We start from the raw sequence: 61,204 nt of genomic DNA, 5'->3' as shown, positions 1-61,204 counted from the left end.
ACACACACACACACACACACACACACACACACACACACACACACACACACACAAGCCAAAGTAAAGTAGTCAGAAGGGAAAATTGGGAAAAACTGTGAGCATTTTTTTTTAAGAAATAGAAAAGAGTTGATAAAAAATGACCAAACAGAGATGGGGGAAATATTAGTTAAAAATGGCATTTTTTTGAGGAGGAAAGCTAACTTGAAGAAATTGAAGAGAAGAAAAGGGGTGAAGAATGCCTTCTGTCTTTCCCAGTTGCCATGGACACCAAGAAAGCTGAGTTGCTGCATTGCGAGCATTTTTCTTTTTGAATGGAAACCCCCCACACATAACAACCAAGCCTTTCACCCATTATAATGGCCATCACCTCTCCATACACACAGCTCGCACCTCCTTAACCACTCAAGTAGGATGAATTTTACAGAAACAGACACATGTACAAATTGTTATGCAGAGATTACGCCTTCGGGATTCCAAGTAGCCTCTAATTATCACTCGGTTTAAAAGTATGTCATGACAAGTCAGGTTTATTTATACACTCTATGTGTAAATATTATGCAAATTTTATTCATGTTGTAGTATTAGTATTCTTGAGTGCTCTCTGGTAAAATAAAGCATTTTTGAAGCTCACACCTCAGCGTGTATTTCCTATTGATTAAAATTATTTGGGAATCAGATTTAACAAAAATAGCTATTTTCCATTTTAAAAGTTCATGCTTTTTTTGTAAAAATTAAAGATTTTAAATTAGTGGTTTAAAAATCAAATTTGGCTGATTAAAACACACTTCTCTTTTCAGACAGTGTTCTAAATATTATAACAATGGAGTCTGTTGACCTTTTAGGATTAACATTTTCTGAAACAGCAGACACAGCCTTCCAGGTGCTGTTCAAACAGCGGTAGTGTCTTTCTCAATGGGAAATTTAAGGTTAGAGGGAGGCTTCAGGTTCTAATAGATGGTTCAGAATTTTCCTTTTGAAAATTCATCTTAATTTTTATTTATTTATTTATTACCAACTTTTGAGTGCCTCTTTATGTGATTCCACAAATCCACACAGAAAAAGTCCATCCATTTGCTCCATAGGAGTCATTCTTAGTCAATAAAGTATGATAAAAATATAACTTCAGGTACTTTTTGGTTTGAAATGATGCTTCAGTTTGTGAATCTCTTTTCCCCTCAGTGGCGGTCTTCTTTACTTCAGCCATGTCTCTTAGGACTGAACACCTTGTACTTGTAGACACTCAAGGTGGGATAGAGTTCTGAAATACTGTGGCACTTAGGAGTATCACATCATCATTCTTTATATCTATTTTTCTTTGGTTGGTCACAATTGATTGTAATCTCTTCTTCAGTGTGTCATTTTACACTACTGCTTATGTTTGGGAATTGTAAAATTGAAACCAAAAGTAAGAAAGAAAGCACCAGAGTGCTCATTTGTTCACTTTCTTTCTTTTTTTATTTTTATTTTTATAAATTACAGATTTGCCTTGATTTGCTGTCAGCATGGCACATTACTCAATCACTCCCCAGATTCATATGACAAAGGCTCTCAACACAAACAGTTCAAATAAAAGAGGAGCACACAACCCATTTATAAAATAGCGGTGCAACAGGATGATTGCACAGCTCATTAGAGGCAGTGTTTGTCTTTGATGGGAGAAGACTGCTGTGTTTTGGAGTTTTTGAAGGAGTGAGCATGAAAATCACCAACACAGGGAGGCCATTAATCTCATTTTTTATTCCTTGCAATAACATTTTCTTCAGCTTTCATTTTAATGTTTGTCTCTTTAGAAATGGCAAGCACAAATCAATGAGTGCTATGACATTAATAAAAAAGTAGGGAAAAAAATCACCACTTTGGAATTTCATAACCTTGTTATTGATTCGGAAAGGTGGCAAAAACATCCAAAGACCCTTTATAACAGCATACTCGGGATATTGTTTTTTACTCAGGTGTAATGTTGGGTAGCCTAAATGGTGTCCATACAATAATTTATAGTCTTGCCAATCAATGAAATTAATCTTTGAATGTGACGTTGAGTGTGTGTTCTCATGGGGATAAGTCTGTTGAGTAAACGCATGTCAACAGTAACAACACAATACACTTGCGTAGATATTGACACTAATTGCCCCATGAGAAATATAGAGATCTGGCCAGCAGCTGATTACATCTAAGCCTAGAAACGATAAATAATATGGATTACAAACAGGAAGACGAGTGAACGGCCCCTTCCTCTTTGAAAGCGTCCTGATCAGTTCAGCTCCTGCTCCTCTGGCATTCAGAACACAACTTATTTCAGCAATATCACACATTCCACTGCACCTTATCGGTTTTCTGATTAGGTTTTCAGTGATAAGCACTCTTGTATCTCAAAGGGTGAAGTGATTTCACAAACTGAAGGAAAAAAAAAGAAAAAGAAAATCTCATCCTCTGATTGGCCACGTGCAGGAACGCAAAACCACACCAGGGTTGTCGGAGCAGCGGCGGTTTGTTACAGGTTGTAGAAACTGATCGCAGACGCAGATCTTCGTCCCTTCCGCTCGCTGTTTGGTTCTGCTGCCAAACTTTGCCCGAGATCCTCACCGTTTCCACAGACAGCGGATCGCACGCGGCGTTTGTCGCCGGACGCAAAGCGGGAGTCCGCGCGCACATTTCAGCACGTTGGACAGCGCGCGGCGCCGCAGAGGCGGTGCGTGGATTCAACCGGTGGCTTTCAGCACGTTCAGCACAGTGAGAGCAGTGTTTCAGGCAGTGTTACATAAAGAAACTCTTCTTACTCCACATGTGGGATCGTTGGTTTGCGTTCTGGATTACATGGAGTAGTGCTTTTTTATTCTTTCTCTCTCTCTCTCTCTCTTTGTAAAATAAGTACCAATTCCGCCGTGCTGGAAGGCGTGCCCAGCCGGGTGAGTGGGTTTACTCCAGAAACCGTGCTGACCAGCGTGGAATAAGGTGCGGACGAGAGACCCTCCATTTATAATAAGGATGCTGTTGGGAAATGCCTGGAGACAGAGATGACGAGATTTGTCAAAAAGCACTTGAACTCCTGTCAGATCTTTGCTCGAAGGGGGAAGTGCAGAATGAAAACTGCCTGGATTTTATCTATTATTTCCGAGACCTGGCCAGGCCACGCTATTCGGATTCAGGTGAGACGAAATTTGCACGCTTGATTCCACGGAAGCCTTTAAGCTGCGCATGCGACTTCTTTTTACTGAAAACCAAGCGGCTAAAACACACAGATTTAGAAGATTTATTGCCATCTTCTTGTAGCTCTAATCCATCTGAAGATTCGGTCTATAGGATTTTCTTCACATTAGTGAGCTTATCAATTATCCAGCTTAATTAAACCTTTAAAGAGAGGTCTCTTCATTCACATTAACTTCCATTTGAGCTTTTATCCAGTCACATTTATTAGACTAATTCACTTAATTCTATCCTCACGAGCATTTAGGATGAAGCTCAAAAGATAAGAACCGGAACACTGCTTTTCTCCTGCTTGAGTGAATGTGCATGTTGTTCCACTGAGATGAGAACTGTCTGTACTTCTTTGAAAGTTTCCTTCAGATTTAAACCCTTGTCTGATACAAAACTGGTGGAGAATTTGCATTTCTGTCCAAACAACAGTCCCTGAATCACACGTGAACAAATAAAGACCCTATCACTCATTAGCGGTACTTTATGCGTACAATCTGATTGCTGTGACTGTGTGAGCGTGCGTGTGCGCAAACACCGTTCCATGGAGCGAGAGAGGCGCAATTGCTGCAATCAACCACATGCTCATTTCACGTCTGCTAGTTTGCATTTTGAATATTTATTCACCCCTTCAGGTATCAGACCTTTTCACCCTTGCTGTCACTCTGCACCCCCCTTTTCATCCACCCTTTAACTTATTTTCTCTTTTCCCAAATGTGCCCTCCTCCCTCTCCTCCTCTCCTATATAGGGTCTTATGTTGACAGCTTTAAAAGTGGAACTATGGGGCTGTAAGTGGGGTTATATATCACAAATGTACACATTATGTTTAATTTTAGTTTTTTCCTGTAGCTGACAGGTATCATTCAACATGATGACAGCATTCCTGATGGAATGACTAACAGCAGAATTGAAGGCAGGTCACACAGACCAGAAAAGTTAAGGGTAGCTCGGATATAGGTGAGATTTTTATGATACACTTAGGACTCTTTTCAGTCAATGAAACATATTGAGGCTGATAAAAACAGCAATAACCACACACAGTCTATTTAAATTAAAAATTTGGATAAAAAGGGAGTTTAAAAAACACCCACTGTCATTTTTAGAGTTGCATCCAATGGTCTAGCTTAGCTTAGCATAATTTCATTAAGCAGGTGGGAACAAAAGGTTGTCTGTTGTCTGTAAGAGATTAAGGTTGGTATGTTATGGGTGCTTTGTGCTAAAACATTTCTATATCTGAGCTTCTCAAGTCTTTATCGTATCATTGCCACCGCATGAAGATGATCATATGACGTACATTACCATATTTCCTTTTCCAAAGCCACAATCTAACTTTGAGATGTAAAAGATGACGAAATTTTTACAAAGTTGCACCAAAATCAACCTATAGATGGGTTTCCAACTGTCTGCTTTTGTTGTTGTTTTTGTTTGTCTAAATCTGTGTCAAATGAATGCTAGCACATGATTAATTAATTAATTTTTTTATGTAGGTATACAAAGTGTTTTGCATACAAACATACTGAATAAAATACATAGGAAAATTATTTGAAGGTATCAAAAAATGAAATATATCGGTGTTACACAAAAAAGCATAGACCCCTTGCTACAACTACTTTGCTCTTCCTGTCTTGACTGGATTCAGACTCAAACATGAACAAAGTGATTTGCCACCTCAATTAAGGAATGAGAATTTTTGTCACTTAGTGGAATATAGTTTCCCTTAGGGGCTCAGTTTTAACTGAGGTTAATATAATGGACTCCATGAATAAAAATATTAACATGAGACAACCATAAAATGTTCCCTTATAAGACACAGCATGTGTTTAACAATTAAGTGCTTCTATACGCAGCACAATATGCTGCTTTTATAATTCTGTCTTTTTTCTTGTTAACCATGAACCATTGAATGTATACAGCTAAGCTCATTTGAATATGATGCTTAACAGCAGGGAAGTCCTTATGTCCAATCACTCATTACTACCCTTGCACGATGTTATGTCTGGATACTAACTTTTTAACATAACAACTGTAACATTAGGCAAGAGAGTTTATTAATTACAGAGAAATATGTTATTAGAATAAATAAAAAAACAACAACATTTCAGTGGTAGTCAATGCCCATCCCTTTGCTCACCTCCTACAGTATTGTAGCACTTTTGAAGGTCTTGTGCTCTAAATTTAGTCCTTTTTTTGTGTGTGTGATGTTGTGTCTGAACCCCCCCCACCCCCAGATGTCTACCGATTTTTCTCCAGCAGGCAGCACTAAAGCGGGCTGCCAAGCTGACACTGGGCTCAGTGTCCTCAGATGGCAACAAATCCCTCAGTTTCTCCCAAATCACACTTACTCTGGTGTTCTCAGAATCTCACAGCACAGAAAGGACAGTTGGTCTGAGTTCCTGTGCTAACTCTTATGACTGCGCCTACACACAGAGCCAGTCCTGCACGAAGCAAAGCTGCTGGATTTGGAGGATGGGTTACCTTAGCTACAACATCAAATGAAAAGTATAAAAGTATTTCTTTCAAGCCAGTCTCCTTTTGTAATTATTTCTTTACACATGTTTAAGATTTGTGCGCTTTCAGCAAAGATGTATGTCATTAGGTTTGTTTTATATCTTATTTTATAACCTTGCAAGGCATTATTTTTGCACCATATCAGGCAGATTGAGGATGATTTCTAGTTGCATAAGGTATTCATTGATTCTAGTTATTCTTAAAACAATGGCAAAACTAGTGGCTCAACTGATATTCAAGATTATCTGCTGATTGTCTGCATTTGTTACAAAATAAAGAAATTTTGATAGTTTGGAGTTTTTTGACTACTTACAAACTCTTCATGAACAGTTGAAAACAAAATGATGGGCCTCTGAATCATTGTGTTCACCAATTACTGCTTTCACATTGGAAAACTAGTGTGCCAACTGTATTACAAAAGAGGAGAGCACAGCTTTTAAATTCCTAAAAATAAGCTATTCTTGACACTGCCAAGGAAAAATCCCTTTTTTTTACTGTGAATTTGCCAACAAGCTTTGTGAAGTACTGCATCTCATTACACGCACCATCACTCTGATGTTATACTGCTAATTATAAAAATGATGACACACTTGTCACCTCTTAAAAACAAAAAAGGAAAAAGAAATTATGCCAACATTGTCCTGACATCTCATTTGCTTCCAAAGATACACATAACAATGAAGCTCTGCGTCCTTTTCTGGAAACTCTGTGGAAATTGTCATTGGCTTCCTCTGCACATATAATAATAATAATAAAAAATAAAAACAGAACAAAACACTATCCTCTGTAATGACAGGCAACTAATAGCCTGTTGCACAGTCAGCACATAAACAGAGAATATGTCTGTATCAGTGACACCACATATCCAAAAATAGACACGGTCAGGTGGGTACAGCTGACTGATGCTATTAAAATACACTGTGCAAGAGTCTGAGCTGTTAGCAAACAGATCACCTCCAAAGATGGAAGCAGTTTAAATACTTTAAGTTAAAATGAACATTGGGGAGTAAAAGTCCACATGAGACTTGCTTTGCAACAGCATATCAGATGTATTTACAAATCAAGTGATTGGATTCAGTCTGAGAGGATGATGGGTGGCCTACATGCTTGAATACTTGACGATGGAGAAACAGGACAAATTGAGCTGACACATTGGGGACTGTGCTGTGGAGGAGTACAGAACGAGTGTAATGCCTAAAGTAGAGCAGTGCAACGGCATGATCATGTTTGTTTTTAATTAAATATAAGCGTTCTGATGGGGTAACTCAATGGGCAGTGCTGTGGTTTTGCAATCAGCTGTGGTTTCAAACCCAGTTTGCAACAGAAAGAGCATCCAAACAATTACCAAAGTCACCATGCAAGTTTGCTTGCTGTGGTGACTTCTGTAGAATGGAGCAGCTATTGAAGAAAAAAAAACACATTCTGATCAAGTTTCTTTGTTATAGCTTTTCAAAAACTAGAAATTAAAATCTGCCTTAGTTATTTCCCTCAGTACTATGCATACTGTACATCAAAAAGTGAAAGCCACATTCTGGAGCATTAGAAGTGTGCCAGCAGTGACTAGAGGGAGTACATTAATGAAGTTGACATAGATTAGGAAATTTGTTTACTGTTTTTGACACAAAGAAGTGTATGTACCTCATTAATTCTTGGCTTAGTTGGGCTAAGTGTGTTGACTGAGGTTGCAGAGTGTACTTGACTATGACAGTGCAGCTCATGGATCATAAGCCAGGTCTCTTTCAAGGAAACTGGATACTGAGGTTTTAAATGATCACCTGGACCATCTTTTGTAATAGAAATGGGGAAAATACTATGCGAATGTCAAAGAAAAAATCCCTTTTTTTTACCAATTTTCTATGCCCATACTATTACTGTTTAGAGCCACGGGGTTCTTAACTCACTTTCTTTTTTTAAATTGCACAATAATACTGTGTTCAGTCTACAGACTTAATATGAAAAGGTTGTAGTCACAGCTACTGTATCACATAAAGATACTTTGGCAAAATAAACAGTTCAACTTCCTCACAGTGTTAAACAGTTTATGTGTGCAAGTCTACATTATGAGCACGGCTACAGCCACCTTTGTTTCAGAGCACAATTTCTCCTTTGTTATCAGTAAAAAGAAGCAAATTGCAGTCTGTGACACATTCCTTTTGTGTGTCAGATAGGAGGCTCACACATAGAATAAAATAAATGCATATAATTACAAGTTATCTTTTTGAAAGTCTCTTTCATAAGAATTTAAAAGGACAGAAAAGACTAAATTTAACTGAAAGTTCAGGTCAAATTTTGAATGGATTTGAATGGTTTCCTTCTTTTGTTCTTGAAATCTCCATGTAGTTTATCATAGTACTGGCATGAGAGTAAAATTCCATTGAATCTCACTGACTTTCTATCTCTTTTCTGTCTTTCAGATATATCGGTGAGTCTACTGTCACTGGTAGTGACAGCCTGTGGCTTGGCTTTATTTGGAGTTTCCCTTTTTGTCTCTTGGAAACTCTGCTGGATACCATGGAGGGAACGAGGGCTTTCCCCCACCACAAAGGAGGTTCATGGGCACATCAACCCCACAATGAGCCCTCTGCCCTCACAGCCTGCACCCAGACAGCCAGTTTATGCAGCTGTGGACCCTCCAGTACACAACCGACGTAAGTCATCACACTGTTCCATCACCAAAGAGCCCACACCTGTGGCGTCTGTAGTGTCGGTGGAGGCTCCAATGACTCCTGTATCACCCCCACCTGTCGTCATGGCCACACCAGAGGCAGCAATGAAGATAAGCCACACATCTCCAGACATACCACTGGATGCCCAAAGTAAAAGTCGGGAAAATGGGGTTCACACTAACCCTCGTATGCAGCGGCAGACCACTGAACCAGCACCGGGTGGTTGCCCAGTGTCTGAAATGGGGTCAGTATAAACTAAATTGATTTTTTAAACTATCTAATAACTATTAAACCCTTCAAAAAGTTTTACTCAATATAGCTCAAATAGAAATCATTGCAATTGGATGATATCTTTTCATATAGGTTTAACCTCACTGTACAAATGACTCTGACGTATTTTTTTTTTTTTTTTTTGTCCACAGTCAGGGTTCCATTCACAGACATATGAACCTCTCAAACCCAGACTTCAATGTGGCACAGTTTCAAAGGCAGGATTCTCTGACTGGAATGGGCTTGGGCCTTGGCCGCCTCAAACCGGAACTCTACAAGCAACGTTCACTGGAGGGAGATGAAAACAGTCGCAGAGGTGGAGGTTGTGGGCGCCTCCATTTTATTCTCAAATTTGACTGTGACTTGGAACAATTAATAGTTAAAATCCATAAAGCTGAGGACCTCCCAGCCAAGGATTTCTCTGGTACCTCTGATCCATATGTTAAGATCTACCTGCTGCCTGATCGTAAGACCAAGCACCAGACCAAGGTGCATCGCAAGACGCTCAATCCTGTATTTGATGAGGTCTTCCTGTTTCCTGTGGCGTACTCTGAGCTTCCCACACGTAAGCTGCACTTCAGTGTCTACGACTTTGACCGCTTTTCCCGCCATGATATAATTGGTCAAGTGGTGGTGGACAATTTTCTGGATCTGACAGATTTCCCCAGAGAGACAAAACTCTGCCGAGAAATCCAATATGTCTCCTCGGTAAGTCAATACTGCTGGTTACATTTCTGTTACACAGTTGCACTTATATTTTAGAAGAAATTTCTTTTAAACAGACAAAATAAAATAGAGTTATCATATATATATGATCTATATGATTTTAAAAGCATTTGCTACATCTGAAACTTATTTTAAGAAAGTAGTGTTTGGGTCTAGTTGTTTAGTGTTCTGATTTGTCGGCAGAGTCTACGGCTATTTGTGAGAAGTAAATCATCAAATATTCTTCCCTCTAATAGCGCAAATGATAATAATTATCATCAGCAACTAGACATTTCTGTAGAGAGCTTTAATTGTCACATCTTCTGTTAGTAAATATATTATACTTCTTTATTTTATTGAATTGAACACATGTGAATTTACATGTTTTTTGCTGTATACTGTTGTCTTTTCCATTCTTGACATTGCCGGCAAGTAATCATATAAAATGGCTTGACTGAAGAGTCAGAATTACAAGCAAACCTTCAGGTCCTTTTAGCCAAATATGAATGATTAGAAAAAGAAATACAAGAATATATTGTGTTTGCCCATGCCATTCCTTGTCTCCTCAGCTTTAAATACAAGACACTGTCCCTGCTTGTTTTTCCTGGAGAAACAACACTGGCCCACTGTTCCAGCTTATATTTGATTGTAATTTATATACATTCTTAACCTTTCTGCGCAAAGAGTCCAAAATTAGCTTTTCTTTTAAGCTGCCACTCTTCTGGACAAAACGAAGTAAAATTACTCTGTCCTAGAGACTGAGGAAATTTCTGTTGAGGTTGAGATTTCCAGTTGGCATGGTGAGACAGTGGTTAGTGCTACTGCCTCGCAACAGCAAGGCCCTGAATTTGACAATGAGCTTGGGCCTTTCTGTGTGGAGTTTGTAAGTGGATGTGTGGGTTTCCTCTGGGTATTACAGTTTCTTCCCCCAATCCAAAAACATGCATGTTAAGTTAGTTAGAAACTCTAAATTGGCCTTAATGTGAGTGTGTGCATGCATGATTGTATAGTTTGTTTGTCTCTATGTTGGCCTTGCAATGAACTGAGACCTGTCAAGGGTTTACCGCACCTCTTGCCCAATCACTAATGGAAAGAGGCATCAGCTCCTCACAAGTAGGTGTAAAAAATAAATGAATGTTTAAGACCCAAACAAAAAGCAGAAACAAAGAAGACAGTAACAAGCATTCCAAACTTTACATTTAAATATCATTAAGGAACAGCAACTTTAGCATTTAGTTTGATCCTTGCTGTATGTTTGCAGATTAGGTTTTACTGGTGTTGAGTGGTTAGAGTAGTGTTTGTTTGGAAAGGAGGAAATGTTAACTCTGTTTTACATACAGCATGGTAAATGTGTTTATATATTTACTTATTTGCTACCAAGATTAAAAGACTGGAGCTCACATACCCTCTGCATGTCACAAACCTCTCACCCTTGGCTGGATTCATGTTGCAGCTGCATGCTTTCTAGAATTCCAGCATGGTGGCCACACATGAAATACGCATTGGGAGAGCTGGTTCTCACAAAATACACAGCTAAAACCTTTTGTTGATAAAAAAAATTGACCTTAGCAGCAACAATATACATTTATGTGTTTGAGTGTACAGGCAAACGTCACAGGCATTAAAAATAGGATTTTGTTTCACCAATTATATGCAGTTAGTATTGAATTACAACTGGACCGCTCGCTGGTATTCACTTTTAAAATTACATCAACACTGAATTCTATAAAAAATGGTCTGTTTGGTTATTAATCTGTCTGACTGTTACAACTTGGTGCAGGCTTCTTTCTAAGTGAATCTGGTCTGGTGTTTTTACTCATGTTAGTTTTAGAATTGTGCAGCTTCTTGAAGGAAGCTAACTTGAAGTATTGTTATTCCTTCTTAAAGGAGAATGTGGTGCTTCTTTAGTTATCATTTTGAGGTTTTGTGTTTTTTTACTATTTTATCTTTAATTTTTGTTGTAAGGACTGGTTGTCTCCAGTTCTCAGCTTTTTCTTTTGACTTACATATAATTAGTTATGAGAAAACTATTTAATTTTACATTCAAGCTGCTTTCTAATTCTATGGACATTACTTACTCTTGGCACCCACATCCCCTAGACAAAACTTTGGGTTGCTATCTAAAAAGGATTCTGCAACCAGTCAATGCAGCAACTTGGAACGTAAAAGTAGGTATAAGTACAAACATGCAGCTTGAATGCTGGAATTTATTAAAACATGAAACAAAACCTTCTACAGTAAAGGCACTTTTAAACACATGTATGCTAATGCTGCAATTATCCTTGTAGGTTTTGCATTTCTCCATAACTGCAAGACAAACAACTGATGAAATTAATCTAAATCCTAATACTGATGATTAAAGAAAAAGAGATGTAATAAAAACTGAGACAAGACAATGACATTATTAAGCATTATTTTACTATGCAGAAATTGCTAAAAAGGCATGTAGCTATTTATTCTGTCAGTGTGTCAAATAGACTTCAGGGTAATATTGACAACAGTATTGATATTCTGTGCAAACCCTGAGCTTATGGTTGTTTTGTGGATCAATGCTGACACTTCTGCCCTTGATTAATTGTTAATCAGTGTTACCCATTTAGAGCTGAATGCTTTGAGAAAGCTGCATGATGAGAAACAGTGATTCACAGAATGTTTCATTTTCACACATTTTTTTAAACACATCTCAAACACACATACAGTACACAGACAGTGTGTGTGTTTGGGTTAGAAATTGTACGACTTGCCGAAAATCCTTTTGCTCCAACAGAATCTTCTCAAAAACAATCTAATTATCTCTGAAGAGCAGTACAAAAGAGGGCCATACAGTATCCACTGCAGCAGAGGCAGAGAAATGATAGATTTTTTTATGAAGTCCTGATTGCCAGAGGGACTGACCATATTGCCTGTTTTGTTGCCAGGTTTGGCCCGTTCAGCTCTGCAGAAGAACCAGATTGTACATTGATGGAGTAACATGTGTTATTTTTCAGATTACAAGAATGACATAGCCAATACAAACATGAGCTATACAGTGCACTACAGCTGATAAGGGTTTACTCATGTTTTTTTTTTTTTAATTATCATTATTTTAAATATCATGGCTATGTGTAACTTTTAAATGCAAAAATACGGAAGCATTGCTTAGATGTAAAATAGAAGCTACAGCAAGAATATAAGAAATTTTCATTCATTTACCATTTAAGCAAACAAGAAAGGTCTTGGAGCACATGCTTGTTTTTTATTTTTAAGTAATATTCTTTAAATTCTACATGCATCTGGAAGTTCCGTGCTGAGTGACATGAAGCATGTAAAGCTTCCAACATCTTTTTAAGATGGTGATCATATTTTCTTGAGGGCTTGTCACTTAATCCATTATGCACATGAAAAAGTACCTTGGCCTAGTAAGTCTTAATCTTGATAATAAAAGACTGATATTACATTACAAGATCTTTTAGGTCTTACAAGGAAAAAGAGAAACTCTCTCCACTACCATTTGTTTTTCAAACTCCAGCCACAAATGCATCACAAAACTATCTATACAGCAAATGTAATCCTAACATTTGTCTGCTATAAATGTGTAAAATGTCAATGTTACACAGCCAAAAGAGTAACATGACTCCCACTTCATCACACAGTAACACTTTCTCAGGAACATGCATTTAAAAAAAAACAAACAAACAGACAAACAAAATTTTATTTATAAAGGTGACATTAGCATAAATATGTTTTCAACTGAGAACTAAATCAACGGACACATGATAACTGACATGACGATAAAGGGAGAATTCAGCTCTTGTAGCACAAGGTTCTGTGGAAAGGTAATGAACAATTAATATCTTGGCTGTAGATAGTTCCTCAAATAATTTCAGTTAGGAGAAGATGAGTTTTATTCTGACTGGACTGACAAACTAACAGCTACAATAATTCCAATGATAAAATGTCCTAGAGGGATTTGTGAACACTTTTTTAAATTAATGTTTCCATTATTTGCAGCACTACCGGTGCGCCTCTGGCAGGAATATCATAATATCATCTGCCAGAATAACCACGTAATTCAAAATTAACATAAGTGTAAAGGTTTAGAAAATATCATTTGCATGAACCACTATGACAGTTTTGAGCCTGGAGTTTTTCAAAATGGCAGCAATCTACTTTGGCCTTAGCCCCCTCACTCCCACCATTATCTTGTCGGTTCACTCAGAACTTATCTCTTTCTCTCTCCAAATTGAGGTTGTTCAAAGAAATATGTACAGCAGGTAGGCTATACCATTTCCATAAAAAAGCACTTCAAAAGATGTAAACTATACTTTTAATGCTCAGAAACACCTCCTGTGTTTGCAAGTTGATTACACATTTAGCAAAAACAACCACTCATCCTCAAAGCTTTGATTTGTTTGGATTCAGTAACCCACCTAACATGAATGTTTTTGAAGTTTATGTGAAAACTACAGCACTCTAGGAAATTTTATGCTGGAAAAGAGAGTACTTGTATACTTTGCACAAAATGGTTTAACCCTGTGAGGAAATACTGCTAACCACTGCACTATTTTTGCCACATGTCTCTGGTTTGTAGAAGTGTTAAAAGGGAATGGTTTTCTTTTTCACACTCAAACAAGAACAAATCTACATATTGCTGCATTTTAGCCATTTGTTTCTCCTTTTAAAATGGATACTTTAGATAATCCACTCTTTAAAACAAGCAAACCAAAAAACAGTTTCTAGACATTCTGAATTTTTATGACAGGTTAGGGCTCATTTCACTTTATACCAACCTAGTTTGGAAATTTGGATAAAGGAGCAGCTCAGTAAAACCAATAAATCCAATAAATAATCCAATAAAGTTGCATTCTCAAGTTTTTATGTTTATATATTCAATAAAATCAAGGAATTTCCATTCACGCATAAATGCACATGTTTAAGGTGGGTTCTAATAGCAGCACAGTCTCTCAAACACACCAGTATACGAGCAAGAAATTGTCCTATGGAGTTAATTTCATCTCACATGTTGGTGTGCTTTTATGGTTCTCGCTTCTTTAGCAAAGTTATTTTCAGCACAGGTGATAAAAGAACTGCAGCTGAACAGAAGTCTCCATGCTGCCTGAAATATGGGAAGCTTTTATTGAAGACGTATGATATAAGAGAGTTTTTCACTGTAAAATCATCTCAGCTCTGTGAATAAAAGTCGGAAGCTTGTGCTTTTCTTATTTGCTTTTTGCTAGTGTGCAGTATTATGCAGCATATCATCAAGGTTAAGCTCATGCAAGAGTAAATGTGTTTGTGCTGTCTTTTAGGATAATGTGGATCTTGGGGATCTGATGTTTTCGCTCTGTTACTTGCCAACTGCGGGCAGACTGACCATCACCATGATTCAGGCTCGCAATCTCAAGGCCATGGATATCACTGGTGCATCTGGTAATTCAGATCAAATGCTGTCTTTAACTACAGAGTCAAAATGGGATTCAGAATATGAATGAACACCTACCCTCACGGTTTCACTCATTTGTACAGATCCATATGTGAAGGTCTCACTGATGTGTGACGGGCGCAGACTGAAGAAGAGGAAGACATCGACGAAGAGGAACACTTTGAATCCAGTCTATAACGAGGCCATTGTCTTTGATGTCCCTCCAGAAAACATAGAGCAAATCAGCCTTTTGATAGCAGTGATGGACTATGATCGGTTTGGTTACTTTATTGAAGTTACACAGAATTTGCACCACTTTTGCAGCCTTTGTTTTAAATTTATTCTTGTCACAAATGTAAACTGTGTCCTAAAGTTTTTGTTTCTGTAAGAGAAGTTTAACGCTTTTATTATTGTTCATTCTTTCTCTATTTTCCTCCTGCACCTGTAGGGTGGGCCATAATGAAGTCATCGGTGTGTGTCGAGTCGGCAATGATGCAGACAGCCTTGGTAGAGAACACTGGAATGAAATGCTCACATATCCCCGAAAACCTGTCGCCCACTGGCATCCTCTTGTTGAGGTGAGTTGACTTTTTTTATAATGGATGTGACATGTGTTTCCATGCATGAAAGACTAAACATGAACAGGTCTGAGCATGAACAAGTCTTTGTTTTGTTTTTGGCAAAGTGCAAGGTTTGTCTTGCTATTAATCCTATGAAAAAAACAAACTGATACAAAGGAAACTGATTGGTAATGACTGAAATGGTAGTCTTTTGTTACAATCAGCAATTGAAATAACTTAAAAGCAGCAGTGGACACAACACTAATCTACAGAGACTCAAAGCAGAAAATAAATGTTTATTTGTATGAGCTTTTATGGAAGAAAAGAAAACATGCTCAGAGATTTTCTAAAAATCTATTTTTGTATTTGAAAACACTGAGCCATCGTAAATTTAAAGTTTTTCCACATATCTGAACATAACAAAAATCTACTGGTTCTTGCCAGATTTTAAAATAAAGTCAGTATAAAAGTGAAAAAAAAATAATAACGAAAACACTTCCAGATATCTTTACAAGCTTATCAGACCATGTGAATATTTCAAATGTTTGTTGGTTTGGGGATTTCTTATAATCATCTCACATGTTAAAGTGAGATGATAATAATTTAGAAAAGACAAAACTGGTTTAACTTACTTGAAAGAGTGGCCTGAAGGAGCCCTAGCAAGGGAGTTAGCCTTGGTGATCTGAATTTTAAACAAACCAGCCAACCTTTGGATCAATGACCCTTTAAATATATAAGATCAAAGTTTATTAGTAGTGTTTGCACAAACCCATCATATCATACCAGCTCTCTAGCACAATGGTGGAGGGCTCTTGATTTGGATTTCTTTTGCATTTACTTGACCCCTCTGTATACCCAAGCACTGTTAAAGTAAAATTTGTCCAACAGCTGAAGCTTGTCACAAAGTTAGTTAGGAACAACTTAGCACATTTACAACTGAACAGACAAAAAAAGAATTCAGACCAACTGCAACTGAAATGCTGCACTAAGACTTTCAGATAACTGTACATAAAAATGCATAGGAACCTCAATACAAAGAAGCAGGTTTGTAAAGACGAGTCATATTTCATATGTGAGAGGATGATTTAATTATACAGGAGACACTTCAAGATATTAGTCTGAAGTTGGTTTTACAGTATGTTAAAGATGTGGTGTGACTTGTTTCTCCATACACTATTTCAGCATTTTAGGTGCATCATATTAGTTAAGGATTTTATTATATATAGAACATCTTAAAATGTAAAAAATGTCCTCACTTTTCACATTAACTCTATATATGTAAGCGGTTTTGCAGTATATGTCTAATTTAATTATCGTTATTAAGAAGAGAGTGCTTCACTCTAAAGCATTTACAGAGACTGATGCTCTTATATCAGAAATTGTATGTCTAAACCTGATAACTGTAAGAAGAACGAAAAAAAGAAAAAAACTTGCTTTGGTCCAGATCTAATCTTTGTCCACTGTTACCATGGCAATGCACATTGCTTTATGTAAAAAAAATTTTAAAAAGTGCTTTTTGAAACATGAATGACAGTTTTGAGTTTGCTGTCAAATTACACAACTCTGCACAAGAAAGAACTGAAGAGAGTATGTCAGTTTTTTTTATTAACTAGTGAACTAGTCAGTGTAATGCTGTAGAGAAAGCATAGAGAAAGCACTGTACAGAACTAGAGAATGAATAAATTGAGAGGCTTAGTACTTGTCCACCTGGTGCAGTAAAGAGGAAGATAATAAACATTTTGAAAACTGAAATGATAATATCTATGACCTATGCACTCTGAGAAGAAAAACAAAATGCTGCTTTAATGTGCATTTTAGACACACCAAAAGTCTGAAGCAGCAAAATGCTAAAACATACTAAAAGAAAAACAAAAAGACAAATAATGTATGGTGATGCTAAGGGGAGATAAACAGTTTTGCCAATGTTGTAGGGAAACACAGTGAAGCGCTTTAAGGTACATCTTTAGATAATGCTCATCCACACATGGTATATGTGTCTATGGACTGGATCATCTTAAGGTCCTCCAGGTACCCTGATGTTTCCCTAATTAAACTTAAGTGTGCAATTAGATTAGATGTGATAAGCTGGAGCTCAGTGGTCTCTTACAGTAAAATAGCTGTGGGCTGACTTGTTGCAGGAGAGGATACAAAGGCTGTATGACTAGGGGTTGTAGCAAATGAATTTCCTGTATCCAGACCCATGGGAGTGCCACACCCTCCTAACATTGGACCAGAGGTGGGCCTGTACTGCCAACATCATTATCTGTTAGACCTGATATTGTAATAATTGCAGTGCAGTCACATGGCTTTTCAACATGTGCAGTTTATGCATTTTATTTCCACCATTCTAAATTCTTAGCTTTTTTTAGCACACACACACACACACACACACACACACACACACACACACACACACACACACACACATATATATATATATATATATATATATATATATATATATATATATATAAATGTAAGAACAATTATTGTATTGTATTATTATTATTATTTACAAATTCTTGATGTTCTGTAAATTCTTGTTTTCCTAAGCTGTTTTTAAATTTATTTTTGCAGTACCACGGGACTACAGGTAGTAGCCAGGGAGGATCCTGTAATTCTCTGAAGGCGCCTCCTTCTCCGTAGCCTTGAGCAACATTTAAAAGAAGAGTACTGATCAACCTGAATCTGCCCCTGCTGAGTGCTGCTGAGTTTTGTTTCTAAAGAATTTTAACAAAAATGCAGACAGTCATCAAAAGCTATGGAAAGGACAGACACAAACTGTCATGTGTTGCATGTTGAATGACCACAAAGATGGATGTTCCCTTTTTTAAATGATGTTCCATTAGAAAATTAGGGGTATGCAGACAATTAGTCTGAGCTATTCCTGGATTTATAAAGTCACCATTGTTTTCATATTTATGTATAATTTTTTTTATTTGTCATTTTTGCATAGTCTTAGTACTTGTTTTAATAAAGTGAGTCTGTACTTGGAACATGTACTTAAAATCAGATGAACTGCCATACTGTTTTTGTTTTGGGCTTTTTTGGTTTTGTTTTTTTTCATTTGATGTTAAAATGGTGCATGAGATCATAGTTTGGTGGGATATCTTCTCCTAGTTTGTTTGTTTTTGTTTTGATTTTTGCAATGCAGTGTGTTGTTCTGTCAGTTGATGTGCAGTGACAGTTATTTTCTAGAGAAAATATCTGTAAGTAACATATGTTAAATGTTAGAAATAAATAGTGTCTTATGAAAACAACCCTTGCTTATCCAGTTTAGTTTTTGTGCATTTACATACACGATAAATGAGATTTTATTTTATTTTAATATTTATTTTAACCCTGCTGAAGCCCTCAAAAGACAGATAGAGAGAGAGAGGAAGAGAAACTCTTTGTAACTTTGGGTCAGTTTGAGCCGAAGGCCACAGGAGGGTTTAGAAACACCCAAACCCCCTCCCCACTCTATCTGTTTTATTTTTTAACGAACTGCTAAAATGGTAAAATTATGATAAAACAATTAAACAAACAAAAAAACTTAGGAAAACTATTTATTGTATGTATATATTGACTCTTTTTTTTCCCTCAATGACAAAATACATTTGTTTCAGTCATTCCTCTGACTGTAAGAACCGTAAGACCATAGAACCGTATGGGGCCATCAAAATGAAACTGTTAAGAAATATCAAACTATCACTCATCCAATCTCAGTCACCACCCAGGGTCCCTGTATTTATACAAATGTCAGGAGTGAGATAGGGCAAATAAATGGAAGAAACACACCCAGGGTCTTGATGATAAAAGATGTGTCATATTTGTAATACATTTAAGATTTGCAAAAACAAAATTGCAACAAACCGACTTTCTGAATCATGTAGGAAACATTTAAGAAGATATCTGATACAAGTTTATCCATTTCAACAATTTTATTTTAGCTGAAAAGAAAATTCCAAAAGAGTGATAACAGAACAGTTTTTGCTTTCATTTCTCTTGCAGCGAGGACTTGAATTGAGAAACTGGACTGAATTGGAAGTGCTCAAATGCATTGTTTATAATTTGTTAACTTGCTGGCAAGCAACAAACTGCTTTAATCTTCATCCAGGATGTTGTCAGGCTCAACGGGTGAAAAGGAAATTGGAACTCACCTGGAACTTAATTACTACTTTCCAATCTGTTTCCTTCTTTCTCATTTAGAATGACTTACAGCCAGACTCCAGTTTAGTGGGCCTATAGTGCTGTAGATTCAAGCTTCTGTTTTTCTTTATTTATGTGGCAGAGAGAGGCTGGCTCTGCAGATGAGTAGAAATTGCTGAAACAATTTCTAACTGGAAAAAAAGTCCTTTTATCTGCTTTTACATGCAAAGACTTCAGTGTGCATAAAATGCAGGCAAGCATGCAAGAAAATTTATTTTCAAGCCTGCAAGAGGGAAGAGATACTAAAATACTGTAAATTCGTTTAAATCATTGCTACCATATACTGTAAAATGTTTATGGTTATGCAGTTTTGGTATTGATTAAAAACTGTAAATGTCTAGTTTTTGCATTATGGCAATTGTACCTTTTTAATAATGTAAGATCAGCCAAATATTCCCAACATATTAAAACATGTTAGAAAAAATAAGCATGTGAAAAAAAGAGTTTTGTTACAAAAATGTTATTTATAACTTGAATTTAAAAAAGACCAAATAGAATATCTTCGCATTGCAAAAGGTTTGTCTTACGACCTTCAAACTAAAATGGACTTAATGACAGACTTGGTATGTGAGGGCCTGTAAGACATTAAAAACACAGGATGGAGTTAAACCACTGACAATAAAATACTGATTAAAAGCAGGTAACAAATGTAAAAATTGATGTATACCAAACACTAAAACAAGCATCCTTACATTCTTGTGTTTCTTTTCCTTGACGTTGCTGTTACTTACTCTAGAAATCCCTACATCTGTTTGCAGTTTGTTCACCATCACAATGTCCAGTTGGTTACCAAACTCCTCTAGGTTTTACTTCCACTGTTTTGGGAAACTGAGAAAAGGCCAAGTTTGGATGGGTTTAATAACTAGACATTTCTTTCAGCCCTCTTTTGACAACATATAATATCTGTTGAAAACATCAGGACAATGGATACTTTGCCCAATTTGTCACAGAAGCAGCAAATGTTCACAGTTGTAGATCAAATCAACCAAGATATTTTGCCCTGCAAATGGCCTAGAAAAAGATTTTGGGAAGGTTCTTTATTATAATGTGCTTCCAGATTAGCAACCTTAGATTAAATGTTTCCTTTTCATTCAATCAACTAATTTGCTAGTAGAAAGAAAATAAAATGAATTTACCAAATAATGCTTGTCTCTGCCACATTCCCTTGAATGTTATTATCAGTCTGTGAACTGATGCTTTGACATTCCTGTTGAATAATTAATGTCTGCTCTCTTTAAGGGTCTCCTTGTGCCTCCATAGGATAACCTTCGGCTTCTGCTATGTACCCTATAAGTGTAACTCTGTCTACTTTTCAGTCTGATTATAACTCAGTCTGTGAGTGTATCATGATGAAATGACATCTAAAAGAGAGAAAAAGAGGGTGGGTGTTGGTTGTCACTGTCGAGACAGAGGTGAGTGGGTTCCTTGTTAGTGGGCACTGTGTATGACACATTTCTGCTGCGCTGTACTACCGTGATTCAGCCAAGCTGATGGTAACAAGGAAAGAGACAGTACTTTACACAGAACATCTTACCTGCAGAAATAATTATCTATCTGACATTTGGTTTACATAATCTGAGTCTTTTAGCTGAAAAGGCTTAACAGTGTCTGAGATGTGAATACCTACAGGAGCAGGGAATAAATAGATTTTCTATTTTAAAAAAAAGCAATTGTTGGGAATTTATGCTTTATCATTTTTGGATTAAAGCGAGGCACCAAGGTCAGGTTTAGTTAAGTCCATATGAAAAATAGACAGGTATTATTCCTATTATTATCTCAAAATCAGCCACACAATGGGAACCCATATTTTAACAGTCATGCATGATAGAAATCTTTTCTGTTGGTGTCACATCACAAAGAAATGTCAGCTTTTACAGTGCAGCTATTTATTGTCATGGCAGCTTGACATTTTCTCAACTTAAATAGCAGATGGTCAAAAATTGTTTCACATATTTGGCAACTGAGCTAAAAGGAGAAAAGACAAAACATACAATAACAAACAATGAAGCTCTCAGTATCATGTCAAAATATCTACATATTCAGGACAGTTGGAAATTCTCTGCAGGTAAGATTTTGCTTCCAGCGAATAAGCAGATTAATTAAAACACTGCTGGTGGGGTGTAAAACTGTTCTCATTTAGGCATGTATATGAAATGATTTGTGATTATGGATGTAATTATCTGTCCAGTGGTACTTAATTCACAAACCATGCATCAAGACTCTGACCCCCAGACATCTTTAATATTTGTATGTGCACAGCATGTAATAAAAAGATTGTAGCACTGTGGAGTGATTTGTAATAACAAATCCCAAGATTAGCATTTATATGTTTTCTTACGGTGGTATCTAAGGTTTGTCTGAACCAATGTGAAGTGTCTATTATAAAAATAAACACATCAAACAAATTTATATTTTGTATTGAAAATCAAAATTACTTTATTTGGAAAGGCCTTCATATGCTGGGTTCTGTCTTACAGTGACTATGTACATTTTAAGTGTCACTATCAGGTGACTGTTTATGAAAGTCTTTAAAAGTCACTTATCTGCTTAGTGTAACCCTTTGAAGTGTGTTTGGGTTATTATTCTGCAGCAGTTTGACTCTTCTGTGAAAACCACATGGTGGAAGAATGTTTTATTTTCCTTGGATGTCTTCATACGGCATCATATGGTTCATTATTTACACGTTCCATTTTTAAACTTTCACAGATTCTCAGCATAGCTCTGACAAAAAAACATGAGTGTGAGTTAAATGTTTATTCTTTTGAATAAATAAAAAAGAGAAGATATTTGTAGATTTTTTTTAGCATTTTTCATTTAGTCTGGCAAACACAAGATGTGTTAGTATTTGTAATATTTTTGTTTTGTTTTCTTATACTTATTCTTATTTACTTTTTCAGTAGCACAGTGAGATCTTTGCAGCAACAGTGCCCCTTGCTGGTAAAATCAAATAACTAAAAAAGAATATAAAAGTTGTTAAAAAAAACAACAAACAAAAAAACAAAAATCAAGCTCTATGTCTCTTGTTCACCATCTGTCTTCATTATTGAATTTTGTGCTGGGTTGATTTTTAAGCATAAATTTGGTCAGGCTTGTTGAATTATTTGTGCTTCATTAGTCCAAATACATTTAAAGTGCAGCTGAATTTATTTGGACTGTTGAAGGACCAAAACGGACTATGTTTTGAAAACTGAACTGGTGGTTGTCAACTGAACTGTGTTTAGTTCTGTTTAAATCCCATTAGCTTTTTATTTTGTTTGCTACTGTAATGTTTTTAAAGATTTAAATGAATCATAATAACGTGACTCCAAAAGTTACAGATAAGCAAAATGGATGGAATAGGAAGTAGAACATATATATAATATATCATATATATATATATATATATATATATATATATATATATATATATATATATATATATATNTGACATACTATATATAAATATATATATATATATGACAAACTATATATATATATATATATATATATATACATGATGGATCATGGACTACATGATCATACTCAATCCAAAATTAAATGTGAAATAAATTTTAAATATTTCTTCTTTTTGCTCTGAACCTTCTTTGTCTGGAGTCCTGGGATGACTTTTGTTATAAATTGGTGCTGAAATAAGAATAAACTGAGCACTGAACCAAATTTAACAACTCTAAATTTGAGTTTTGACCTCATGTGCCTGACAGTGTTGACACTGGTTAGGACTCTGGTCACAAAATGACAGGAGAGTTTAAACCCAAAAGCCACACTCAGGACGTTCTTCTTGGGAGTCACAGAGATGTCAGGCTAGCTGTTAGAACTTTGCTGTGAATTGATCCAGCTGTATCAAATGCTGAGAGTAGCCCTGCCCTTCTGCTGAACATCCTTCCAACCCTTACCATAACAGTCTTCTTCATTCCTTCACACCAGTGACCGAGGACGTGTTAGTACGGTTTTACAGGACAGTGTGTTTCCATGGCATCACACGCCAGCCACATGTTGGAGGCAGCCTTGGAGCAAATGGATGACATTATTGCTGGTAAGAGTTTCTGTTTCATTTTCAAAGTCTCGGAGGGAGTGCCCAGTTTTTAATTTCAGGCTTTCGTAAGACCACTAATGGCCACATGACTTCTCTGTTGAAAATGCAAACAGTCCCCATGTGGCACTGTAAAGCCTTCCTAAGGACTGTTTAAATTATAGCATATCAGTTTCTAAAAATATTTTTTTTACTATGTGAGGTACACTTGTAGATAACATAGGCTTAACTGTTTTAACCAGTTTTTTTTGTATTTTTCTTTGTCATCAGTTGATTTTATTCTTCTATTGTTTCTAGTTTGTTTACAGTTCCTGCAAATCAGTGTGAACTCTGACTTACTTTCCAGCACCTTCTCTGCTGCGATTTCAAGCAGAGGTGAAACATTTTTAGTCTTATTTAGTATGTCACACAGTGCCAGAGAGCTAAGATTTGTTATTTGATGTGACAACCTAGTTACTGCCATACTTTAGTGAGCGACTATACCACACGGCACAGTAAGTAAGCACACACAGTGAGTGATACCAATGATGTAGTTTTTTGTTTGCTTTGTTTTTTATTAGTGTATGTGTCTGTCCAGATGCTTAGAGTTACATATCCTGACAACTTTATTATAGATTTCAGTTTAACTTCAAAAACTCTACAAGCACAAATTAAAGTACTTTCTGCTGTTTGGATCAAAGTAACTAATGTCAACCCTTTAATTTTCAGATTTGTGAAACCAAAGCCAAATGTTGATGCTATTTCTATCCAACAAGCCATAGGCAGAAAAAAATGTCCCATAAGGGGCATTATTGTAATTTTTCTTTCCCCATTACCACTCTACAGTCACTTTTTAAGCAGTTGTTTTTCCAATCTATATTCCAAAAGACATATTTAAAAAAGTTATCAGTAGTCTAAAACATCACTTGTCATTAAATGTAATGGTACATTTCTTTGTTTTTTTCTCTAGGCAAAATGGGTAAAGGTTTGTTCAGTGCTCTTGAGAAGTTAGATGGTCGAGGTTGCCAATCCTCAGACTGTACTCAGCAGCCGCCCCTCCCCCCACTGGTTGACCCTGCTGCCGAGGCTTTCAGGCTGACTGAGACTCTCAGGGCTGTGTTGGAGAGCCAGGGCAGTGTGGATGACCAGGGCGCTCTCAGAAACCATGTTATCCCAGAGACAGCAAATGTTATACTAAAATGGCTGGGAATAAATGAGGTGTGTGCTGTTTCATTCACGTGAGACGACTCTATACACAAACGAAATGATAAATTACTGAACATCACATCATTACAGTTTTTGTTTAGATTTCATATACACATTTTAATTGTCCAAATTCTTATAAATGATAATTGAACATTTCACATTAATTTTCTGTCGTCTACTGAGCCCCTGGGTTTTAATATTTGCACGTCTTGGTCTTTGATCCTGCTCATCAACATCTGGGGGGCTGTTTTCCTGTCTGCTAAGAAGTGAGCTGGAAGCAGGATCTCATAAACAGCACCGGTAATGAGATCCAGAGCTGCTGTTTAAAGTACAAGCAGTCACAGACCCTTTTCACTTTTATTTTCTTTCTTATTTATTCTCTTAAGTAGTAAAACATATTAATTTCAGTCCTCTATGTGAGCTACACCAACGTGTTTGTCCTTTTCTGTTCTCCCTCTTCTAAACTCCAATGTTGTCAACTTTACCCTCACTTTCACTCTCCTCCATTGCTTCCTCCCCTTTTGCGTTGACTTTACTGACTTCTTACCCTGCACCACATCTGAGAAGCATGTGGTGGAAAAAAGAAAAAAAAAAAGTTTCCTCTCTCCTATTCCCGTTTAAGAAGCCCCACAAAATTAGCTTGCATGAGAGGTACTGCAAGAACAGGCCTGGGAGGGATAAAAAGAAAACAGAAGGACAGGCGAAAGGAAGGCATAGGATAGAAAAAAAAAAAGATGAAATATTTTGAATGATATGCCAAAAAGAAAAGACAGAAATGTGCTGCAAAAAATGAGGCACCATGAGCATATCTGAGAGGAAAAAAGGGGCAGTCAGTAGTTAGAAGAAAAAAAAGAAAGGGGGTGGGAGCTGGGGGGTTGGGGGGAGTACAGCCAACTGGCATAGTTTGACTTATTCAGTGGAGCTCTAAAAGTCTGAGGCAGCCTCGGCTCCAAACCACACGGACCTAGATTCCCTCTGTATACTCTACATCTGCAGTATGGGGAGCTTGTAAAAGGAGGAGAAACAGCTAAAAGCCATTGTTTTGTTTGGTGCTTCCATCTCCCATGGTGCATTAGAGCACAGGCTAAACTCTATTTGACAATAAAAGCCAGAGCTTGACTACAATGGGCCTGCAGAATGGAGTATCATATTGATTTTTACAAACATTTTGCCTGGCTCAGGAAGGTAAGACAGAGCCCTCTTGCATGTGCATTCTTCATACTTTTAAACTTTCCCACAATTGCACAGAACCTTGTGTACAATTTGTTGCTTTTCCAGTATAATTGCAGTCGCCATAATTGGTCGTTTAAAGGAAGAGGTACTTTGTTTTTGACATGAAGACATGCTGCAGACTCAATAAGAAACACATGCAGACTTATACATGTGATTGTTTTTGGAAAGGAATATATTAGAAAATGAATTTAAAATATTAGGTGTTTCTACTTTTTTAATTGCAGATAAATATTATTACCAATATTATAATTTTTCTGCATTATTTACCTTGATTTGTTTTTTCTGGATTATGTAAAACAGACATCTTGTTGATTGGTCTTTAAAACATGCTGTACAGTATATTTTGTTGTGTTATGCTAAAAATAAAACAAAATGTTGTCAATACCCCGCAAATTGTATTTCAGGCATATGATTAATATAATGGTCATGTGTGAAAATAATCCATTGCTTAAAAAAAAGCATAGAACATACAAATCACAATTTATGCCATAAAATAAAAAAACACAAACCTTAAAAAGTTAAGATGAATTCTCCACTTTATGATGACAACAACTTTAAACTTGAAGTTTCTCAAAGGAATAATTTCTTCAGAATGTTTTGTTTTTAATACTTCTATTTATTTTTTATGACTATTATTGCCACCCTCTTTAACTGTAGAAGTGCAATTCAAAAAGTCTCAGATATAAACTCATTATTTAACACTTTTTGGGAAACACATTTGTATTTTTTGTTCTATGTGAATCCTAACACTTTGGTGAACAAAAAAAGTCCACTCTAAAAAGTTCATATTACTCCTGCATACAGTATCCATTCAGCTGGACTTAAAAATACAAAAACGCACCAAGATATCCCTTAGTTACGTCATGAAAAAAATGTTAACAAAAAAGTGTCTAAAATAATAATATTAATAATAAAATATTTCTTAAAAAATAGCACAATGTAGCAAACTGTCCAGAGTTTTATTGCTGTATTGTTCAACGTGTCAACAATATGCTGCCAGTTTTAGCTTTTGTCAGCAGTTTACATTTGTGATGCAAGAGGTCACCTGGACTTGCTTATAAAATCGGACAATGACAACAGCCTGAATAAATGAAGTAACTAAATTGTTATCATTGCCTGACTTTTGCTGTTTATGTGAGCCTAATATGTGAGTTTAAAAATTGTATTCAAGGCAGTGATATTAGTTGATATAGGTTTGCTTTTGTTTTTGTTTTTGCCCTCGGTCAATCTTTTGCTACTTATACTGGCCGACATTTGCTAGCCTTTTGAGAATTCTGGTCATGATTGCAAACGGAAGCTGCACTGCCTCTAGAATTACTGAAGAGTCCAAAGGGGAAGCCCACTAAGAGGCATAAATCTGGGATACATTTGTGAAGGCTTCATGTCTAAGGGGAGCTCAAGAGAAGAGCGAATAAAGTTGAAAAAAGTTGGTGGTAGGAGCCTAAAAATCCAGCTAGGCTTTGACCCATCTCAGATACTTGATCTTAGTTTGGTTGCTAAGCACGCAACACAAAATTATGTTCAATTTAAAATAAAAGAAAATGCAAGGCACAAAATGGGACTGTGTTTGAATTTATGTTAATGATTTGTAAAAGTATCAATCAAGAAGATACAGTCTACTCAACTATTACACTACAGAAATATATAAATTTAGTGTTTTTATGTATAATTGATACCAAGGCAAATACTGATAACATAAAAAGTAAAATGCTTCATTTGAAACTAATACAAACAAAGCTACACAATTTTCCTTATCTGTCAAAGGACATTTCTATGAGAAGTTAGAACTCACTTGATTGCAGTTCATTTATCCTTTGCTGGAACAGCCTCTAACAAATCAGCTGACAGGCAATATATTACACAGTTTCTAACTCTGAATTAGGACCTGTAAACCTCTTACAAAAATTCCACACACAGGCATATACGTTATGAGAAGTTTAATGTTTGTGTGCAAGTGTGAAAAAGATAACTGTGCTGTATTAATTGAATGAATACTGAAATTTACAAGTGACTTCTTTTCAGCAGGACAACCTCAGCTCAAACAGTAACGGCGACTCCTACCAGGACCGGTTATCCCGTCTGGAGGGGGACAAAGAGTCACTGATTCTGCAGGTGGGATTTTGTTGAACGCTTGAGTTGACAGAGAAACAACAATCTGAGAGAACAAAAGTGTATCACAGCATTGTGTTGTAAAGGTTGCGCAAGTGTGTGTTTCTGTTAAACTGCCCGAGTGAAGCAACAGTCATAAAGAGGGTTTGGTTCTATTACAACATAAGACGGTTTTGTTTTGACTGATGTGTTTGTCTTGTATCTGTAGGTGTGTGTAGCGCTCAGGGCTGCTGAACAAGTGCTTCATAGACAGGTTGAGGCTCGCTGCCTTCATGTACTGTTTGTAGGTGTGTGAGTGAGCAGGTGACCTGATTTTTTTTTTTTTTTTTTCAGGCTTTAAACAAAGCATTCCTCTGGAACATTTATTCCAGTTGGCATGTTGGCCCTGCCTTTTAGCATGTGATCATCTAATATGCAGCTTTTAACGATTTGCTGTGGATTTTAAACAAACTGCATGTATTGTGCTGACATTGCTCGAATTACCAAAGTGTTGCAAGTGCCAACTGGAGCACAAAGGACCATTCTTTTTATTTTCCCCAAAGAAATTATTTGCATGATCTGGAAAAGATATAAAAATATTATGACTATTTGGTTTTTGTTTTAAGATAGAAATAGTAGACGTTAATGAACTGAGACACATAACCTTGATATAATTTTGCTTTCTAAAAACAATTGCTTAAAAAAGGGCTGTAGCTACGAGATACAATTATGGAATAAATTTTGGTTAATTTTTAAATCTCTGATTAGAAACAAAAATACTGTTCTTTTTGTGTTCACACATTCTCAGGTAAGTGTGCTGACAGACCAGGTGGAGGCTCAAGGGGTGAAGATCCATGATTTAGAGAGTTCTTTGATGGAACATCAGCACAAACTCAACTGCACAGAGGAGATGCTGCAACAGGTGACTTCAAATTAAACTGAACTGTGTAGAAGAACTGATTGTTCCCAGATCTAAACATTGGTGGTATAACTGAACCAAAGTAAGGACGACCTGACATTCAAGAATGCAAGAGTGCTAAATCAATTCCATTGAGGAAAATATGATCTCTCTTTTAGAAAAGACTTTTTTCTGCAGGGCCACGTTTTTCTCATAAGTTGCAGAATGTACCCTAGAATGGCTGTCGCTCCCTCTAAAGAATTTCCATCTTAAGATTCCAGTGAATTAGGTTGAGGATTACCTTGACAACAAAAAATATTTAGGAAGCTCAGACTCATTTCGGGACAGTTTCTCACTCAGAGTGTATGTCTGGTTATTGCAGGGTCAAACTCCTCTGTCTAGGCAGGAAATTTACTGCACAGTTAACCACGCCCCCCAACCTGCAGCCACCATGGTTGTAGGCTGCCAGACAGAAACAGAGAGAGAAGGAAAGGACAACAGAAGGAGGGAGGAAAGGAACAAACGAAGAGGGCAGGAACAGCTGTAGAAGGTGGAGAGATGGGAGGGAGAAAGAACAGAGATGTGGAGTGGTGCTCTTGTAGGAGTTAGACTCGCATGTCTGTATTTAGTTTGCTTTAGGTTTGACATATACCAGAGAAACTTTGTTAAAGAACTCTAGACGGTATGGACATATGAAACCTTGATGTCCTGAGACTCCAACACACTTATAACCACTGCATCTATGAGGACAAATCAATTGCTGTAGACATAATCTGGATGACCAACCAGGTATTTGTTTTTATTCTTCTGCAACTCTTGAAAAAGCTTAATTTGACTACTTTAGACTTTTCTAACTAATCTCTATATTCATTTCAGAAAGTGTGTACATTATCAAAGGGCAGCAAGGGACTGATTTCTTTGAAAGACAGTCATTAGGAGGTTTTGAGTCTGAGCTGTAGTTCTCTTTCTGGTGACAAAGTTCTAATATTTTCCATGTCTGCTCTGAAGGAAGCTTACAGAATTTGTTTTTTGAAAAGCAATAATTTAAGCTGTTGTATCTATATGTGAAGTCTGATCCTCATTTCTGGACGTTAAGTGATTCGGTGCCTGTTTTTGACACCAGCCAAATTAGAAATACATCTGCCTGCTGGTCTGATTTAGCTTTGATGGCTGACAGCCTTTCAGGAAAGATCTTACAGAGCCATTTAGCCACAATCTCCCTCAACACTAGGTTTGATTGGCTGTCATTCATGCTCACAAGATGAGAAAAAATGCACCTGTCAGAGTTATTTTGATATTCTCTCAATGAATGTTTTGCATGCTTTTCTTTTTTTTTCTCAGTCTCACCTCCTCCCTTCTGCTCTGCTATGTACTTTGAGGGAGCTGTGAAATAGACATTATAAATAGTGGTCATGGGTTGTGTATATTTAGCCACTCAAACAGCTTCTGAAACCAGTGTGGTTTGTTTGAGAGGACTGTCATTACAGACTTGGTAGCTCGCTGTGTCTCACACTTTATGCTTTCTTTGTAAAGTAAGTACTGTGTATAATAGAAGGGGTAATGAACAATTGTGTATCTGATTGTGTTTCTTTACTGTGTGTTTGTGATGACAGGAGCTCCTGCATAGGACGTCACTGGAGAAACAGAAGCTGAGTCTTATGGGGGAGGTCTCTTACTTGAAACTAAAACTGACAGACATGGAGGGAAAGCAGGGCCATGGGGTGGAGAGGCAGCACAAAGCAGAGGTAGGACCTCGAATGAGTCAATTATGACTAATTCTTACATTGCATCACGCTTGAATTGTTCATAGTCAAAGATTAAAATATGATGTTTCAAACAAAGGTCAGTGTGTGTAAAGTAAGAGTTAAGTGACTTGTTTTTCTTTGATCACTAGGACAGTTTCCTGTTTAAGAGGAAAGAGTTTTTCTTCAGTTTGACAGTAGTTTTACAATAACATCATTATTATGTTACAGTTTGTTTCACTGCGGAATAATTAGTCTAAGGCACATCTCTTTTGACCTATTTCCTGGTGCACACAACAATTTGCTCTGTGTTCTAATAAATCCAACACGGTAGTCCACTGCTGATTTTATGGAAGACCATTAACACTTGTTGGATGAAGGGAAGGAAACATTCCTCTAAAACCCAGCTTTGCTGTAACTGGAAGTCTACTGAAAAACGTCCAAGGGATTTAAATGTTTTTGTCACTTTAACTGGGTCATGTATTTGTCTAAGACTAATGGTTAGGTTACTAGCAGACTTCCTGCACATTTGGTGACCATGTGAATTCTTGAAATAAGAAAGCAGAAATTTTACCAGACAGGATACTGTAATAGTTACTGTCAAAACATTGCTGGTCAAAGGGTCTTTTTGTCCTCAGTTGAAAATAGTTTAGGCTTACAGGAGCTGGTGTGATGGATGGCAGGCTGAATATAAGCGTTTGTAGACTTCATTCCAGAGAATTTTGTTATTGGTGGAAGGTTAATGTTGAGTGGTTCCTTTTTAAAAAGGGCCCCTGATCTTTTAAAGTTAGCGTCTTAAAAAATGTTCAATTTCCTTTAAATATAGTTGTTTTTCATGGAGACCCGTATTTTGAAGTAAAAAAATAATGCCACACACTTTGTGTTTTTCAATAATTCTTCTTTCTGTTTTTACAAATTCAGCTTCTAACAGTTGTTTTAACTTAAAGAGACTAAGGAAAACATTCTGTTTTTATCACTTTACTGGTCCCCCACGTGCCGTATCTACTACACAAACATGTCCTCACAAATGCACGGAGGCACATGCGCGTACACACAGAGAGAGCGTGCAGAGGGCTTAAGAGTCAGTAAGCTTATGTTTAAAATTAGCCATGGAGGCCCTCATATCATCTGTCATATCCGCTGTACTGGACCCCTGAGTAAAACTTCCACACTCCAAGCATAACTCAGTTGCTGCCGGTTCGCTGTTTGGTCGGGACTGCGTCTTATAAGCAAACTAAGAGAGGCTGTTTTTTAGATGCCTGGATTGAAATAGCAATTTATAATAGTAAACCCATGAACAAAACAATTTATTTTAATTTAACATGAACTTACGAAGCAGGTGGTTTTGCATATCACTAACAGACAAGGTCTGTTCAACAAAATTATATTATATTCAATGTTTTTAGAACTTTATATAAATCTTATTTTAAAATACAAGAACAATAATAGAAAAAAAAATGTTTGTTCAATTCACCTAGACACAAACATATGCACACACAAATAGTGTGACATGTTGACAAATTCTGCACTCTGTTGTTTCTTCTCTTTTTAATATTTTTTTTTGTTTGTTTTTTGATTTTTTTTTTCTTCCTTCATTGTATCTGCCAGACTGTAGTGAATTTCATTAGTGAGCTGCAGGAGCAGATGTGTCAGTTTCAGAAGGAGATCAATAGCAAGATCCAGGAGAAAAAGGCCTTGGAGTTCTCGACTGACAGCAGGTTTCCAATGGTGTGCCCCTCTAAATCCAATGAGGGACAGGGCAAACACCTTGGGTTGTCCTGGGAAGGACCCTCAGAGGGGACGCACAAACTAGAGGAGGATCTTGACAGAGCTGTTGGGAACACTCACAACCTGACTGAGGGTAGCACAGAGCACCGGTGCCACTGCGGAGGAGAAAGTGTAGGAATAGTTTGCCTGCATGGCTTCTAATGTTGTGCACAGCATGGGTTGTTTCTTTTGTCTTCACATGGAAATGAAACGCTTATCGTAAACATTGCTTTATATCACTGTACATACATGAATAAACACAGCAATTATTCATGTGATATGAATCCCTGAGTGTCACAAAATGAACTATAAACATCAGAGCTAGGATTGTGTGTTGCGTGAAAGAAAAATTAAAACATCTGTGACTTTGGTTGGATGTAAAACGGACATAAATTTCTAATGCTTCCTGTTTTAGGTCTTACTTAAAGAACTCCGGGTTCTTAAGGACAAAGTGCAGAATCTGGAGGATCAAAAGCAACAGTATGAAAAGAGGCTCAAAGAAACCAAGGTAAAAAAATCTTTTTATAGTGTGTAGGCTTTGCAATCTATCACCATTGCCCAAATTGCACAAGTAATTGTCCACTCAATTTTCCTAATTGCTGTCCAATCTGATCTTCCATTCAATGAAGTGAGTAATTCAGTTTTGCATGAATTATTACTGTTCAGATTCCTGTGTTTTCCTAGAGAAATTGTGGTTAATTCATATTTTATAGTATGACAAAAACAGATTTAATATTTTATTAGTAGCTATTTTATTAAACTCTCTGCATAAAACAACATGTCAAAGCATTTACTTCGCTTACTTTAGTTTTTTTTTTTTTTTTTTTTTTAAATTGTCCCTCTCAAACTAGCTGATAGCTTGTTAATCCAGTCAAAATTTAGGTCTCCAGAGTGAATGTTCATAACCATTCCACAGAACAGCACTTCAAAAAGTCTGAACTATTCCTTTAACTCTGACAAACGCAGGTTTTAAAGCAATACTGCAATCATAATGTCAGTTTTATTGAAGGCCTTTCATATTTCTGCAAGCAATGTCCACCTACTTCCACCCATAATACTCTTTCTATTCATTATACCCATAAAACAGAAAGATTTATAATCACGTGTCCATTGCTAAACTTGTCAGCCTACAGCCCAAATATGAACCCACTACAACTTGGCACTTTAAGTAAACCCAACAAAAAGATATCCATGTTTTAAAACATTTAAACACCTTCATCGATGAGACAATATGCTGTACACCATACTTTGATATGTACAATGTTTAAGCTTCTAGCTTCAGTTTTTTTTTGTTTTTGTTTTGTTTTTTCTGCAAAATATGCAACACTAAAATTTACTTGCAAAATGACTAAATCAGTCTCAGCATAGTTTTGTTTCCAACAATTTATTCCAGTAACCTCATTCAAAACAAACTAAAACTTTAAAGAGCAGGGACCTAAAACTTGGTGCTCTAAAATTTAGAGAAGAAAACTTTCCATTCTTAGCTGTGGTTGATTTATTTGCAGAAAGTGGTGGAAAAAATAAATTGTGACCTAAGCTGGAACTTAACTTTTAAATACATATATGTCTTATTTGGTAATGCATGATGGGAGATTGAGAGAATGTTAAGTGAAAACAGTTGAACTGTCTGTTATTTCTGTTAAGATTCCTCATTGTGTGTTACTCACAGACAGAGATCAGCAGTCTTCAGCAACTTCTGCTCAGTAAGAATGCAGAGATTGAGAACTTGCAAACTCAGTTACTGGCCAGACCCTCTCTGACCTCAGAGAGCACAGAAAGAGGTAAGCAAAACACCAGCGTGCCATTACAACTTCAGCAACCCGCCATAAACAGCTTTTCAAACAGTTAACCACCCTCATAGATTTCCGCATTTGTTAACTGCTGTGGAAAATGTTTTCATTGGCCTTGAAAATTATCTTCCTTTTTGAGTGTTTCTGTATTTGTCTCTCTCAGAGGAGATGTACAGGAAAGAGCTAAACACCAAAGACAAACCCACTAAGCACCTAATGAAAACTCCTTCAAACCCGTGGGCTATGTCTGTTTTAATCTTTCATTCACTCAGTCTTTTCTTTGTTATTCTTTATTATCTTCTAGTAGCAGCTTTGACAATTACTAAATAGTCTCTAAAATCAACTGATCTTAGTTTTTGTTGCCTTTATGATTTCTTTAAAAAATACCATGTTTGTCTACAGTATTTGATCATAATATGAATTATCATTTAGTAGAAAAGCAGCTCATATGCCTCAGATAATAATAAAGAAATGTGCACAGCATGGTGCTTTGGTCCAAATGTTGAAAATCTGATGTAAAGCTATTAATGATTAATAAAAGGGTTCAAATGAATCTAAAACTATGTAGTTTAAGTTCACTTTTAAACACAGAAATAATATTTTATTACACATTAACTAAATTTGCTTCCTCGTTTTCTAAATCACTTCATATTTAATGAGACTATTCTAAATGCAAATTTAAAGTAACATGAGCATTTGCCAGTAGATTAATAATTATCTGGTTTCTTGTCATAGATCAAGAACTGCAGAAACTTCGAAGTGGAATGAAGTTGCTGGTAGTTGCCAATGAAGAAAAGGTTGGTGATGTGAAAACCTAATTTTTACCAGTTTGTTTAAAACAGCTGTGGGGAATTATAAAACATGTGTCAAAACAGGCATTGTCATTACTTTAATACAATATAACTGCCCTGAATAATGACAAAACGTCATTAGTGCTACTTAAAATGGTAAAAAAGTAGCTGTGTTTTTAGATTGTGTCATTTCTCAAAAGCACCACCCTTCAACCATTTATAGCACAGAGGGTCTTTGTATTCCCCTCCCACTGGAGGACTTTAAGGACTTCCAGAAACAGATCTACATGTGGTACACTAGTGTGGACACACACAAACACACACACACACACCCCAAGACAAACCATTTCAGGCAAAGCCACAATTAGGCATGCTCTGCTCTGCCAAGCTTAATTTTGGAGTGAGCAGCATTAGGACGACCATTGCAAAACCAGGCATGGGCACCACTTCAAAAAACACACACAGCCAGTGCAGCTGGTTACCACAACTAAGACTTCCAGCCAGACCTGTGTCAATCCCCTCCCTCTTTATTACTTTGATTTAAAGGCCATATGGTGGAAGGGAAGCGTTTGAGCGCCGTATCGGTCAGAGCTGAGTGAAGTTGTGTGTGTTTCTTAACCTTTGATAAATATCTTGATTAAGGTATTTTTAAACTTTAAAGCCCTCCCTGCTCTTTTTTCTTTTCTTTTTTTCTTTTTAGGACCGTCGTATTGAGGAGCTGACTCTGCTCCTGAATCAGTGTAGGCAGTTCAGAGAGGTTACTCACACTTCAAGGCAATGTAATCAGCTTATTTATTCTTTAGCCCATAGTTAACTGAATTTATGTAATCTTGGCAACAACAAATTGGAAACAAAATTCAAGCCATCGCACACCCTTCTCCCAATAATAATAATAAAACAACAATCTCTTTTCTGTTTCTGTAGCTTCATCTGTTGTCCGTTCTTTGTCAAATGGCTGGACTCCATCAAGCAGCAGTGAGGAAGAAGAACAAGGATTGTTGAAGAATGCTGACTCTTCCAGTGCAAAATCTGATGATGTGAAGTCTGAAGTAGGTACAAATAACTTCTACTTGATCTCAATTAGATCAGTGCATGCATGAAAGTGGTTGTGATTGTTTTTTTCAGGGTCACTGAACAGTCTTATTCATGTATTTATTTTATTCCTCACAGGTTTCAACAAACAGTTCTTCCTCCCAACAAATATCTCTTCTGTCAGTCCAAAAAGAAAATGATTCCAGGTAGTAACACAGCTTTTTGTCCAGATGAATCCAGTTACTCTTGGTTGGACTTTACAGTGTGTCTGAGTGTATTCTGCATTTATTTTCATAGACCAGAGCCTCAGACATTATCAAGTAGCATGAGTGACATAACAAATGGACATTTACCAAAGGTATTCTTACATAATTTGTAAATTTTGTTGTCAAAAAATATGTTTGACCTTCTTGTATTTCACAAAGTCACTGTCTTTTTTTGTTTTGTTTCTCCAGAATGACCTGGATGACAGTAGGAGTCAAACATTGCCCACAAATTCCTCTTTGTTGGAACAAAATGGGATGGGAGACAGTAGCGCTGATATCCAGAGTCAAAAATCTCCAGATGGGAGTGAAAATGGAGACTGCATCCAAAGTAACTCTACGCATAAAGCTTTACATGGTGTAATTTATGATATCATGGCTAGTGAGCTTCAATGAGCCTTGGCATTCTGCAGGATCAGTTCATCGCCTAGTAATTCCCATGAGAGCAAGCAGGATTCACATTTGGAAATAAAACCACTCTCTTCTGACCAGACGACCACTGCATGTTTGATCATAGTTAATTGTAGAGGCTCCTGACAGAGCAGATGGCTCATGGGATAGGCTTTCTTACCCAACACACCCTCCCGCTTGCATATATTGACCACATTCATCCCAGCTCCACCCTTCCACAGTCTGACTGACCAACTTAAACTCCAGCCACACCCTGATTTTACTGTCACACATTTGCTCTGACTATAGAATTTATCATAAAAATCACAACAGATAAAATGAAGTTAAACCCCGTCTTCTTCATGGGGTATAAACTGATGAATTATTAGCTAAACTTAATGGTCTGTAACCTGCTTCCCTCCATTCAATAGGGCATTGTGAAACATACCACATGTGCTCTGCTTCACTCTTAATGTTCTGCTTGTTCTACAAAATAGAAGAACAGAAATCAGAATTATTTTGTCTATTACTTTGCCTTAACTACAGGAAATTCACTCATTTTCACTGATATCATCAGTCACACCAGTGTTTTGTTTTTTGGTTTGTTCTTTTGGCAAGATTTCAGTACTTTGCAGCAAGCTATTCTTGAGTACAATCAAACAATCTCAGTCATATTTGTCCTATGGTTGTTGCAACCTCTTGAAGGAAAGTTGGAGAAAGCTGATGACAGCACATCCAGCGACAATTCCCCTGTTCATTGTGAGGAGCTTGCACAGCCGGGCCAGCGAGCTGTGGGTTCTCCAGAATACATGAAGAATAACAGAAGCTTCAAGAAACTCTGGGGGAAGTGAGTGCTGCTATGTTTTTGTGAAGGTTGCTTTTAAGAGATCCTGGTAACAAATCATTCTCTGCCAAGTTGTCTGTTATGTGAAGACAAAACAGTGCTGCAGCTCTTGAGTTTGGGAGCCTTTTTATCTCTGAATTAATTAAGTGGCCTAATTACCAGAGAAAAGCAAAAACCTTTGAATATGGTCAGGTATCAGACTGAAAACAAGTGGACAAAGCATCCAAGTCCTCCCACTGAAAAACCATGAAAGATCTTGAGAAAACCTAGAGAAATGTTGATGCAGATCTCTTAAAATTACAAAAAAGTCTTTACTTTTAAAGCAAAATCTAAAGACAATATGGATGACTCAAGTACTGTAGAACTATATATATATATATATATATATATATATTCTGCTGTTTAAGTGCATATGCTTTTGGTAAAATAAAAACACAATCTTATTTACATAGCTTAAACTATTTACCTTTCTTGTTTACACTTTTGCTGAAAGAAGGAACTAATTCATAATAACAATAATATACCAAAAGTCAACAAGTTCATTGGGTAATTATTTGCAAAAATCCAAATTTTTTCTTTTTATTATTATCATTACTTTTGTGAAAATGTATTTGTTTATTTATTTAGATCTATTCAGCAAATAATGGAGTGTTTATATGCGGTTTATTTTACTATGAAAAAGAAAGTAGCGTGTAGCATTTTTATCAATATTTTCTTTTTTTTTTTACTCTGATCCACACAGGCTTCGAAGAACCCAATCCGGAGGTTTCCAAGCTGCAGATCCAGATGTTGGACAGTTTAGAAGAGGGGGCTTGCGTGCAACAGCAGGACCCAGACTTACCAGAACCCCTGAGTCTGACTCTACACGGTAACTTTCAGTGCGCCTTCAGAAAACTTTAGTACAAAGATTTCTTTTTAAACCATATTTATGAATTTAGTAGAATACTTGCAATAAATTAGTCATCATTTTACTTCCTTTTCTTATCTTTCTTGTAGTGATATGAATATTCCATTCAGCCAGTGGACCAAAGAGCAGGTGTGTGGCTGGCTGGAGGACTATGGACTTGGCCAGTATGTCAACCTTGCCAGACAGTGGATTGAAAATGGGCAAACATTTCTATCTGCCACACCTCAGGATTTTGAGAAGGTTATTAAGCAAAATGTTTTGTTTAATCATAAAACTTAGTTGAGAACATTAATGTGGGTAAAAAACATTTCTAAAGTCAGATTTTTTTCCTCATAATGACTTTTCTCTCTGATGTCAGGAAATGGGCATGAAGCATCCACTGCACAGGAAAAAGCTGCAACTCGCTCTGAGGGCATTCACCACTAAAGTTATAGAGAAGTCTTCAGAGCTGGACCACATCTGGGTCACACGTAAGAATCCGTCTGTGTTGAATATTTCTCCCACTTTACTTTTTCATTTTAGTGAGATTTACAAATGCAGGGAGTCTCATGCCATAAATCAAAGAAAGAAGCACAGTGTGATATGTAAATGTACCTGGAAATACAATGCAAATATAACCACCTTTCAAAAAAAATGGAAATTAAACTTGAAAGTGCAGTTACATGATGCATGTTTTGAAGCTTAGTTTAGAGTTCACTTTGTTCTTCTCTGTCATACAGGCTGGCTGGATGACATTGGATTGCCTCAGTATAAAGACCAATTCCATGAAGCTCGTGTAGATGGTCGAATGATACAATATCTCACTGTGGTAAAACTTCATTATGCATTTTTACAAACTGCAGACACATTTGGAGCTGCAAATATGCATCAAAGCTGATTTTCATCGAAGTTGACTTATATTTATTTTTTGTGTCTGCTCAGAATGATCTGTTGACTCTAAAGGTCACCAGCCAGCTCCACCATCTCAGTATTAAATGTGCCATTCATGTCCTTCATGCCAATAAATTCAACCCAAACTGTCTTCGACGCAGGCCGGGTGACGAGGTAAGCCGATATGGAAAGAAATCGAAACTACAATTATGGTTTGTGTTCACATTCACAGCATAGAAAATGTAAAACATAAATATTCAAAGATCAGGGCATCATTCTCATGAGAGGTGTTTTACTGAAATACCAAGATCTCTAACAGATGTAGTGACATAATGTTGCCACAAGATGGTAGCAAATGCATAATTTAAGTCTTTTAAATTTTTCTTTTAATATTTTTTACATTGTTATCAATATGCTTTAAGGGTACTTAAGCTGTTATTTGCTTTATTTTCTGGCATAGTCTAAGGAAAAACTCAGGAATTATTGATAATGAAAACTATTTCAATTTTTGTTTGTTTGTTTTTGTTTCCAGAAACAGCCCTCTCCCTCCGAAGTAGTCCAGTGGTCGAACCATCGTGTAATGGAGTGGCTGAGAGCAGTTGATCTAGCAGAGTTTGCGCCTAATCTAAGAGGAAGTGGTGTTCATGGTGGCCTGGTTGTAAGTACTGTAAATGAAACTGACTGCAATGTTAAGCAATAAAACTACAGATGTTGTAACTTTATATCACTTTATCTGAACACTTTATTATGACAAGTTTAAGTAAAACAGGACAAAAATGTTTTTTTGTAAACATTTTCGTTTAACTCAAAAATGTTGTACAGTGCTTTGTCAGATGACATCAAGATTAATCTGCTTTTCACTCCCATTTTGCTTTATCATGCTAGAACAGCCCAGAGTGGACAAAGCAAACACTGATTACAGAATGAGCTTTTTTGTTTTTCAGAACCACTAATTTGATTGATTGCAATCTACAGTTTGTGTGTCTTTACACTGTCATTGCAAACAACACTGGCCCTTTTCAGTGTAGTAATTGAACAGTGTTCTCTGCCAATATGCTCTTCCATAGATCCTGGAGCCTCGCTTTAGCTCCGAGACTTTGGCTTTGCTCTTGAACATTCCTCCACAGAAGACTTTGCTCCGCCGTCATCTTGCCACTGCCTTCGCTGCTCTGGTTGGACCTCTAGCCATGCAGGAGAAACGAGAGTATGGCAACGCCACAGGCCATGTGCCCCTCACTACCACAGCTAAAGTTAAAGTAAGAACTCAATTTAAATTCTTTTTTTTTTGTCACTATTGCAAAACCATGAAATAAAAATGGTTTATCATTGGATTTTTTTGTTGTTCTTGTTTTCAGCCAAAGAAGTTGGGCTTCACTCAGTTCAGTCACCTGAGGAAGAGGAAACCTGACGAAGCTGCAGACTACATCTGCCCAGTAGACAGTGGAGCAGTGAATGGAGTCTCTCGTCTGCTCTCTCCAACACACAGAGGCCTTAGTCCTACTATGGACAGACATGCTGAGAAGTGAGAACTAATGGCTCTAAAAACCTCAAATAATGGTCCAATCAATATTTAAATAAGAACCTCTACTCACTCTGCCACTCAGTACATGACTTTAACAAATTTCAAAAGGAAAATGATTTTTGTTATCTCCTTAATTGCATCCATGTAAAGATGTCCTGGATGGGTTAGGAAGATGTTGTTCTCATATTACATTTCATGTCATTTGTTCTTGTGTTTTTAATCAAATGTTGCTTAAAAAAAATCTTAAAGATAAAATGATGATACTGTGTGAACTGTGTTATGAAGGCTGCTCCCTGCATTCCTTATAAATAATATTTCCAAAGCCTACCTTATTTGCTTTAAAACAATGCCTTTTATTGAATATTTTGTACCTAAACTTCTGTTGATTTTTCTTGTTGTATATTAGAACTTTTCTGTACAGTACAATGATTGACATCAGTTACCTTAAAAAGGTTTGTCTTTACCTTACCTTTAAAAATGTTTTACTTTCTGCATTTCAATTCTAGACAGGGCACTTAGTATTTTGCACCTTCAAAATAAACTTGCTTGTAAACCATTTTTCCCCCTAAATGTTACTTCCTTTCATAATACCCCTGTTCTTCAATATAAATGTTATCTTAGGTCTTTGCACACACAATTTGCTGCCAATAGCCATTCTGAATGATGGCATAATCACATCACCACAGCAAAACTGTCTAGAGGTTAAAAGGTTAAATTAAAAAAAAATAACTTTTACAGTATGTTGCACACCAACAAAACCCTGTGTCTCAATTGGTTAAAGTTGTTATGTCTGAATATGTTGACTTATGAGTGAGTTGATAAATTTAAAATGGCACCTGTTTGTTTTGCTCAGTAGTTATTGTAAGTAAAGAAAATGTTGCATTTATTTTTATATCATCAAACAGTCGAGCAGCAGAAGTAATTTTGAACACATTCTGAGACTTGGTCAAGAACGGTGTCATTTTTTTAACGCAATGAAAATTGCACCAGAAACTGCATTTCCAGTTATTTAATGTATCAAGATTATCTCTTCATCTTGACTATTTGATAGATACTGTAGCTTATTAGTGTGACCTTGTAAGCTTAGTCATTACAGTATGTGTTTTAGAAAGTATCAATAATGAGTGACATGAAATATCCAGGCAGGTGAGATATTCTGTCTGAGTTACAATTTTCCCAACTGGTATCTTTCTGCTGTCTTTAATGATAGCTTTTCTCATTCATTTTTCTCACTGCATATTAGTTAAAAAAGGGCTTAAAAGAATGACCTTTTTTCAGACAAGGCTTTGCATAAATCTTTGTTGCTGCTCTCACAACTCATTGAAAACCAACCGAGGAGACACTACACAACCAAAAACAATATATTAGGGTATGCACAGGGATAAGGCTTCTGTGTCCAATCCGTGGTGTTCTGTAAATGCTTGTCTTCCTGTCATTGCATCTTGTAGCCACATGAGGGCAGCTTTAGAAAAGTGGAGCAATATAGTGGACTGCTTCGGATTGGTGCTGTTTCTTGGTCCTAGTTTTGCTCCATCACGAAAAACACTCAAGTCATGATGGGAAATAGATCTATGCAGTGTTGTTAATTCAGTGTAATGAAAAAATATTTAAGATTTATCTGTAATCACTTAGACTGACTTTTACCTCTCACCATTTTTGATGGCTTCACAATGTTTGCTTCTTTTTTTTGGGTGGGGGCAACAACATTGCAGATCCCAGTTAAGTTTATTTGTTATATTTATCTTTTCTAACAAATACTTTTTTCATTTGTTTTTCAAATTTACCTAACTTGCATACAATCAGTCTATCATTAAATTAATGTTATGTCTAAATAAAAGAAGGACATGCTTGAAATGGTTGTTTTGTTGGCAAAATCAATAACAGTTATGACTTAAGAATTGAGGCTTGTGATAATTAAACTGAAGTGACAGAAAGTACAAGAAAGAAAAGATAATACTTGTTTCATACCCTAAATTGGGTTGTGGAAGAAAAATAAAACAAAACAGATGGCTTGACTTAAACAAAGCAGAAATAACAGTTTTAGAAAAATATGCTAAAGACCTCCAAAGAAAACATAGTAGTCAACATTTGTGAGTAGTTACTGTGACTTGCTGCATAGAAAGATGAAATTCCAACCTGATTAGGTTCAGATGATGCTGTTATTGGGATTTTCAAAAGTCGTGTCCCAATGTTCATCTGTGACATTTCCCATCAGTAAGTAAATTATTGTTTTAATTCCTGAAGTTCAGCATTCAGTTGTTACATTTCAGGCAGATGTGACAGTATTTGAACGAGAGGGTGTATCTGGAGAGTGATTCTTAAAAAGCTGTGAGACTAAAGTGCATCTCTTTGGAAACTTACATTTATTGAATAATAAAGTAATTTTCAAAAGGTCTACTAACACAACTGCCATTCTTAGTAAGTGGCTCAAATCAACAAGATTATGATGGCTCAGTGGAAAAAAAAATATTGACTGAGCATATTTTTAAAGAATAATATTTGTGGAACTGAAACCTATTAGAGCCACAGATGGTTTAAAGCAGCTTTTTGCCACCATAAGTGACAGGTCACTGCACTGGCATCACATCTGGTGGCAGATGGTTTCATCCAGCAGCTGCGCTCTCAGTTTTCTTTTTTTTTATCTTCCTGTAGAAAAACACATTTTTCTTTTGTTAGATCCAACAGAAACATGGATAAATATTGTATCCTTCCATATCACTGGTTTTCTAGCATGAAGCATTTTGATCAATGATTGTTGATGACACATTCATAAACACATTAGATCTGCTTTTGGATTACAAATTTGTAATCCATATCAGATAATTGTAATATACTAAGGTTTTTCACAACAGCTCATTAATTGTGTTTGATAAATTGTAACATGCACTAAATAAATAAGTATATATTCTGTAAATATAGGTATATTTATGTACAGAGCCAAGCTACAAACTTTCTTCTAAATATTTCCTTTAAACCAGCAGGTGTCAGTGTTGACTGTGTGCTTTTATGACTGTAGGTGTCAGTAATATAACTCATTGAAAATTCAGAGGAAAAAAAATGTTTTATTATTTTTACATCATAGTTTAATCTTTCCTTCTTGTTTTTTAGTTGTTTTTTTTTAAATGTGTTGTACTCAGTCTCATATGTGTGTCAACAGGAAAGTTCTGGAATAATCATAGTTGCACTTTGGATTTTTAAAATGTATTAACTTAAAAATATGGTAGGTGGAATTTTACGGCTTTATTTAAGGGTATTGGTTAATGTGATTATAAATTAAGACAAATGTATCAACATTTTATTCTATTTAACATTGCTTTTTCTGTTGATTTGTACATAATATAAGTGTGCGCTCAAGCTAATGAATGCCTATGTGAAGAGAGGATGGCTTTGTTTATAATAGTGCATCTTGGGCTAATTTCAGTAATGTGATCCAGCCTGCACTAGTTGACAGTTTAATTGCTATTATTTGTGTCACCCTCTCACATAATGCTTTAGCAGTAAATTGCTATGTGCAGGGAGCTGGGATTTGACTGACATCTTACCTTGCAAAATGATACCTATTGTTTTAATTAGGTGAAAGCATTTGTGACATTTATTGGTTTCCGAGTTACTTGTTAATAGGAGCATTAGAAAAAAAGTAAAATGAAATTATTATGGTTTGCGTTACATAAATAATTTGCAAAGCCTTTGCTAATGATTACACATTATTCTCCCACTGGGACTGTCAATTGGTTTGAATGCATCACAAATAAAAACGCAGCACAGGTGATGCAATGTAAATCCCCTCTTGGCAATACCTGACTTCATTCTCTTCTGTAGCCATTCGTTTTGTTTTTTAATTTCTTTTTTTTTAATGTATGTATTTGTGTGAGTGATGTTTATTAGTTTGGCGACCCTTTGAGGCTACATTTTTAATTGACATTGTCAAGCAAAAACTTTTATTCTGTGACAACGGCTCCTGTTCAGATTTATGTCAGTAACTATTGCATTAGTGCTTTAAGTCGTGACCCTGTCTGTTTGATCTATGGTCTCTCTCAGATGTCTTAAGTGAAGCATAATTGTGTTTCTATTTGATGTCACGGTTCGTTCCTGTCATTAACATGCCACCAGCTTGCCAGTTTGGGGAACATATTCAGTGTTAGGGTGGTGCATGTGTTGCAAACTCTCCATCCAACCACTACAGTCGTATCTGTCTTCAGTACACCAGTTAGTTCTGACAGGCCTGCCACAATGATGACTGCATCACCCAGATGCAGCAGAGTGGCTTCCGTACCAACGCTGACGTGCTGTCCAAAAGAGCAGCCAGCCGTCTACATGAGCCATCTTCTGCCCCATCAAACCTCAAAGCTCATTTCATCCTGTACAAGCAGCCAGCATCATCCAGGTTGATTGTCTCTCTTAGGTCTCTTTGCTGAATGCATCCCATGTAACAGACAGTTTTTTTTACAAATACTCTCCAAAATCTGGGGCTATAAAACTCTTAAAATTATAATTCTAAACTCACCACAAGAAGACTGTGATACAGTCAGTCTAAAACAAATACAAGGAAATGTGATATAGAAGCTTAAGTAGAGAAACTAGGTAATAATAAGTCCCTTGTCAACAAGGAACCTTTTCAGTGTTGACCAGGGTAACTACCTTTGTGTCACTTTTATGTGTGAGCTATACTTTTTACCTCTCAGAGGAGGTGACTGGGATCCATCTCAATAAGATGCCCAGACCACCTCAGGCAACTTCTGTGCTGCTCAGGATGGGAAACAGCGATGAGTGAAGAGTCAACGCAATCTGCTGGCTTCCTTAGATAGATATTTTTTTACTAATTGGCTTTTTATAATGTATGCAAATATTTTTGTACAATGCCCTGACTTTTGTTGTGACATGGCACTAGATAAACTGAATCGAACTGAGCTGAATTGAACTGAATTGAACTTATTTTAAGTTGAAAGAGCAGTGGTTTTATATTAGGCTTCTCCTGAATGATCAAGCTCTTTACATTGTCTTTAAGGCTGAGCCCAACCAGCCACTAAGGAAGCTGTTTTCAGCTGGTTGGATCTGAACTCTTGTTCTTTTAATCATATTTTATATCTCCAGACCATAGGTGAGCTTCTAAATGTAGATGGGCCAGTAAGTCAAGAGCTTTGCTTTTCAGCTCAGCTCCTTCTTTACCATAAGAGATTGGAGTAATCCTCTCATCACTGAAAATAAAACCCCAGTCTGTTAATCCATCTCTCGCTATGTCCTAACATCACTCATTAACAAAACACTGAGATACCTAAACTCTCCAACTTGAGGCAGAGTCATACCCAACACAGAGGGAGAATTCCACCTTTTTTCCAGTCAAGATTCATGGCCTCAGATTTGAAAGAGCTGACTCTCATCCCAGCTGTTTTACACTTTACTGCAAGCTGGGACAGTGCATGCTGAAGCTATGGTTTAAAGATGCCAACAGAACCACATAAAAAAGCCAAAAGGAAACTGAGGTCCCCAAACCAGTCACCCTCTTTTCCAATTGTTTTGCACTGCATTTTATTTTCAGGTACACTATTATGACACAGAAGAGACCTTTATAAGTGCTCTGTGACACACACCAAGACAAATGGCAAAATAGCAAACACAAATTAAGGTTAACTAACTAATAAAAAGGGAGTACTATCCACCACTCTGAAAAGGTGATTTGGCTGCAAAAAGTATCATAAAAGTGCTGAAAGTCAAAAGAGTTCACATGTCAGAGGAATAGAAGCCATTTCTTTACCTCGGGGCTTCGTCAAGAGTGATCAGGACTGACATTCATCACCAGAGGCTTTCATGTCTGATGAGAACACCTGTCTGACTCCCAGGATGAAACTGGACAAAGGAGTGCCATTGCAATTAACATTTCATATGTGCTGATCTGTCTCAGACGGCAGCATTATAATAAACAAGTTTAGAGAAAAACACAATCAGTTTTGAAAAGTTAAGACTTGTTGAGTATGATTAGTAATCACATGACTTACAGAGAAATACTCCTTTAAAAATTTGGATTACTTTGTATAATTTAAGTGAGCATTTCTGTGTTCCTTGGATTTTTCTAATAAGTTACATAATGAAGTAAGCACTTAGTGTTGTTGCCTATCAGCAAGAATTACTCCAGTTTGAATCTTGGTTCTCCATGGCCTTTAGTATTGAAATTGAATGTTTTTCTTGTCCAAGCTTGGGAGTTAGGTGTAAGTCTTTGCATGTTTAACTGCTTAACTGTTTGTAAATCTAAGTTTAAGTGATTATGTGACTCTCAGAAACAACACATTTGTGCAGCATATTAAAGTGACTGATGAGTTGACTAAATAAGTAAACATGCCACACAACAAGTTTATGTTTATTTTTTTTCTTGACTGCATAACTGATAAATGTTGTGCTAATAATCAAACACTTACGCCAGTACTTCAGTATCATAAAATATTTCAAAATTGTATTATCATGAAAACCCAACAAACTAGCTTATCATGGCCATCATTTTAGTTTTTGTTCATTTATCACAGGTCATTTGCTGTTTGTATGAGAGAAAACTCAAAACGAGTAAGACTGGAAAACAAGACAAAAGAATTTAAAAAGGTAAAATCAAACAGTATCAGACTTACTAACTCACTGTGTTATTTGTGTTATGTTAGACAAACAAATTAATTTTCTAAAATGCAGAACTCTAAATCTCCTTTGTCACTTCACCCTACTTTCTTGAATGCTGTCATGGGTTATTGTGGAGCGTAGTGACAAATGAGTGATTTACTATTCAACATCATTGCATTGCCATATTATAAAGTAATTTTTACCTTTATTAACAAATGCACCTTGTATTGTGATATTATAAACCAATAAATACAATGAACATACAGGAGAGTAGATGCATTACATCCTATCTGTGTCACATCCTGTTTACAAACTTAAAAAAAACATACAGCAAAGGAGCTGTTAGATGAGACGAGAGAGCCTCATTTAGGCAATATTGTATAAAGAAATATGCAAGAAAAAACAAACCCCAACAGCCGTGCTTGATGAAATTACAGACAAAAAAAATGGTCTCTGATGAATTGGCACTTAATTACCGGTTGATTAGCATAATTATGCATGTTAATAGCATCTCAAATGAATTGCAGTTGTCAGGAGGGAGGAAGCATCTGTAGTGGTGGCAGCCTGATACATATTTTCTCCTATCCAACAGCGTTGTCTAACTCTTCCCCTTAAGTGTTCACTATTAATCACAACACACTTCTTTTCCTTTGGAGTGAAATTTGGCATTTTGGGATAATTGGGCTATTATGGTGTGCTTGTCACATCTGTAATGGTAGGCTAATGAGTCCCCTTGTGTGCTAGCTTTCTGAGATGATGGCAGAGCATGGGCACTGAGTGGCAGGTAAAGATATGGCCTAGTCATACTATGACATATGATCATACTGCTTCAGTTATCACCCTTTGAACATTCAAAATATGGGCAATATTTATGAAATTGTGATACAGGCTGATGTATATCCAGTAAACCCAAATTTACTGTCCACCAAAAATAAAATAAAAATACTATTTTCTAAAGACTTTAAACTCCAGTAAAATTTTAATGATTGAATATTCTCAGTTTTCTGTGAGCTGAATAGGTGTCAAACTGTAAGTGCTACCAAGAAACATCAGTGAAACCAAAATTCATGAATACAAGATTCCAAATCCTATCACATTGAGCAAGGCAGTGTTACAGTCTATGCTCATTTTTGATCTTATGTTAAATACGTATGTCTTTTTTTTTGGTATTTTGAATTTTTAGATATGTTCTTGAGTTTTGTTTGTTGTACAATTATTGCCACTAGATGTCCTTCATAGTCCATGGTGTCCTCTAGTGTCCTTGTTTCCAGCTCCTTGCATTCCACCTGTATTCCATTTGAAATCAGAACCTGTGTTTGTATCCAGTAATCACCTCTCCTGGTATATATATATTCCAAGTTCCTCTGAATTCTTTGACGGATCCTCTGCTATTCTTCATGACTCGTACCAATTTCCCTCTTAATTGTTTGCATTAGTTTAGTTATTGAAAGCCATGTTTGTTTCTAATACTGCCTCCGATGTTTCTGAATTTGGGCCATGCTTCAGCTTGCCATTCATGACAAGCACAGCTAGAGCAAAGGAGATGATGAATCAATGAACATGCAGTGAAAACTAGGCAGAATACTATTGGGCATAGTAAAGGAAATATGAAAAAAAAAGTTTCATCAAAAAATTAGATTAGTGCATCAAAGACAAGAAATAATATTAACTAAAAAAAGCTCTTTAAAATAAATATGTGAATTGAAATACATAACATGAAAATAAGACCCTAAGCTTCATATTAAGCATGTTCAAAAAGCTGACTAAAACCACTAAACAAAAAATCCTGACTAACCAAACAAAACAATCCATTTTTTACTCACTTTTTCCGGGGGCGCTGGTGTCACACGAAGACAAACAAGACAAACAACCATCCACACTCACGCACACCCAGGGGCAATTTAGAGTTACCTAAGCACTTTGTATCGCCTTGTTGCTGAAAAGTGCTATATAAATAAATTTGACTTGACTTGACTTACCAAATTAACCTAACATGCATGTTTTTAGTGTGTGGTAGGAAATCAGAGTACCACACATGCATGGGGAAAACGTCCAAACTCCAGACATAAAGTCTGTGAAACGAACTTGTGATCTTCCTCCTGTGATGCAACAGGGATAACCCCTGTTGGACCAAGCCAAACAAAATCAATAGATAAAAACAGAAACTCAGAACCTATAAAACACTGAATGTTCTTAAAAAAAAAAAAGTCAATGATTTGTTGTTATAAATTCTATGCAGTTAAAACTTCTGAACAATTTGACGATATGAGACCTAAAATATTTTAGGTAAAGTATAGAATACCAAAATAATGTCAAACTAAATGTTTTGCACACTGATGGAGTTTTATTGTTGACTAATGTAATCTTTACAGTGTGAGTTAATATACTTGTTTTTCAATCAGTTGTGTGATAGCCTTTAATGAATGTTCTTTCTGTGACTTGCAGATACACAAATTCTAAGAAAGACACAACCTATTTCTTTATAAATGTTTTCCCTCACTCCCACTTCATCTAGCTTCTTATCATTACCAGAAACAAAAAAAAAGTGTGGCAGAAGGAAGAGGGAAGGGTTGCTTTGAGTTGCAGGTGGCAGCAGTAAGCATTTATGGATTGAGGTAAAGAGTGCAGTCTGAGATTAGACTTGTTGGAGTCAATGGAATTTCTCCCCAGGTGTATGTCACACTTGTAATCATCTGTAAGTGCTTTTAGTTTGAAATTGCGTCTCATAAAACTGATTGTTGTGAGTAAACGGCAAAATGTGGTAAACAAATACTAAGTATGTAAAAAACTTGTTTATTAGTCAATTAGTCTTTAAGATATTTTGTCTTTTTGTATGTGCATAGAAATATAAAATAAATATACATATATTTTTATGTTTGTTTGTTTGAAAAACCACCAGAATGTAAGTAGGTGTTATTTCTGTGTATAATACGTTTTGCTGTTTGGCTCGTGTGGCAGCGAGGACTGTATTGGATATTAACTCATTGATGCCTGGTGGTCTGTCATTCCCACAGATGGCCTCTTAATGCCCTAATGGCTCATTTACATCATTGATGAGCCCACCCTGCATCACCTCAAACATAGACTATTTAAAGGAAATAATTTTATGCAAACTACATATTGATGCACTAATGATCAATTGGTCCTTGTTCTGTGTGTTAATAATATGCAACTGTTGCAGTGGGATGTACAGCTTCAATTAGAAAGTAAACCTTAGTGCTAGCTAACTCAAACAAATTGTGTGGATGCATCATTGCACTGTTGACTGCTTTCTAAGTGTGATTTTTTTTTCTTGGATTACAGATGCACTGTCATTGTTTGCAAATTTATACAACTATGAAAAAACATGAAAAACATGGGGGAGCATGCTACAGCTACACTGTAAAAACAGATTGGTTTTGTATATCTGTCAGTCAATAATTACTGAAATGATTACATTGGAAAATACCCTAAAAAAATCTACAAAGATATTTTAATATTCTGCCATGTCTCATAATGTAGTTGTCTTGTAAAAGGGGGGGAAAGGACTGTAATAAAATCCTAGTATCTGAACATGGATTCAAGGATCACATTTTGTTCTCAGTGTTGTTCTGAAAGCAGACAAATCTACAAACATCATTATAGAATATTGTGACAGAAGTTTCTAATTCCAGGAACAGAAGAATATGCTTTTTTTTTTCCAGAGCAACGTATGATTTTGATGATCAGTTTAAATTCTGAATGTCTTATTCCATGTAAAAAGGCATATTATGTCTCCACATTGGTAGAACTGGTAACAGTCTTCACCATAAAGTTTTTAATTGAATGATAATTTTTAAAGTTGATGGGAGTCAAGAGCTAAAAATCAAACCACACTGGTTCTGATCAGCAGAGTTGTAAGAGTGACTTTGAAATGTACCTTGCATTTTTGTATGTTGAGTTGTAGTAGTCAGTATCATTTTGTTGATTTACCTTGACATGATAAAGCCCCCAGGAGTTAACTGTTAGAGAACACTGTAGGGGTGAAAATAATAAAACCAATTTCAGCTGTTTTTCTACTCTTTTCTGACAAAAATGCCACACAAGGACCTCTTACTAAAAAATAAAATAAATGAAAATGTTTGTTTGTTAATTTTCTATTAACAAACTGAACACATGCGTAGCCACTGTGGTGGATTACTTAAGTTCTGAGTTTTTTCAAATCTTCAGCTTTTCTTTGCTCCTCAGTGTCTGATGTGACTTGAATGGGGTGCCATAGCACTGTGGCACCAAAACAGATTTTGCCTTTCATATCACTCAATATTTACTATATTATTTCCTCTCCCTTCAGTTATTGCTGTGTTCTGCCAAAAAGCTTGTTTACCATTTTGGAAACTGTATGTTTGAACACTTCTCAATATGAGCATATCCATTAAAAGGGAAATAATGATCTAAATGACAGGTTGTCCAGAGGGAAAAAAAAAATAATAATAATACAAGGAGGATGAATGCTGCCACTGTATCCACCATATAAGAGATCATTATGCTCCTTTGTTTTATGTTAAAATATTTTAGATAACTTATAATAGAAGGTCAAAGAAAATACATTTTAGAGTTTGACTATACAATTTTCACAAATGCTCCATAGGGCGTCTCTTTTCTAAAAAAATAAAATAATCAATATTGTGATCAATTACATTTGTTGTGTACACAGTGATGCAAATTGCTCTGCCAGAGCTTCTTTTGTGTCTCTGACAAATTGGGGACATTGTTTGCATGCAGGGAGATTGCCTGTCTCTCATAGAATAGCACGTGGCACAGAATGACACAGAAGATTTGTCATTCTGATTGATTGGTGTCATGTGTAAATGCTCATCAGTCTCTTGATTTCTAAGAGCTATTCTTGAAAGAATCAACTCCTCGTAGACCAACTGCTTGGAGCAACAAGGTAGTGCTGTTAGTTTTCTAGTGAGTCCATGACAGAAAGATTCATTATTATTCCCCATGTGAACTGGGAGGAGACACAGGGGACACACTTGTCTGTGTATCATCATTTATATATGTGACCTACAAGGTACATGGATGTCACCAATTCCCATTCAATCAAAGACAGACATCCAATATAAATCAGTAAAGATTCTTTATGCAATTCACTGTTCCATTTACCTAGTAATAGATTATTTAATTTTGTCTAAAAAATCTACAATATCATGGGTGAATTGCTTCCCTGTACTTTATTCAAAGATTTATACATAGTATGTGCATATATGCATTATATTAAGAAAAAGACATTCAATTTGTAGTTATTTATTCGTCCCTATAGGTCAGCCCAAAGTGGCCTTTTGTTCCTTTTCTTCTGAGCCAAGGCATCATTGGCAGTGGCTGCTTTACAAAATTAAGAATCCTAAACTGCCTCATTTTCAGCATCTCAGTCAAAGACTAAAGACTCATCGCCAATGCTTTGGGCCCTCATCGCCCATAGTGCCCTGTTTAAAACAAATGACCACCATCTCCACTAGTGTTCACTGATTCTGTTCAGATTAATGGCCAAGAATAAAATGGCCCTCTTCACTTTTAGCCCTTCAACATATATCAGCCAGGAGGAAAATCGTTTATCAGGACCCTTACTAGTATTAAGTATGCAGACTGCTACCATTATGATAACATATCATAATGTAAAAGGGTTTTGAGTGGGAGTGGTTGTAATGTCAGGACCATTGATTTAAACCTATACAGTTCTGCACAGGTCTAAATAAAGCTGCTTCTGTGTAAAAGAAAACAGATCCCAGTGAACAATGATAATTTTTCTTTTGGCATGTTAAATTGGAGGAGGGTTAAACTCTTTTGTCATCAAGTACGAGGTCCTCCAGTAATAAAGGTTGAAAAGCATTGCAGTAGATGGATCAACTGTTAGATAATGCAGGTCCCCTGTCAAGCTTTTATTTTATATTTCCTAAAAATATGACTTTTAGATACTGTACATTTGCTGATAGTTTTTAGGCCTGATACTTCTTTTCTCAGCCATTTGTCCAGTTCCCTTATTTTCTTAATGCATATACTTCACAATATGTTGTGAAGTAGAAGTAAAAATGAGTAAAAAAGCAGTGAACATCTAACAGAAAACTTTCAAAGACTGTCAGAAAGCCTGAATAACTATTGATCAATTCCACTTTAAAATATTATGAGAAAGTCTGGCTCCTTGAGAATGAATAAGGGGTGATTTAATATGTTAGCATGGTATTGTGTATTTATATATATATATATATATATATATATACATAAATACATATATAAACACAAGCCTAAGATGCCTAAATTTACAACATGGATGGCACATTTTCACTTCAAGCTCACTGAAGATGAACTAACAATGTGAGGACCATACAAGTCACAGTGCCATAGCTGACAAAGGACATGGCGGGGACAAAGCGTGGTAATTAAAAATATCAGAGAAGGGATGTTGTGGAAAAAAAACAAAAACAAAAAAATGTTACTTTACAAGGAATGCGTCCCAGGATGTGGGATCGACATGTGTACACCCGAAGCAAAGGAAGATGACAGGGCTTGGGAAAGGTTCCAAGATGAAAAAGTGCCAGTCTAACACGGAAATAAATTACACCTCTCTCCATAGCAGAAACGTCTTCAATGCCCATCTGGCAAACAACAAGTATTTCTTAAGGATATGACAGGTAGTGTAACAACTGAAGATAACATTCACTATTTTGGTCATGCCTGGAGAAATCATTTTGGTTTTTGAAAGACAGCAAGCTCTGTGTGTTTCTATGTTGCAAGAGTATCTAAATGTCTGTGTTGTGTAAACATAACATTATTTTACAGTAGGAAACATTATTCACTGGTAGAAAACACTCACATTACTTGACAATGTACAAAGAAATTGACATCTGGGCAACTTTATGTCGAAGTCAAACAGTATTAAGCTCTGTTGGCTTCACACTGTTGGTTTCTGTGCCATCAGAAATCAACATACACTTGACTGTAACTGTCCCCTGTAGTGAAATAATATTTCATCTCTTTGTATCAATATAAAAGCTTTAAACAAAACAAAATACAAACAAAAAAAACGAAGTAAATTCAGCAACAAACAGCTTTGTAATTTTAACGCTTGAGCAATGACAGTAAGGAAAAGGGACTTTATTATTACTTGGAAATTAGCTGAGAGCATCGTCAAAAGTAATTAACTCCATTCCTTACCACTGTCCATTAGCCCTGACATATTGACACAAGAGGAAAGAACATTCATGTCAACTCTGGCAGCTGCCTGCCTTGTTCAGATAAACATTTTTTTTTGTTTTGTTTTGATGTCTGATTACAAAATGATTAGCCAGCGTGCCTGTCTCCTCCTTACCCTTCACCTCCCCTGTAGCTTGATTGACAGATGGGATGATACGATGCTGTGCCTGTGTAAAGTGTCTGCCACCTTCTCAGCTGCACACAGTCATTCTTTGCTGTAAAACTTTGCTGCTCCTGTTGTCATATCTGCACTAATGTTGCACATTCAATAAAAAAAATGAAGGCAACATTTCTTTTTATCTGTGTTTTTGTTCTCTCCAAATAAGTCTATTTTTTATGTACTGTGTAGAATTCATGAACTGAATAACTAACTTTTCTGCAGGTTTACTCTCCTGGTAATACAACCAAAAATGAATCTTTTACATTTACTCAGTCTTTTTCTTTTTTTTCTTTTTTTTAGATGAACTAACCTTCATGGGTTATCGTGACATAAAACAGATAAGGATGCACTATTGAGTATTCATTAAACATTTTAATGCAGTCTACTAAGAAAATATTATTGGGTATATTTTTCTCCCTGGGTTAAACATAATCTCTCCAGGTTGTTCATTTACCAGTATCATGATTAACACCAGCTTTAAACAACTTCAGATAAGACACAATAGCTTCTTCATAGATTAGTGTCACATTGCAATGTTTGACATGACATTGCACTGTCAGTTTTACATTATTCCTACAAATTTTATCAACATGCATATGTTGTATTGAAATAATATTACTTGCTTGCATGAAAGTGGTTATTTATTACTTTGGAGAAGCTTTGCTATCCAGTGACTAAGGTGACACAGATTCAAAGGAAGCACTTCATTTTGATCACTGATGAGGTAATGTTTGATGGCTGTGTGATAACTTGTTAAGATAAGAGCAGACAGAGCACAGGATGCCCTTGTGTTTATTTCAGTAGCAGTAGGAATGTTCATTGGTCACCAACGGGGTTGTAGGAGCTCATATTTTGATAAGGACTTGATAAGAGCATGATAAGAACAGTATCTTGAATCTCTGCTGTGTTGATTTACTGTTGGTGTTTCTTCAAATGACACATAGTCTCCTTCCTTTCTTAATAACTTCTTGGATAGTCAAAGGATTCTGTCTTATTATTTGTATTCATGTCTATAAGTACATATTAAACTTCTCTAGCCTGCATGTATTGTGTAAATGAGGCACAGTTTCCTACCAGCAACAGTGAAACAAATGTTGTACCTTTGTGTTATCTGCAGCAATATTTTAATCTACTTAAAGTAAAGCAAGTAAGTAAAAATTTGTTTGAATAGCACATTTCAGCAGCAAGGCATTCAGTGCTTTAAATCATAAAAACATCAGTAAAATCATTACAATCAAAACACCATTACAATCATCAAAAACATCACACACAACCATATTTATACTTTTGCCTTTGTTATATAAGTTATATAGTTTGTTGACAATATTGTTATTATATTTCTGGTCATCAGTAGACACTGAGCATCGTGTAATCCTTTTTTTTTATCATTCTCAGCTCTGGAAACAAAGGCAAAAGTATAAATATGGTTGCATTTTCTCATTTTCTAAAACTCTTTTGTCAAAATTGGTATTGATTCACAAACAAAAGGGTTCACTTTAAATATTTTCCAGAATTTCCTCAAAGGCTCAGGGCTAGGGTCAGGGTCTCCTCAGGGTTTAAGGAGTTAGGGCCTTTTGGCTCAGGGCTAGGGTCAGGGTCTCCTCAGGGTTTAAGGGGTTAGGGCCTTTTGGCTCAGGGCTAGGATCAGGGTTTCCTCAGGGTGTAAGGGGTTAGGGCCTTTTCAGGGTTTAATAATGTGATAATGATAACAAGAATATAATGATTATGATAATTATTTTTTATTATTGTTTTTTTTTTATTTAACCAAGAAAAAACTGTTTAATAATATAACAAAGGCTACTACCTTCCATTTCTACAATGCTATGAATGTCTATCTTATTCCTTTCAACTGAGTCATAAAAAGAGGATGTTTTGACTTTGGACCTAATTCATTGTACCTGTATCCTCTGGAGTACAGCCAAGTTTATTGACAAAAACCCATAATGGTGCTATAATAAAAACAGATTGCTAAAACAATATTTGCAAGTGACAAGAACATTTAACTCTGGCTAAATGAATACTAGTGCACTAGTGATGTGAAAAAATACACAAAATTGAATTAATTGCAAGAATTCTGTTTCATACTCAGTGTGGTATATAAAAAATACAAAATAAAAGTGCAGAAGAAAGTTTCACCATTGATTTAAATTGCTAGTTACCTTCTAATGGATACTAAAGGAATTTGTTTTCCTTTTCACAAAACCTCTTCAGGCTATCATCTGTGTTAAATATTGCGCAATAAAACAAATGTTTATGCTCTGTACTCCCTCACCTGTGACAGTGTCATGTGCTTCAACACATGGTGCTGTGCCTTGGCCTTTGATCCTTGGGAGAATATGTAACAGCAGTCACATTTTTAAGAATGCTTTTCATCCAGTTAAAAATAATTAACCAAGTCACTGCAGAAAAATTTAATAAAAAAAAAAAACAGAAAAAGAAAGAAAGAAATTCAAAGATTTGTTCTTTGTGGATTAGTTGTCCTACTTTGGTTTTTGATAAAAAAAAAATATATACATAAAAAAATTCTGTTCTGGCAGTACAGGTACTGTTGTCCACAGCAGGAGGATCACAGGTTTGCAACCTGTTTGCAACCCGGCTGCAGACTTTCTGTGTGGGGTTTGTACTCCCCGGGTGTTTGTGTTTGTTTTATTTGGGTAATCAGGTTTCCCTCCCACAGACCAAAAATATGCATGTTAAAATAATTAAAAACTCTAAATTGCTACCAGGTATGAGTGAAAGTGATGGTTGTCTCTCTTGTTTATCTCTTTTTGGCCCTTTGATGAACTGACGACCTGTCTAGTGTGCACCTGCATTTTGCCTAGTGACTTCCACCGCAACCCTGCATGAAAAAGTGGGCAAAAAAATGGATGGATTTTGGCAGGGTACTACGAACTGTTGTTCTTCCAATAAACCTTTTCTACGAAGCTACTGGAAACAGGTTGTTGTTCTGTCAGCTACCTTTTAGTATATTCAAAAGCATTTGTGGTAATATCAATGTTAATTTAATCTTTTCAGCATCTTTGGACTCATGGAGCACTACAACATCATAATACAACAGATGTGATTTTCAGTTTCATTTTCCAACTTTGTGACTGTAGAGTTTCTATTTTGTTTGTTAATATGTAATTAATTCCCCCAGGGGTTTGATGAAGGTATGATTAAGACAAACTTAGTACATAGATCAAAAACTGAGAAAGTTCAAATTTTCCCTCGTTCACACTTATAGCTTGTCTTAAGAATATGTTTTGAATGTCAACATTGATAAATTTTGTATTTGTCAACATAGAGGTAAAGCAACAATTATTTGTCAGGTGATACAATTTTCTTTCACTTGATATTTATGCAAAATCTTACAATGGTGTATTTTTGCAGCACAGTGTATTTACATACAGTATTGTGTTCATCAGGGCTTTAATGTACTGAATGTAAAACATAAAATTGTGTATACTTACTCAAACAGTTTTAATTGATTAGGATTTTACTTTGGACACTAAAATCCTAAATATTCATGTTGAAATGTGATGAAGTCCTTTGTTGATTCAAGACCTTCCATTGTGCTTCTACTGACTGCATGCTTAGCTGATTATAAATCACCTTGGAAACACATGGTGATGCAAAATCCATAATGTGAACATCATGCTTAAAACCATATTTAAGCATTCAGGAGCACTGCTACAATAGCCTGTTAGCATGCATTTTGCATTTATTTACCAATTAAAAATGCATTTGGTATGGATTTGAAAGTACTATGCAAAGCTGCAGTGCTCCTGTAAACAGATTAAGGTCCTGGGGGACAGTGTGGTATTGAATGATTAAATAGGCCTACTATGATTTATGATAATGCATAGGAAAAACAGAGTCTCTACCCTAGGTCCCTTCACTTCAATTGGGGATTGAAAAATTAGCATATTCTACATTTCTTCAGTTTCCAGTAAAGATCGTAATCGTAATATCTGATGTAAGTTAAATCTTTGTCCAAAATCATTTGAATCATTCCGCATATATCATAGCATGTGCTTATCAATGATTTGAGAGGGATGTAGAACAACTTATAGCATATAGTCAGGACTGCCATCTCTGTCCACACAAAGAGATACAAACACGCACACAGAATTTTCTTTAAAAGAGTATAAAAATCCCCCTGTACCTCAGAGGACTTTGGTATCCTGGTTTTCGCACAAAGCATGCTATCAGCGGGAGCTACACAGCTCATGTTAAACAGTAAGTTGATGTGAACACTCCATGAGTGGGAGAGATGTTCGTTAAGGCCTCTTTCATTTCAACTGACGGGTTGAATGCTCCTCGGAGCAAAGGAAGATTTGGGGCTTCACTTTATGTGACAGAAGAGATTACAGCCATAATCCAGCCTACTCACAAGGGAATCCTCTAGTCTTCAACCTGCTCTTATAAAGTGGTTCGCACTCACAGTTGGTGTAATTAAGCAATCTCTTAATTTACACCTATTTGATTTAGTCTCTTTCTGTATTCTGTTGAGCAATTGGACTTAATATCTTTTATTCCATGGCTCAGCTATGTTTCATTCTAAGGCCAAACTATTATCCATTAAGCTGTAGGTTTGCTAGACTTTAGAATACATAGTCATGCAGCTTTGTTTTACAATAGAACAATCCAGCAATACACCTAATTACAAATGTTCCTAGTAGAGCAATTTTTTTTTTCTTTTTAAACCCATAGACTTTTCAGGAGATAAACTGAACCAGTGTTTCAATAAGACTTTTGCATCAGGTTTAACAACTTGTTTTCATACAGTCTTTAAGGTTCTTATGCTCTCATCGTGACAATAATTTTCTGTCCATTTAGTCTTTCATTCACAAATATGCTTAATACTCAATATACTGTAAATCCACTTTAAAAAAAGCTACAAACAATGTATTATTCAAACCACATTGTCCTATTTCACTATTAATGTTAAATTACATTTAATGTGGGAGACTCGTTCCCTTTCTTTCTTTTTTAATAGTATCTACAGAAACACATCAACACATTGCCATGATGTGACTGTAACTGGGGTGTTTCCTCTTGCTGGCCTCACTTTAGGAACCTTTGAAATGTAATTAGATTTTATCAGTCAGTAAAACAAACCTTCTTGTCCAGATCAAGTGGTTATATTGGTGTACTCTGATAAGAAGGATTTCTGTCTGAATGAAAATGTGGCCTTTGGCCTTGTGTGATTCTTTTATGACGAGAGCTTCTTTAAATGGTGCTGTATGTCAAAAAAAAAATATTTTTTCCTTTTCAGATAGTCTAAAATGGTAAATGGTAAATGGCTTGCACTTGTATAGCACTTTATCTAGTCCAAGGACCCCAAAGCACTTCACACTACAATCATTCACCCATTCATTCACACATTCATACACTGCTAGGGGTAAGCTACATTGTAGCCATAGCTACCCTGGGGCGGGCTGACAGAAGTGAGGCTGCCATCACACCAGCGCCACCAAGCCCTCTGACCACCACCAGTAGGCAAGGCAGGTGACGTGTCCTGCCCACTGCCGCTCAAGGGTAAAATCACCAAGAGTCATTATACCTTGTTCAAATAAATAAATTTTAAAAATCATCTGCAGGAGGGGCCATATGGGTCGTGTGCATATTGCTATGGGTAGCAGCCAAAAGCTGAGGCCTTGGCGCTCTGACCCTAGCTTACCAAAGATTGCTCTTGGGACATGGAATGTCACCTCTCTGGTGAGGAGGGAACCAATCTCTTGTTCATGACTGAGGGAAGAACTGAGGGTCAGATTGACAGGCGGATCAGTGTGGCTTCCAAAGTATTGCATTCTCTGTACAGGTATGTTGTGGTAAAGCAGGAGCTGAGCTGCAAGGCAAAACTCTCTGTTTACCGGTCAGTCTATGTTCCTACCCTAAACTATGTACATGAACTTTGGGTAGTGACTGAAAGAATAAGATCAAGGATACATGTGGTTGAAAAGAGTTTTCTCTGAAGGGTAGTTGGGCTCTCCCTTAGAGATAGGGCGAGAAGTTCTGTTATCAGGGGGGGACTATGGATTAGAATCACTGCTCTTCTACCTGTAATGCAGCCGGTTCAGGTGATTCGGGCATCTGGTAAGGATGCCCCCTGGACGCCTCCCCAGAGAGGTTTTTCGGGCTTTTTAGTTATCAATATTGTGGTTTAAACATTTTGTCAAAAAGATAAATAAACTCAATTAGGCCCTTTGTGCTCAATGAGAGATGAAAAATGAGACAATAAGTACTATGACAATATACTGATATATATTTATATCATAAACAATAAAGTTGAAGAAAATGGTTTTCAGTTTGAACTTCCACGTAAACTTACAATCCATAGTTTTACAAAGTGGTTATGCTAATGTGACTATAAAAATATTTTGCTCACTGAAACAGGAGTACTG

General features: G+C 36.3%; 2 protein-coding genes across 10 annotated transcripts; both read left to right on the top strand.

Moving 5' to 3' along the window:
- The first annotated feature begins 2,470 nt into the window (after nt 1-2,470).
- Nucleotides 2,471-18,630, top strand: syt9a (synaptotagmin IXa). The gene is made up of 7 exons (XM_017405485.3): nt 2,471-3,146; nt 8,116-8,611; nt 8,790-9,345; nt 14,631-14,751; nt 14,848-15,019; nt 15,192-15,321; nt 17,881-18,630. The coding sequence occupies exons 1-7, from the start codon at nt 2,999-3,001 to the stop codon at nt 17,947-17,949; spliced, it is 1,692 nt and encodes a 563-aa protein (XP_017260974.1). The 5' UTR covers nt 2,471-2,998; the 3' UTR covers nt 17,950-18,630.
- Nucleotides 18,631-23,391: 4,761 nt separating this feature from the next.
- Nucleotides 23,392-41,403, top strand: ppfibp2a (PPFIA binding protein 2a). Of its 9 annotated transcripts, none has more exons than XM_037979873.1 (23): nt 23,392-23,527; nt 24,474-24,721; nt 27,968-28,054; nt 28,839-28,952; nt 30,542-30,673; nt 32,279-32,569; nt 32,853-32,945; nt 34,107-34,218; nt 34,963-35,024; nt 35,719-35,797; nt 35,943-36,067; nt 36,189-36,256; nt 36,348-36,408; nt 36,506-36,644; nt 37,409-37,550; nt 38,290-38,415; nt 38,544-38,694; nt 38,813-38,924; nt 39,174-39,262; nt 39,376-39,498; nt 39,857-39,982; nt 40,392-40,580; nt 40,680-41,403. In XM_037979873.1, exons 1-23 carry the CDS (start codon nt 23,464-23,466, stop codon nt 40,848-40,850), a joined length of 2,904 nt encoding a protein of 967 aa, XP_037835801.1. In that variant the 5' UTR covers nt 23,392-23,463; the 3' UTR covers nt 40,851-41,403. The 9 variants fall into 9 exon arrangements, with proteins under 9 accessions (XP_037835801.1, XP_024858991.2, XP_037835804.1 ...); XM_025003223.2 differs by having other exon boundaries at nt 27,965-28,054; XM_037979876.1 differs by lacking the exon at nt 32,279-32,569 and having other exon boundaries at nt 23,394-23,527; nt 27,965-28,054.
- The last annotated feature ends 19,801 nt before the right edge of the window (nt 41,404-61,204 follow it).

This window comes from Kryptolebias marmoratus, linkage group LG15 (assembly GCF_001649575.2).
Source record: "Kryptolebias marmoratus isolate JLee-2015 linkage group LG15, ASM164957v2, whole genome shotgun sequence".
Classification (NCBI taxonomy): domain Eukaryota; kingdom Metazoa; phylum Chordata; class Actinopteri; order Cyprinodontiformes; family Rivulidae; genus Kryptolebias; species Kryptolebias marmoratus.
This window is presented reverse-complemented; position numbering and strand designations above follow the sequence as displayed.

Excerpts from the sequence above, each read along its gene's own strand:
- syt9a (XM_017405485.3), top strand. The coding sequence starts at position 2,999 with ATGCCTGGAGACAGAGATGACGAGATTTGTCAAAAAGCACTTGAACTC. Across the intron at positions 3,147-8,115 it reads GCCACGCTATTCGGATTCAG|ATATATCGGTGAGTCTACTG; the intron begins GTGAGACGAAAT and ends TCTGTCTTTCAG. Across the intron at positions 14,752-14,847 it reads GGATATCACTGGTGCATCTG|ATCCATATGTGAAGGTCTCA; the intron begins GTAATTCAGATC and ends TCATTTGTACAG.
- ppfibp2a (XM_025003223.2), top strand. The coding sequence starts at position 23,464 with ATGGCATCACACGCCAGCCACATGTTGGAGGCAGCCTTGGAGCAAATG. Across the intron at positions 36,257-36,347 it reads CAAAAAGAAAATGATTCCAG|ACCAGAGCCTCAGACATTAT; the intron begins GTAGTAACACAG and ends TTATTTTCATAG. Across the intron at positions 40,581-40,679 it reads CTACCACAGCTAAAGTTAAA|CCAAAGAAGTTGGGCTTCAC; the intron begins GTAAGAACTCAA and ends TCTTGTTTTCAG.